Below are 66,432 nucleotides of genomic sequence, written 5' to 3' on the forward strand. Positions count from 1 at the left end.
TGGCTTGCTGGAGGTCATTTTGCAGGGCTCTGGCAGTGCTCCTCCTGCTCCTCCTTGCACAAAGGTGGAGGTAGCGGTCCTGCTGCTGGGTTGTTGCCCTCCTACGGCCTCCTCCACGTCTCCTGATGTACTGGCCTGTCTCCTGGTAGCACCTCCATGCTCTGGACACTACACTGACAGACACAGCAAACCTTCTTGCCACAGCTCGCATTGATGTGCCATCCTGGATGAGCTGCACTACCTGAGCCACTTGTGTGGGTTGTAGACTCCGTCTCATGCTACCACTAGAGTGAAAGCACTGCCAGCATTCAAAAGTGACCAAAACATCAGCCAGAAAGCATAGGAACCGAGAAGTGGTCTGTAGTCACCACCTGCAGAACCATCCTTTATTGGGGGTGTCTTGCTAATTGCCTATAATTTCCACCTGTTGTCTGTTCCATGTGAAATTGATTGTCAATCAGTGTTCTTCCTGAGTGGACAGTGGGAACTCACACAAGTGTCAGTGACTTGGAGTTACATTGTGTTGTTTAAGTGTGACTTGAGCCCTGGGTGTATATATATATATATATATATATATATATATTCTTCCAAGGGTGGTTTGGTGCAGATACACTCTGTACATGGTGAGATTGGGTTAGATACAACCTGTAATGGGTATGTTAGGGATAGCCACACCTACAGTGGGTGTATTTGGGATAGGTATTCCCAGCAGTTGCTGAATGTGGGGTAGATATAACCTGCAGTGGGTGGGTTTGATGTGGATACACCCTGCATTGTGGATATACCCCGTAGTGAGCTTGGGGTAGATACACCTTGTAATATGGGGTAGATAGTTCATGTAGTGAGTGAGACTTGGGTAGATACGTCCTATTGGTGGCCCCTTTGGGGTAGATGAACCCGGCTGTGGGTGAGTTTGTGGATAGATGTGCCCAGTAGAAGTGCGATTGTTCCTTAAGGAACATACAATATGAAGGAAACAGTGGTCCCCAAACTGTGGATCTCCAGATGTTGCAAAACTACAACTCCCAGCATGCCCGGACAGCCAACGGCTGTCCGGGCATGCTGGGAGTTGTAATTCTTCAATATCAGGCTGTCCACAATTTGAAGACCACTCCCTTATATTTTAAATTTTTATTCCTTGAAGTATATGAACCTCAGGGGTGGGGCCACAGGGAAGGCTCTGACCAATCACATTCAGCGCAGCATTTGAGCTCATATAATCCTCCAATTAGATTCTGGGGGAGCAAGTCATGAATATTTATTCCTCAATATTTATTAGGTACAAATTTTGGCTGGAGTGGCGAATATTCAGAAGAATCCGGCGTATTGAAACAAAACAGGAGAAGCAAAAGAAAAAATATATATACATATACAGTCATGGCCGTAAATGTTGGCACCCCTGAAATTTATCTAGAAAATGTATTTCTGTAAAAGTATTTCTCACAGGAAAGGATTGCAGTAACACATGTTTTGCTATACACACGTTTATTCCCTTTGTGTGTATTGGAACTAAACCAAAAAAGGAGGAAAAAAAGCAAATTGGACATAATGTCACCAAACTCCAAAAATGGGCTGGACAAAATTATTGGCACCCATTCAATATTGTTGAAAAATAAGATTGTTTCAAGCATGTGATGTTCCTTTATACTCACCTGGGACAAGTAACAGGTGTGGGCAATATAAAAATCACACCTGAAAGCAGATAAAAAGGAGAGAAGTTCACTTAGTCTTTGCATTGTGTGTCTGTGTGTGCCACACTAAGCATGGACAACAGAAAGAGGAGAAGAGAACTGTCTGAGGACTTGAGAACCAAAATTGTGGAAAAATATCAACAATCTCCAGGTTACAAGTCCATCTCCAGAGATCTAGATTTGCCTTTGTCCACAGTGCGCAACATTATCAAGAAGTTTACAACCCATGGTACTGTAGCTAATCTCCCTGGGCGGGGACGGAAGAGAAAAATTTATGAAAGGTGTCAACGCAGAATAGTCCGGATGGTGGATAAGCAGCCCCAAACAAGTTCCAAATATATTCAAGCTGTTCTGCAGGCTCAGGGAGCATCAGTGTCAGTGCGAACTATCCGTCGACATTTAAATAAAATGAAACGCTATGGAGGAGACCCAGGAGGACCCCACTATGGAGGAGACCCAGGAGGACCCCACTATGGAGGAGACCCAGGAGGACCCCACTATGGAGGAGATCCAGGAGGACCCCACTATGGAGGAGACCCAGGAGGACCTCACTATGGAGGAGACCCAGGAGGACCCCACTATGGAGGAGACCCAGGAGGACCCCACTATGGAGGAGACCCAGGAGGACCCCACTATGCAGGAGACCCAGGAGGACCCCACTGCTGACACAGACATAAAAAAGCAAGACTACATTTTACCAAAATTAACTTGAGTAACCAAAATCCCTCTGGGAAAACGTCTTGTGGACAGATGAGACAAGATAGAGCATTTTGGTAAAGCAAATCATTCTACTGTTTACCGAAAACAGAATGAGGCCTACAAAGAAAAGAGCACAGTACCTACAGTGACATATGGTGGAGGTCAGTGATGTTTTGGGTTGTTTTGCTGCCTCTGGCACTGGGGGCCTTGAATGTGTACAAGACATCATGAAATCTGAGGATTACCAATGGATTTTGGGTCGCACTGTACAGCCCAGTGTCAGAAAGCTGGGTTTGTGTCCGAGATCTTGGGTCTTCCAGCAGGACAATGACCCCAAACATACGTCAAAAAGCCCCAGAAATGGATGACAACAAAGCGCTGGAGAGTTCTGAAGTGTCAGCAATGAGTCCAGATCTAAATCCCATTGATCACCTGTGGAGAGATCTTATAATTACTGTTGGGAAAAGGCGCCGTCCAATAAGAGACCTGGAGCAGTTTGTAAAGGAAGAGTCCAACATTCCGGCTGAGAGGTGTAAGAAGCTTATTGATGGTTATAGGAAGACACTGATTTCAGTTATTTTTTCCAAAGGGTGTGCAACCAAATATTAAGTTAAGGGGCCAATAATTTTGTCCAGCCCATTTTTGGAGTTTGGGGACATTATGTCCAATTTGCTTTTTTTCCTCCTTTTTTGGTTTAGTTCCAATACACACAAAGGGAATAAACATGTGTATAGCAAAACATGTGTTACTGCAATCCTTTTCTGAGAGAAATACTTCATTTTATTGAAAAATTTCAGGGGTGCCAACATTTACGGCCATGACTGTATATATATGTCTATAAAATACATAATAGAAATGTCCGTCCTCCATGTGCAGGGATCGGGGGGACCCGCCCTGCGTTACTGACTTGTGCGTAGCACCTTCCTGCCGCTTTGTATCCTTTCCATGACATCATGTCTACACTGAATCGGTGAAGTTTCCGGATTTCTCCTCTAGTATCGTCCAAGTGACACCCATTATCCGACATTAAATAATTATCTACATTCCCATCATCCCCGGCGTCCCATTACAGACAATGGTTGACAGATGACGGCGTCCAGCGGGAGGCTCCGGGCCGCACATCTCGGAATGAGCTGGGACAAATGTCAGTCATCTTTAAGTTCCCGGTGATGAGATGTGACGGGACGGAGAAGTTGTAGCCATAGAAGCCGTAGGGCTGCTGGAAGCTCAGGGTTTCCCGAGCGAGAGCGGACGAGGGGAAAATGTTCCCAGATGTAGGAATCCCATACAGCACCTGGCCTGAGGCGGCCGCTCCTGGGACACTGCGACCCTTTAGAGCTTCCAGTCTGTTGTGTCTGGAGATTCCAAATGAAGACAAGAACGGGACATCGACCATGAGAGGAGAAAGTATGTGCCCCCCTGGAGTGCCATGTTTATCCAGAAGGGAATGTGGTCTCAGGAGGTCACCGGGGCAGATCTTGTAACAGAACGGGGAGGTCAGGTTGTGCAGATAGGACTCAGAGCAATGAAAACTTCCAGAAGGCAGGTGAAACGTAGGAGGAGAACAAGATGGAGACAACAGGGGGGACGGAGCGCCCCCGCTGGATGTGAGGGGAGAAGAACCAGAGCTTCCTCCTGTATGTGAGAAAATACGCAACAGAATAATCATCATTAATAATCATCATCAATAATCATCTTTATTATCAGTCATCATCATTATTATTAATCGTTATAAATCAACATCATCAATAGTTATTATTATCCATTATACTCATCATCAATAATCAATATTTATCATCATTATTGCCATCATTAATAATGATCTTCATTATCAGTTATCATTAATACTAATCGTTATTAGTCAACATCATCAATAGTCATTATTATCCATTATAATCATCATCATTAATATCATCAATAATCATCATCAATATTCAGTATCATTCATCATTATCAGAATAATAATCATTGTCAATCAACATCATCAATAGTCATTATTATCCATTATAATCATCATCATTAATATCATCATAGTCAATAATAGTAATCAATCAACATCATCAACAGTAATTATTATCCATTATAACCATCTTCATCATCATCATCATCATCAATAATCATCATCAATATTCAGTATCATTCATCATTATCAGAATAATAATCATTGTCAATCAACATCATCAATAGTCATTATTATCCATTATAATCATCATCATCATCACCGTGCTCATCAATAATCATCATCAATATTAATCTTCAGTATCATTCATCATTATCAGTATAATAATCATTGTCAATCAACATCATGAATAGTCATTATTATCCATTAGAATCATAATTGATCATCATTATCATCAATCATCATCAAGTAGCATTATTAATAGTCATCATTAAAATCATCATCAATAGTTAATGTCATCATCAATTAATATATATTATTATCATCATCAAAAATCATAATGATCGTCAATAACAATCTCATCATCAATCATTATCAATATAGGCATCAATGAATAACATCATCATGTGAATAATATTTATCATTCATAATCGTCAACATCAATACGATCGTTACTGTTGTCACCAATAATCATCAATATTATCATCATCACTAATCTTATTTATAACCCATCATACAGCTGAGAGCAGGACTAGCTGTGTACAATGTATCAGTCTGGAGTCCGGGGTGTTTAGCTCACAGAGCATTGTCCAGATTGGATACAATTGTATATACTTCTCAGCTGAGAGCAGGACTAGCTATATACAATGTATCAGTCTGGAGTCCAGGCTATATAGCTCACAGAGCATTGTCTAGACTGGATACAATTGTATATACTTCACAGCTGAGAGCAGGACGAGCTATGTACAATGTATCAGTCTGGAGTCCAGGATGTTTAGCTCACAGAGCATTGTCTAGACTGGATACAATTGTATATACTTCTCAGCTGAGAGCAGGACTAGCTATGTACAATGTATCAGTCTGGGGTCCAGGGTGTTTAGCTCACAGAGCATTGTCTAGACTGAATACAATTGTATCACTTCTCAGCTGAGAGCAGGACGAGCTATGTACAATGTATCAGTCTGGAGTCCAGGGTGTTTAGCTCACAGAGCATTGTCTAGACTGGATACAATTGTATCACTTCTCAGCTGAGAGCAGGACGAGCTATGTACAATGTATCAGTCTGGAGTCCAGGATGTTTAGCCCACAGAGCATTGTCTAGACTGGATACAATTGTATCACTTCTCAGCTGAGAGCAGGACGAGCTATGTACAATGTATCAGTCTGGGGTCCAGGATGTTTAGCTCACAGAGCATTGTCTAGACTGGATACAATTGTATCACTTCTCAGCTGAGAACAGGACTAGCTATGTACAATGTATCAGTCTGGAGTCCAGGATGTTTAGCTCACAGAGCATTGTCTAGACTGGGTACAATTGTATCACTTCTCAGCTGAGAACAGGACGAGCTATGTACAATGTATCAGTCTGGAGTCCAGGATGTTTAGCTCACAGAGCATTGTCTAGCCTGGATACAACTGTATATATTCAGCTGAGAGCAGGACTAGCTATGTACAATGTATCAGTCTGGAGTTCAGGATGTTTCGCTCACAGAGCATTGTCTAGACTGGATACAATAGTATATACTCAGCTGAGAGCAGGACAAGCTATGTACAATGTATCTGTCTGGAGTCCGGGGTGTTTAGCTTACAGAGCATTGTCTAGCCTGGATACAATTCTATCACTTCTCAGCTGAGAACAGGACTAGTTATGTACCATGTATCAGTCTGGAGTCCAGGATGTTTAGCTCACAGAGCATTGTCTATACTGGATACAACTGTATATATTCAGCTGAGAGCAGGACGAGCTATGTACAATGTATCAATCTGGAGTTCAGGATGTTTAGCTCACAGAGCATTGTCTAGACTGGATACAATTGTATCACTTCTCAGCTGAGAGCAGGACTAGCTATGTACAATGTATCAGTCTGGAGTCTAGGATGTTTAGCTCACAGAGCATTGTCTAGCCTGGATACAACTGTATATATTCAGCTGAGAGCAGGACTAGCTATGTACAATGTATCAGTCTGGAGTTCAGGATGTTTAGCTCACAGAGCATTGTCTAGACTGGATACAATAGTATATACTCAGCTGAGAGCAGGACAAGCTATGTACAATGTATCTGTCTGGAGTCCGGGGTGTTTAGCTTACAGAGCATTGTCTAGACTGGATACAATTGTATATACTTCTCAGCTGAGAGCAGGACTAGCTATGTACAATGTATCAGTCTGGGGTCCAGGATGTTTAGCTCACAGAGCATTGTCTAGACTGGATACAATTGTATCACTTCTCAGCTGAGAGCAGGACGAGCTATGTACAATGTATCTGTCTGGAGTCCGGGGTGTTTAGCTTACAGAGCATTGTCTAGCCTGGATACAATTCTATCACTTCTCAGCTGAGAGCAGGACGAGCTATGTACAATGTATCTGTCTGGAGTCCGGGGTGTTTAGCTTACAGAGCATTGTCTAGACTGGATACAATTGTATCACTTCTCAGCTGAGAACAGGACTAGTTATGTACCATGTATCAGTCTGGAGTCCAGGATGTTTAGCTCACAGAGCATTGTCTATACTGGATACAACTGTATATATTCAGCTGAGAGCAGGACGAGCTATGTACAATGTATCAATCTGGAGTTCAGGATGTTTAGCTCACAGAGCATTGTCTAGACTGGATACAATTGTATCACTTCTCAGCTGAGAGCAGGACTAGCTATGTACAATGTATCAGTCTGGAGTCTAGGATGTTTAGCTCACAGAGCATTGTCTAGCCTGGATACAACTGTATATATTCAGCTGAGAGCAGGACTAGCTATGTACAATGTATCAGTCTGGAGTTCAGGATGTTTAGCTCACAGAGCATTGTCTAGACTGGATACAATAGTATATACTCAGCTGAGAGCAGGACAAGCTATGTACAATGTATCTGTCTGGAGTCCGGGGTGTTTAGCTTACAGAGCATTGTCTAGACTGGATACAATTGTATATACTTCTCAGCTGAGAGCAGGACTAGCTATGTACAATGTATCAGTCTGGGGTCCAGGATGTTTAGCTCACAGAGCATTGTCTAGACTGGATACAATTGTATCACTTCTCAGCTGAGAGCAGGACGAGCTATGTACAATGTATCAGTCTGGGGTCTGGGGTGTTTAACTCACAGAGCACCACAAAATCTACACCAGCTACTAGGAGGTGTCACCCAGCTTTTCGAAGACATGCCGAATAACCAGGACTCTACCCATAGACTGCAGAACGTTACCTGCACAGGAGATGTCTGACCAATAGCAGATTCAACATACCTCCAAACCCTGACACCTTATAATCCCCCCAGTGACCACCACAAGTGACCCCGGGGTAACTGCAAAGCCCCTTACCAGGTGTATCTGCCCCAAATGCCTTGTAGTCTAAGGAAAGAGAAGATCTCCAGGGATAGTTCTCAAGAAGACCATCCAGCACACTCCTGAAAGACAAGAGTCACATGATCAAGGCCCTGCAAGACTTCTGACCGATGGAGGCAATAGGAGGCAGTATTATAGTAGATATATTCTTGTATATAGGAGCAGTATTATAGTAGATATATTCTTGTATATAGGGGCACTATTATAGTAGTTATATTCTTGTATATAGGAGCAGTATTATAGTAGATATATTCTTGTATATAGGAGCAGTATTATAGTAGATATATTCTTGTATATAGGAGCAGTATTATAGTAGTTATATTCTTGTATATAGGAGCAGTATTATAGTAGTTATATTCTTGTATATAGGAGCAGTATTATAGTAGTTATATTCTTGTATATAGGAGGCAGTATTATAGTAGTAATATTCTTGTATATAGGAGCAGTATTATAGTAGTTATATTCTTGTATATAGGAGCAGTATTATAGGAGTTATATTCTTGTATATAGGAGGCAGTATTATAGTAGTTATATTCTTGTATATAGGGACAGTATTATAGTAGTTATATTCTTGTATATAGGAGCAGTATTATAGTAGTTATATTCTTGTATATAGGAGGCAGTATTATAGTAGTTATATTCTTGTATATAGGGGCAGTATTATAGTAGTTATATTCTTGTATATAGGGGCAGTATTATAGTAGATATATTCTTGTATATAGGAGCAGTATTATAGTAGTTATATTCTTGTATATAGGAGCAGTATTATAGTAGTAATATTCCTGTATATAGGAGCAGTATTATAGTAGTTATATTATTGTATATAGGAGCAGTATTATAGTAGTTATATTCTTGTATATAGGAGCAGTATTATAGTAGTTATATTCTTGTATATAGGAGCAGTATTATAGTAGTTATATTCTTGTATATAGGAGCAGTATTAAAGTAGTTATATTCTTGTATATAGGAGCAGTATTATAGTAGTTATATTCTTGTATATAGGAGGCAGTATTATAGTAGTTATATTCTTGTATATAGGAGCAGTAATATAGTAGTTATATTGTTGTATATAGGAGCAGTATTATAGTAGTTATATTCTTGTAAATTGGAGCAGTATTATAGTAGTTATATTCTTGTATATAGGAGCAGTATTATAGTAGCTATATTCTTGTATTTAGGAGCAGTATTATAGAAGTTATATTCTTGTGTATATGAGCAGTATTATAGTAGTTATATTCTTGTATATAGGAGCAGTATTATAGTAGCTATATTCTTGTATTTAGGAGCAGTATTATAGTAGTTATATTCTTGTATACAGGAGCAGTATTATAGTAGTTATATTGTTGTATATAGGAGCAGTATTATAGTAGTTATATTCTTGTATATAGGAGCAGTATTATAGTAGTTATATTGTTGTATATAGGAGCAGTATTATAGTAGTTATATTCTTGTATATAGGAGGCAGTATTATAGTAGTTATATTCTTGTATATAGGAGGCAGTATTATAGTAGTTATATTCTTGTATATAGGAACAATATTATAGTAGTTATATTCTTGTATATAGGAGCAGTATTATAGTAGTTATATTCTTGTATATAGGAGGCAGTATTATAGTAGTTATATTCTTGTATATAGGAGCAGTATTGTAGTAGTTATATTCTTGTATATAGGAGCAGTATTATAGTAGTTATATTCTTGTATATAGGAACAGTATTATAGTAGTTATATTCTTGTATATAGGAGGCAGTATTATAGTAGTTATATTCTTGTATATAGGAGCAGTATTATAGTAGATATATTCTTGTATATAGGAGCAGTATTATAGTAGATATATTCTTGTATATAGGGGCAGTATTATAGTAGTTATATTCTTGTATATTGGAGCAGTATTATAGTATTTATATTCTTGTATATAGGAGCAGTATTATAGTAGTTATATTCTTGTATATATGAGCAGTATTATAGTAGATATATTCTTGTATATAGGGGCAGTATTATAGTAGTTATATTCTTGTATATAGGAGCAGTATTATAGTAGTTATATTCTTGTATATAGGAGCAGTATTATAGTAGTTATATTCTTGTATATAGGAGCAGTATTATAGTAGTTATATTCTTGTATTTAGGAGCAGTATTATAGTAGTTATATTCTTGTATATAGGAGCAGTATTATAGTAGTTATATTCTTGTATATAGGAGGCAGTATTATAGTAGTTATATTCTTGTATATAGGAGCAGTATTATAGTAGTTATATTCTTGTATTTAGGAGCAGTATTATAGTAGTTATATTCTTGTATATAGGAGCAGTATTATAGTAGGTATATTCTTGTATATAGGAGCAGTATTATAGTAGTTATATTCTTGTATATAGGAGCAGTATTATAGTAGTTATATTCTTGTATATAGGAGGCAGTATTATAGTAGTTATATTCTTGTATATAGGAGCAGTATTATAGTAGTTATATTCTTGTATATAGGAGGCAGTATTATAGTAAATATATTATTGCACATAGAGAGCAGTATTATATTAAAGTAGTTTTTACCTGTTTCTTCCTGGATCCCTGAAGCCTTTTGCAAAGGGATTTCTGTCAATCTTCAGCTTTGTTATCTATGGAGAAAATATAACACTTTAGATCCTGATATTCTAGTGATGTGTACAGGCTGTATGGTTGCGGTATATGTGTATATGTGTACAGGCCATGTAGAGTGTCAACTGCCTCACTCACTTTTGGCTTACTTATTGTTTTTTTAGGTATTTGGGCTCATTTTCTTGCAAGTCTTGTCTTACTATTGTTTTATATGCCAGGCATTCTGGGAATTATAGCCCTTTACAACTTTGCCCTTTACCCTCCACTTCACATATGACACACAGGCTCATACCTGCTGGTTCTGTTACGCCATCATACCTGCTGGTTCTGTTACGCCATCATACCTGCTGGTTCTGGTACGCCGTCACTGTGGTGAACTCTGTTTCCTTGAATGAAAATGTCTTCACCCCCTCTGCTGGCAGCGACTGAATCTGAGACAGATCAAAGCGGGAGTCCTGGACTATGACGTGGATGCGGGGCTTGTACTTATGCATTGACTGCAGGATGATCTACGAACATAATACAATAACTGCAGCATAACAACACTAAGTCTATTGGCTCTGAATGATCACATGACCTCAGTGCAACAATGTGACAATCATGTGACCATAGTATATATCCTTCCTCCACCCCATAGATCATGTTATCATACTATAAAGTCCTCCTCCACCCCACAAATTACCTGACCACAGTATATAGCCCTCCACCACCCCACAGATCATGTGACCACAGCATATAGCCCTCCACTACCCAACAGATCACCTGACCACAGTATATAGCCCTCCACTACCCAACAGATCATGTGACCACAGTATATAGCACTCCACCACCCCACAGATCATGTGACCATAGTATATAGCCCTCCACCACCCCACAGATCACCTGACCACAGTATATAGCCCTCCACTACCCAACAGATCATGTGACCACAGTATATAGCCCTCCACTACCCAACAGATCATGTGACCATAGTATATAGCCCTCCTCCACCCCACATATCACATGACCATAGTATATAGCCCTCCACTACCCAACTGATCATGTGACCACACTATACAGCCCTCCTCCACCCCACAGATCATGTGACCACAGTATATAGCCCTCCACTACCCAACTGATCATGTGACCACAGTATATAGCCCTCCACCACCCCACAGATCACATGACCATAGTATATAGCCCTCCTCCACCCCACAGATCATGTGACCATAGTATATAGCCCTCCACCACCCCACAGATCACATGACCATAGTATATAGCCCTCCTCCATCCCACAGATCATGTGACCATAGTATACAGCCCTCCACCATCCCACAGATCATGTGACCATAGTATATAGCCCTCCTCCATCCCACAGATCATGTGACCATAGTATATAGCCCTCCACCACCCCACAGATCATGTGACCATAGTATACAGCCCTCCACTACCCCACAGATCATGTGACCACAATATATAGCCCACCACCACGCCACAGATCATGTGACCATAGTATATAGCCCTCCACCACCCCACAGATCATGTGACCATAGTATATAGCCCTCCACCACCCCACAGATCATGTGACCATAGTATATAGCCCTCCACCACCCCACAGATCATGTGACCACAGTATATAGCCCTCCACCACCCCACAGATCATGTGACCATAGTATATAGCCCTCCTCCATCCCACAGATCATGTGACCATAGTAAATAAACCCCCTCTGCCCCACAGATTATGTGAGCATAGTATATAGCCCTCCACCACCCCACAAATCACATGACCATAGTATATAGCTTTCCTCCACCCCACAGATCATGTGACCATAGTATACAGCCCTCTTCCATTCCACAGATCATGTGACCATAGTATACAGCCCTCCTCCATCCCACAGATCATGTGACCATAGTATATAGCTTTCCTCCACCCCACAGATCATGTGACCATAGTATATAGCCCTCCACCACCCCACAGATCATGTGACCATAGTATATAGCCCTCCACCACCCCACAGATCATGTGACCATAGTATATAGCCCTCCACCACCCCACAGATCATGTGACCATAGTATATAGCCCTCCTCCATCCCACAGATCATGTGACCATAGTATACAGCCCTCCACCACCCCACAGATCATGTGACCATAGTATATAGCCCTCCACCACCCCACATATCATGTGACCATAGTATATAGCCCTCCTCCATCCCACAGATCATGTGACCATAGTATATAGCCCTCCTCCACCCCACAGATCATGTGACCATAGTATACAGCCCTCCTCCATCCCACAGATCATGTGACCACAGTATATAGCCCTCCTCCATCCCAAAGATCATGTGACCATAGTATACAGCCCTCCTCCATCCCACAGATCATGTGACCATAGTATATAGCCCTCCACCACCTCACATATCATGTGACCATAGTATATAGCCCTCCACCACCCCACAGATCATGTGACCATAGTATATAGCCCTCCACCACCCCACAGATCATGTGACCATAGTATATAGCCCTCCACCACCCCACAGATCATGTGACCATAGTATACAGCCCTCCTCCATCCCACAGATCATGTGACCATAGTATATAGCCCTCCTCCATCCCAAAGATCATGTGACCATAGTATATAGCCCTCCTCCATCCCACAGATCATGTGACCATAGTATATAGCTTTCCTCCACCCCACAGATCATGTGACCATAGTATACAGCCCTCCTCCATCCCACAGATCATGTGACCATAGTATACAGCCCTCCTCCATCCCACAGATCATGTGACCACAGTATATAGCCCTCCACCACCTCACAGATCATGTGACCATAGTATACAGCCCTCCTCCACCCCACAGATCATGTGACCATAGTATATAGCCCTCCACCACCCCACAGATCATGTGACCATAGTATACAGCCCTCCTCCACCCCACAGATCATGTGACCATAGTATATAGCCCTCCACCACCCCACAGATCATGTGACCATAGTATATAGCCCTCCTCCATCCCACAGATCATGTGACCATAGTATATAGCCCTCCTCCATCCCACAGATCATGTGACCATAGTATATAGCCCTCCTCCACCCCACAGATCATGTGACCACAATATATAGCCCACCACCACGCCACAGATCATGTGACCATAGTATATAGCCCTCCTCCATCCCACAGATCATGTGACCATAGTATACAGCCCTCCACCACCCCACAGATCATGTGACCATAGTATACAGCCCTCCTCCACCCCACAGATCATGTGACCATAGTATATAGCCCTCCACCACCCCACAGATCATGTGACCATAGTATATAGCCCTCCTCCACCCCACAGATCATGTGACCATAGTATATAGCCCTCCTCCACCCCACAGATCATGTGACCATAGTATATAGCCCTCCTCCATCCCACAGATCATGTGACCACAGTATATAGCCCTCCACTACCCCACAGATCATGTGACCACAGTATATAGCCCTCCACCACCCCACAGATCATGTGACCATAGTATATAGCCCTCCACTACCCCACAGATCATGTGACCATAGTATATAGCCCTCCTCCACCCCACAGATCATGTTACCGTACTATACAGACCCCCTCAATCCCACAGATCATGTGACCATAGTATATAGCCCTCCTCCACTACCCCACAGATCATGTGACCATAGTATATAGCCCTCCACCACCCCACAGATCATGTGACCATAGTATACAGCCCTCCTCCACCCCACAGATCATGTGACCATAGTATATAGCCCTCCACCACCCCACAGATCATGTGACCATAGTATATAGCCCTCCACCACCCCACAGATCATGTGACCATAGTATACAGCCCTCCACCACCCCACAGATCATGTGACCATAGTATATAGCCCTCCACCACCCCACAGATCATGTTACCACAGTATATAGCCCTCCTCCATCCCACAGATCATGTGACCATAGTATATAGCCCTCCTCCACCCCACAGATCATGTTACCGTACTATACAGACCCCCTCAATCCCACAGATCATGTGACCATAGTATATAGCCCTCCACTACCCCACAGATCATGTGACCATAGTATATAGCCCTCCACCACCCCACAGATCATGTGACCATAGTATATAGCCCTCCACCACCCCATAGATCATGTGACCATAGTATATAGCCCTCCTCCATCCCACAGATCATGTGACCACAGTATATAGCCCTCCACCACCCCACAGATCATGTGACCATAGTATACAGCCCTCCTCCACTACCCCACAGATCATGTGACCACAGTATATAGCCCTCCTCCACCCCACAGATCATGTTACCGTACTATACAGACCCCCTCAATCCCACAGATCATGTGACCATAGTATATAGCCCTCCTCCACCCCACAGATCATGTGACCATAGTATACAGCCCTCCTCCACCCCACAGATCATGTGACCATAGTATATAGCCCTCCTCCATCCCACAGATCATGTGACCATAGTATACAGCCCTCCACCACCCCACAGATCATGTGACCATAGTATACAGCCCTCCTCCATCCCACAGATCATGTGACCATAGTATATAGCCCTCCTCCACCCCACAGATCATGTGACCATAGTATATAGCCCTCCTCCACCCCACAGATCATGTGACCATAGTATATAGCCCTCCACCACCCCACAGATCATGTGACCATAGTATATAGCCCTCCACCACCCCACAGATCATGTGACCATAGTATATAGCCCTCCACCACCCCACAGATCATGTGACCATAGTATATAGCCCTCCACCACCCCACAGATCATGTGACCATAGTATATAGCCCTCCTCCATCCCACAGATCATGTGACCATAGTATATAGCCCTCCACCACCCCACAGATCATGTTACCACAGTATATAGCCCTCCTCCACCCCACAGATCATGTGACCACAGTATATAGCCCTCCACCACCCCACAGATCATGTGACCATAGTATACAGCCCTCCACCACCCCACATATCATGTGACCACAGTATATAGCCCTCCACCACCTCACATATCATGTGACCACAGTATATAGCCCTCCACCACCCCACAGATCATGTTACCGTACTATACAGACCCCCTCAATCCCACAGATCATGTGACCATAGTATATAGCCCTCCACCACCCCACAGATCATGTGACCACAGTATATAGCCCTCCACCACCTCACATATCATGTGACCATAGTATACAGCCCTCCTCCATCCCATAGATCATGTGACCATAGTATACAGCCCTCCTCCATCCCACAGATCATGTGACCATAGTATATAGCTTTCCTCCACCCCACATATCATGTGACCATAGTATATAGCCCTCCTCCACCCCACAGATCATGTGACCATAGTATACAGCCCTCCTCCACCCCACAGATCATGTGACCATAGTATACAGCCCTCCACCACCTCACATATCATGTGACCATAGTATATAGCCCTCCTCCATCCCACAGATCATGTTACCATAGTATATAGCCCTCCACCACCTCACATATCATGTGACCATAGTATACAGCCCTCCTCCACCCCACATATCATGTGACCATAGTATACAGCCCTCCACCACCTCACATATCATGTGACCATAGTATATAGCCCTCCTCCACCCCACAGATCATGTGACCATAGTATACAGCCCTCCACCACCTCACATATCATGTGACCATAGTATATAGCCCTCCTCCATCCCACAGATCATGTGACCATAGTATATAGCCCTCCACCACCTCACATATCATGTGACCATAGTATACAGCCCTCCACCACCCCACAGATCATGTGACCATAGTATACAGCCCTCCACCACCTCACATATCATGTGACCATAGTATATAGCCCTCCTCCATCCCACAGATCATGTGACCATAGTATATAGCCCTCCACCACCCCACAGATCATGTGACCATAGTATACAGCCCTCCACCACCTCACATATCATGTGACCATAGTATATAGCCCTCCTCCACCCCACAGATCATGTGACCATAGTATATAGCCCTCCACCACCCCACAGATCATGTTACCGTACTATACAGACCCCCTCAATCCCACAGATCATGTGACCATAGTATTTACCCCTTTCTGAACAACAGGATATTTGACTATAGTAATTGCCCCTAATACACAACACATCTTGGGGGAGATTTATCAAAACCTGTGTAAAGGAAAAGTGCTGCAGTTACCCATAGCAACCAATCAGATCGCTGCTTTCATTTTTAAAAAGGCCTCTGAAAAATTAAAGAAACCATCTGATTGGTTGCTATGGGCAACCCAGCAAATCATGTGACTAATTATCCAGCTGCTGGATGTTCTGTTGATGTTCTACAACTCAGTGGTCTCCAAACTGTTGTCCTCCAGCTGCTGAAAACTACAAATGGCTGCCTGGGTATGCTGAGAGCTGTAGTTGTGCAACAGCTGGAGGTCAACAGTATGGAGACCACTGTTCTAGATGTTCCCAGTAGGTGTCACCAGAGAGCAGGCTCTTTTCCCTCAGGAGAACGACTCTGCGTATCCGTACACCAGTTTGGCGCTTTCCTCGAGGAGAAACATTACCCCCTCAGTGTCAATGACATAGATCTAATAGAGATGTGAGGGTGCAGGACAGGGTCAGACTGGGCACCTAGTGACCCGGGTAATGTGCTGTGACCAATGACACATCTGTTCTGCCAAATGGAGGAATTTCAGGACTGTGGAACATACGGGCACAGAGGATGAACGAGCCCCCCACAACATCACCGGAGACCATCAAGAGACAACATATAGGATGTATATAGGGTCATACACTATGGTCCTCATTTACTTAGAAAATCGGGTTGTAAGTCTACGTTGCTTTTTTCCCCGACTGCTTTTTTCCCCGGTATTTATTATTATGTCGCATCCTGTTTGTCGCTCGTGGGTTTTGTTGGTTTTGGTTTCCAACTCCTCTGAGCTGTCGGGAAAAAATCCACAACAATTCAACAAATTCGGGTTGGAAACCTTTATAAATACGCGGGAAAGCTCAGAAATGTCGGGTAACGCCCCTTTTTCGGGTTTGGGAGAATCCACACCGGGTCTGTCGGGAAAAAATGTCGCATTGTGTCGCAGACTGGCGCAGGATGTCTGTAGCAGACAAAGATGCACCAAAAAAACCCGACAAAAGAAGTCGGGTTTAGAATAGTAAATGAGGGCCAATGTGTACAGCTCTGATTGATAGATAAATATGAGACAGATGGATAGATATGAGATAGATAGATAGATAGATATGAGATAGATAGATATGAGATAGATAGATAGATAGATATGAGATAGATAGATAGATATGAGATATAGATAGATAGATAGATATGAGATATAGATAGATATGAGATAGATAGATAGATAGATAGATATGAGATAGATAGATATGAGATAGATAGATATGAGATAGATAGATAGATATGAGATAGATAGATATGAGATAGATAGATATGAGATAGATAGATAGATAGATAGATATGAGATAGATAGATATGAGATAGATAGATATGAGATAGATATGAGATAGATAGATAGATATGAGATAGATATGAGATAGATATGAGATAGATATGAGATAGATATGAGATAGATAGATATGAGATAGATAGATATCAGATAGATAGATATGAGATAGACAGATAGATATGAGATAGATAGATAGATAGATAGATAGATATGAGATAGATAGATAGATAGATATAAGATAGATAGATATGAGATAGATAGATATGAGATAGATAGATAGATAGATATGGGATAGATATAGATAGATATGAGATAGATATGAGACAGATAGATAGATAGATATAAGATAGATAGATATAAGATAGATAGATATGAGATAGATAGATAGATAGATATGAGATAGATAGATATGAGATAGATAGATAGATATAAGATAGATAGATATGAGATAGATATGAGATAGATAGATATGAGATAGATAGATAGATATGAGATAGATATGAGATAGATAGATATGAGATAGATATGAGACAGATAGATAGATATGAGATAGATAGATATGAGATAGATATGAGATAGATAGATAGATCGGGGCTCCACACCTACATGTCCCTTGTCGTCCATCTCGTTGTTGGTGAGTTTGACGCGGTCGAAGCTGATGATCTGTCTCATCCAGGTCTCTCCGGAGCAGGGGGAGTCGGGGTGCACGTAGAGTCGGGGGGAGATACAGGAATGATCCGTGTTTCCGGCCACCATCCACTGGGAGCTGTGATAGACGTACCTGTAGACAGGAGGACAGGGCTGAGCTGACACCTCTGCACCCCTGGTTGTATATAATACAGGGTGCAGGGAATGCTGGGAGGATGAATTATGGGGTGCAGGAAATACACACAGGGGGCAGAGCGGAGCCTCCAGGTCAGCACATATATATATAGTCTAGATGCAGGATGCATATGTAGAGACTGAGGATAGGGCATCCACAAGTTCTTCACCTCACTCCGCATACCCAGAATCAGTGCATTATCTCAGGAATCAGTGCAGTGCATCATAAGAATCAGTGCAGAGCATTATCCCTGTAATCAGTGCAGAGCATTATCCTAGGAATCAGTGCAGAGCATTATCCCTGGAATCAGTGCAGTGCATTATGTCAGGAATCAGTGCAGAGCATTATCCCTGGAATCAGTGCAGTGCATCATAAGAATCAGTGCAGAGCATTATCCCTGGAATCAATGCAGTGCATTATGCCAGGAATCAGTGCAGAGCATTATCCCTGGAATCAGTGCAGTGCATCATAAGAATCAGTGCTGAGCATTATCCCTGGAATCAGTGCAGTGCATTATCTCAGGAATCAGTGCAGTGAATCATAAGAATCAGTGCTGAGCATTATCCCTGGAATCAGTGCAGTGCATTATCTCAGGAATCAGTGCAGTGCATCATAAGAATCAGTGCTGAGCATTATCCCTGGAATCAGTGCAGAGCATTATCCTAGGAATCAATGCAGTGCATTATCCCAGGAATCAGTGCAGTGCATTATCCCAGGAATCAGTGCAGAGCATTATCCCTGGAATCAGTGCAGAGCATTATCCTAGGAATCAGTGCAGAGCATTATCCCTGGAATCAGTGCAGAGCATTATCCTAGGAATCAGTGCAGTGCATTATGTCAGGAATCAGTGCAGTGCATTATCTCTGGAATCAGTGAAGTGCATTATCTCTGGAATCAGTGCAGTGCATTATCCCTGGAATCAGTGCAGTGCATTATCCCTGGAATCAGTGCAGTGCATTATCCCTGGAATCAGTGCAGTGCATTATCCCTGGAATCAGTGCAGTGCATTATCCCTGGAATCAGTGCAGTGCATTATCCCTGGAATCAGTGCAGTGCATTATGTCAGGAATCAGTGCAGTGCATTATCTCAGGAATCAGTGCAGTGCATTATCTCTGAAATCAGTGCAGTGCATTATCTCAGGAATCAGTGCAGTGCATTATGTCAGGTATCAGTGCAGTGCATTATCTTAAGAATAAGTGCATTTCATTATCCTAGGAATCAGTGCAGTGCATTATCTCTGGAATCAGTGCAGTGCATTATCTCTGGAATCAGTGCAGTGCATTATCCTAGGAATCAGTGCAGTGCATTATCTCTGGAATCAGTGCAGTGCATTATCCTAGGAATCAGTGCAGTGCATTATCTCAGGAATCAGTGCAGTGCATTATCTCAGGAATCAGTGCAGTGCATTATGTCAGGAATCAGTGCAGTGCATTATGTCAGGAATCAGTGCAGTGCATTATCTCTGGAATCAGTGCAGTGCATTATCTCTGGAATCAGTGCAGAGCATTATCTCTGGAATCAGTGCAGAGCATTATCTCTGGAATCAGTGCAGTGCATTATCTCTGGAATCAGTGCATTATCTCTGGAATCAGTGCAGTGCATTATCTCTGGAATCAGTGCAGCGCATTATCCCTGGAATCAGTGCAGAGCATTATCCTAGGAATCAGTGCAGTGCATTATCCTAGGAATCAGTGCAGTGCATTATGTCAGGAATCAGTGCAGAGCATTATCCTAGGAATCAGTGCAGAGCATTATCCTAGGAATCAGTGCAGAGCATTATCCTAGGAATCAGTGCAGAGCATTATCCTAGGAATCAGTGCAGAGCATTATCCTAGGAATCAGTGCAGTGCATTATGTCAGGAATCAGTGCAGAGCATTATCCTATGAATCAGTGCAGTGCATTATCTCTGGAATCAGTGACGTGTATTATACTATGAATTAATGCAGAGCATCATCCTAGCAATCAGTGCAGAACATCATCCCTGGAATCAGTGCTGAGCATCATCCCTGGAATCAGTGCAGAGCATCATCCCTGGAATCAGAGTAGCTCACAAAATAATATCACACATACCTGTAGCGCTTGGAGTCCACGGGGACCACGTCTAGGGCAATGTAATACTGCTGAGTGGGCTCCAGGCCCCTCACTTTGATCCGCACAGAGGGAAACATCCGCCTATAGACAATATATTCAGGAGTAATTCTACACAATATATACATATAGGAATTATTCAGAAGGCAAAATATATATATATATATATATATATATATATATATACACATAGTTATGGATTCAATATATACAGAATCATCTATATATACAGTAATGATATATAGGATTATCATACATGGCTGCCCATAGCGCCCCCACCTGCCGGCCTTGGTAATGATCATCTCGGTCCCGATCTGGTGGAATCTCCTCCACAGGTCTCCCCCCTGCAGATCCACCTGGACGCCGCTGTCTTTGTTGGCCGTCGGATCCGGCGATGGGGGCCCCGAGGATTTCGGTCTTTTTTCTGGTGTGGGGGGGGGGGGGGAGGGATAATACAGAACTGTATTACAATCTATATATAACATTATAATATACTAGATATCATCCTGTAGTATTACATCTATATATAACATTATAATATACTAGATATCATCCTGTAGTATTACATCTATATAACATTATAATATATTAGATGTCATCCTGTAGTATTACATCTATATGACATTATAATATACTAGATATCATCCTGTAGTATTACATCTATATAACTGTTACGCCGAGCGCTCCGGGTCCCCGCTCCTCCCCGGAGCGCTCACAGCGTTCTCTTATTCACAGCGCCCCGGTCAGACCTGCCGACCGGGTGCGCTGCGATAATGTTCCCAGCGCTCGCGATGCGCATCCCGATCCACTTACCAGACCCGTTCCCCGTCTGTGTCGCTGACCTCAAAACGGTGGTCGCCCAGCAGTCGCAACAGATAGCGCAACAAGGCCACCAGCTGTCTCAACTGACCGTGATGCTACAGCAGCTACTACCACAGCTTCAACAATCTTCTCCTCCGCCAGCTCCTGCACCTCCTCTGCAGCGAGTGGCCGCATCCAGCCTCCGATTATCTTTGCCGGACAAATTTGATGGGGACTCTAAATTTTGCCGTGGTTTTCTTTCGCAATGTTCCCTGCATTTGGAGATGATGTCGGACCAGTTTCCAACTGAAAGGTCAAAGGTGGCTTTCGTAGTCAGCCTTCTGTCTGGGAAAGCCCTGTCATGGGCCACACCGCTCTGGGACCGCAATGATCCTGTCACTGCCTCTGTACACTCTTTCTTCACGGAGATTCGAAGTGTCTTTGAGGAACCTGCCCGAGCCTCTTCTGCCGAGACTGCCCTGCTGAACCTGGTCCAGGGTAATTCTTCTTTTGGCGAGTACGCCATCCAATTCCGTACTCTCGCCTCCAAATTGTCCTGGAATAACGAGGCCCTCTGCGCGACCTTTAAAAAAGGCCTATCCAGTAACATCAAAGATGTGCTGGCAGCACGAGAAATCCCTGCTAACCTGCATGAACTTATTCATCTTGCCACCCGCAATGACATGCGTTTTTCCGAAAGGCGTCAGGAGCTCCGCCAGGATATGGACTTTGTTCGCACGAGGCGGTTTCTCTCCCCGGCTCCTCTCTCCTCTGTTCCACTGCAATCCGCTCCTGTGCCTTCCGCCGTGGAGGCTATGCAAGTTGACCGGTCTCGCTTGACATCTCAAGAGAGGACACAACGCCGCATGGAGAACCTTTGCCTGTACTGTGCCGGTACTGAACATTTCTTGAAGGATTGTCCTATCCGTCCTCCTCGCCAGGAAAGACGCACGCTGACTCCACACAAAGGTGAGACAGCTCTTGATGTGAACTCTCCACGTCTTAATGTGCCTGTGCGGATTTCTTCTTCTACCTTCTCCTTCCCAGCTATGGCCTTCTTGGATTCCGGATCTGCAGGAAATTTTATTTTGGCCTCTTTCATCAACAGGTTCAACATCCCGGTGACCAGTCTCGCCAGACCCCTCTTCATCGCCTCTGTTAATAATGAAAGATTAGACTGTACTGTGCGTTACCGCACGGAACCCATCACGAAAAAATTGAATTTCTGGTCCTCTCTAACTGCACTTCAGAAATTCTTCTTGGATTACCGTGGCTTCAACGCCATTCCCCAACCCTCGATTGGACTGTCTTAAGCCTGCTCCCTGTACTGTCAGTCAAGACCCTGTGGTTCCTCCGTTATCTGGTCTCCCCAAGGCCTATCTGGATTATGCTGATGTTTTTTGCAAAAAACAAGCAGAGACTTTGCCTCCTCACAGGCCTTATGACTGTCCTATTGACCTCCTCCCTGGTACTACTCCACCCCGGGGCAGAATCTATCCTCTGTCTGCTCCGGAAACTCAAGCCATGTCGGAGTACATCCAAGAGAATTTAAAAAAGGGGTTTATCCGCAAGTCCTTCTCCCCTGCCGGAGCTGGATTTTTTTTCATTTCCAAAAAAGACGGCTCCCTACGCCCTTGCATTGATTACCGCGGACTTAATAAAATCACTGTAAAAACACGCTATCCCCTACCTCTTATCTCGGAACTCTTTGACCGCCTACGAGGCGCCCACATCTTTACCAAGCTGGACTTAAGAGGTGCATATAATCTCATCCGCATCAGGGAGGGGGACGAGTGGAAGACTGCATTTAACACCAGAGATGGACACTTTGAATATCTGGTTATGCCCTTTGGCCTGTGCAACGCCCCTGCCGTCTTCCAAGACTTTGTAAATTAAATTTTCGTGATTTTCTATATACCTGTGTTGTGGTTTACCTAGACGATATTCTGATTTTTTCTGCTAACCTAGAAGAACACCGCCAGCATGTCCGCATGGTTCTTCAGAGACTTCGGGACAATCAATTATATGCCAAAATGGAAAAATGTCTCTTTGAATGTCAATCTCTTCCCTTCCTAGGATACTTAGTCTCTGGCCAGGGACTACAAATGGACCCAGATAAACTATCAGCCGTATTGGATTGGCTACGCTCCTCCGGACTCCGTGCTATCCAACGTTTTTTGGGGTTTGCCAATTATTACAGACAATTTATTCCGCACTTTTCCACTATTGTGGCTCCTATCGTGGCCCTAACCAAGAAAAACGCCAACCCTAAGTCCTGGCCTCCTCAAGCGGAAGACGCATTCAATCATCTCAAGACTGCCTTTTCTTCTGCTCCCGTACTCTCCAGACCTGATCCATCTAGGCCCTTCTCATTGGAGGTAGACGCCTCCTCGGTGGGAGCTGGAGCAGTACTCCTACAAAAAAATTCTTCCGGGCATGCTGTTACTTGTGTTTTCTTTTCTAGGACCTTCTCTCCGGCGGAGAAAAACTACTCCATTGGTGATCGAGAACTACTGGCCATAAAATTGTCGCTTGAGGAATGGAGGCACCTGCTTGAGGGATCCAAATATCCAGTTATTATATACACTGATCACAAGAATCTCTCTTATCTTCAGTCTGCCCAACGGCTGAACCCTCGCCAGGCTAGGTGGTCGTTGTTCTTTGCCCGTTTTAACTTTGAAATTCATTTTCGCCCTGCTGACAAGAACATTAGGGCTGATGCCCTCTCTTGTTCATCGGATGCCTCTGAAGTGGAAGCTTCCCCGCAACACATTATTCCTCCGGACTGTCTGATCTCCACTTCTCCAGCTTCCATCAGACAAACTCCTCCAGGGAAGACCTTCGTCTCTCCACGCCAGCGCCTCAGGATTCTCAAGTGGGGACACTCCTCACACCTCGCAGGCCATGCTGGCATCAAAAAATCCATCCAGCTCATCTCTCGATTTTATTGGTGGCCTACCCTGGAAGCTGATGTTGTTGATTTCGTGCGGGCTTGTACAGTCTGTGCCCGGGACAAGACCCCTCGCCAGAAGCCTGCTGGTCTCCTCCATCCTCTGCCTGTTCCTGAACGACCATGGTCTCAGATTGGTATGGACTTTATTACTGACTTACCTTTATCCCATGGCAACACAGTTATTTGGGTGGTCGTTGACCGTTTCTCCAAGATGGCACATTTTATCCCTCATCCAGGTCTTCCTTCTGCGCCTCAGTTGGCGAAGCAATTTTTTATACACATTTTTCGCCTTCACGGGTTGCCTACGCATATCGTCTCGGATAGAGGCGTTCAATTTGTGTCTAAATTCTGGAGGGCCCTCTGTAATCAGCTCAAAATCAAATTAAACTTCTCATCTTCTTATCATCCCCAATCCAATGGGCAAGTAGAAAGAATTAATCAGGTTCTGGGTGACTATTTGCGCCATTTTGTTTCCTCCCGCCAGGATGACTGGGCAGATCTTCTACCATGGGCCGAATTCTCGTACAATTTCAGAGTCTCCGAATCCTCCGCTAAATCCCCATTCTTCGTGGTGTACGGCCGTCACCCTCTTCCCCCCCTCCCCACTCCCATGCCCTCTGATTTGCCCGCTGTTGATGAAGTGACTCGGGACCTCTCCACCATATGGAAAGAGACTCAAAATTCTCTCTTACAGGCTTCATCCCGGATGAAAAAACATGCCGATAGGAAAAGAAGAATTCCCCCATTTTTTCTCCCGGAGACAAAGTATGGCTCTCCGCCAAGTATGTCCGCTTTCGTGTCCCCAGTTATAAACATGGACCACGTTATCTTGGTCCTTTCAAGATCAAGTGCCAGATCAACTCTGTCTCTTACAAACTCCTTCTTCCTCCTTCTCTCCGTATTCCCAATGCTTTCCATGTCTCTCTCCTTAAACCACTCATCCTTAACCGCTTCTCTCCCAAAGTTGTTTCTCCCACTCCAGTTTCCGGGTCCTCTGACGTTTTTTCGGTGAAGGAAATTCTGGCATCCAAGACGGTCAGAGGTAAAAAATTCTTTTTGGTTGATTGGGAGAATTGCGGCCCGGAGGAGAGATCATGGGAACCTGAGGACAACATCCTGGACAAGAGTCTTGTCCTCAGGTTCTCAGGTTCCAAAAAGAGGGGGAGACCCAAGGGGGGGGGGTACTGTTACGCCGAGCGCTCCGGGTCCCCGCTTCTCCCCGGAGCGCTCACAGCGTTCTCTTATTCACAGCGCCCCGGCCAGACCTGCCGACCGGGTGCGCTGCGATAATGTTCCCAGCTGGGATGCGATTCGCGATGCGGGACGCGCCCGCTCGCGATGCGCATCCCGATCCACTTACCAGACCCGTTCCTCGTCTGTGCTGTCCCGGCGCGCTCCTTAGGGCGCGCGCGCGCTGGGTCTTTGCGATTTAGGTTGCGATGAGGTTTTAATCAGTACCTTCACCTGTGCACTTCCCTACTTATACCTCACTTTCCCTGCACTCCCTCGCCGGATCTTGTTGCCATTGTGCCAGTGAAAGCGTTTCCTTGTGTGTTCCTAGCCTGTGTTCCAGACCTCCTGCCGTTGCCCCTGACTACGATCCTTGCTGCCTGCCCTGACCTTCTTCTACGTCCGACCTTGCTCTTGTCTACTCCGTTGTACCGCGCTTATCTCAGCAGTCAGAGAGGTTGAGCCGTTGACGGTGGATACGACCTGGTTGCTACCGCCGCTGCAAGACCATCCCGCTTTGCGGCGGGCTCTGGTGAATACCAATAGCAACTTAGAACCGGTCCACCGACACGGTCCACGCCAATCCCTCTCTGGCACAGAGGATTGACCTCCAGCCAGCCGAATCCTGACAATAACATTATAATATACTAGATGTCATCCTATAGTATTACATCTATATACCGTAACATTATAATATATTAGATATCATCCTGTAGTATTACATCTATATATAACATTATAATATACTAGATGTCATCCTGTAGTATTACATCTATATAACATTATAATATACTAGATGTCATCCTGTAGTATTACATCTATATAACATTATAATATACTAGATGTCATCCTGTAGTATTACATCTATATAACATTATAATATACTAGATATCATCCTGTAGTATTACATCTATATAACATTATAATATATTAGATATCATCCTGTAGTATTACATCTATATATAACATTATAATATACTAGATATCTTCCTGTAGTATTACATCTATATAACATTATAATATACTAGATGTCATCCTGTAGTATTACATCTATATAACATTATAATATACTAGATATCATCCTGTAGTATTACATCTATATATAACATTATAATATACTAGATATTATCCTGTAGTATTACATCTATATATAACATTATAATATACTAGATATCATCCTGTAGTATTACATCTATATATAACATTATAATATACTAGATATCATCCTGTAGTATTACATCTATATAACATTATAATATACTAGATATCATCCTGTAGTATTACATCTATATATAACATTATAATATACTAGATATTATCCTGTAGTATTACATCTATATATAACATTATAATATACTAGATGTCATCCTGTAGTATTACATCTATATATAACATTATAATATACTAGATATTATCCTGTAGTATTACATCTATATATAACATTATAATATACTAGATGTCATCCTGTAGTATTACATCTATATATAACATTATAATATACTAGATGTCATCCCGTAGTATTACATCTATATAACATTATAATATACTAGATATCATCCTGTAGTATTACATCTATATAACATTATAATATATTAGATATCATCCTGTAGTATTACATCTATATATAACATTATAATATACTAGATGTCATCCCGTAGTATTACATCTATATAACATTATAATATACTAGATGTCATCCCGTAGTATTACATCTATATAACATTATAATATACTAGATGTCATCCCGTAGTATTACATCTATATATAACATTATAATATACTAGATATCATCCTGTAGTATTACATCTATATATAACATTATAATATACTAGATATAATCCTGTAGTATTACATCTATATAACATTATAATATACTAGATATCATCCTATAGTATTACATCTATATAACATTATAATATACTAGATATCATCCTGTAGTATTACATCTATATATAACATTATAATATACTAGATGTCATCCTGTAGTATTACACCTATATATAACATTATAATATATTAGATATCATCCTGTAGTATTACACCTATATAACATTATAATATACTAGATATAATCCTGTAGTATTACATCTATATAACATTATAATATACTAGATATCATCCTGTAGTATTACATCTATATATAACATTATAATATACTAGATATTATCCTGTAGTATTACATCTATATATAACATTATAATATACTAGATGTCATCCTGTAGTATTACATCTATATATAACATTATAATATACTAGATATTATCCTGTAGTATTACATCTATATATAACATTATAATATACTAGATGTCATCCTGTAGTATTACATCTATATATAACATTATAATATACTAGATGTCATCCCGTAGTATTACATCTATATAACATTATAATATACTAGATGTCATCCCGTAGTATTACATCTATATAACATTATAATATACTAGATATCATCCTGTAGTATTACATCTATATAACATTATAATATATTAGATATCATCCTGTAGTATTACATCTATATATAACATTATAATATACTAGATGTCATCCCGTAGTATTACATCTATATAACATTATAATATACTAGATGTCATCCCGTAGTATTACATCTATATATAACATTATAATATACTAGATATCATCCTGTAGTATTACATCTATATATAACATTATAATATACTAGATATCATCCTGTAGTATTACATCTATATATAACATTATAATATACTAGATGTCATCCTGTAGTATTACACCTATATATAACATTATAATATATTAGATATCATCCTGTAGTATTACATCTATATAACATTATAATATACTAGATATCATCCTGTAGTATTACATCTATATATAACATTATAATATACTAGATATCATCCTGTAGTATTACATCTATATATAACATTATAATATACTAGATATCATCCTGTAGTATTACATCTATATAACATTATAATATACTAGATATCATCCTGTAGTATTACATCTATATATAACATTATAATATACTAGATATCAACCTGTAGTATTACATCTATATATAATATTAGAATATACTAGATGTCATCCTGTAGTATTACATCTATATATAATATTAGAATATACTAGATATCATCCTGTAGTATTACATCTATATATAACATTATAATATACTAGATATCATCCTGTAGTATTACATCTATATAACATTATAATATACTAGATATCATCCTGTAGTATTACATCTATATATAACATTATAATATACTAGATGTCATCCTGTAGTATTACATCTATATATAACATTATAATATACTAGATGTCATCCTGTAGTATTACATCTATATAACATTATAATATATTAGATATTATCCTGTAGTATTACATCTATATATAACATTATAATATACTAGATATCATCCTGTAGTATTACATCTATATAACATTATAATATATTAGATATTATCCTGTAGTATTACATCTATATATAACATTATAATATACTAGATATCATCCTGTAGTATTACACCTATATATAACATTATAATATACTAGATGTCATCCTGTAGTATTACACCTATATATAATATTATAATATACTAGATATCATCCTGTAGTATTACATCTATATATAACATTATAATATACTAGATGTCATCCTGTAGTATTACACCTATATATAATATTATAATATACTAGATATCATCCTGTAGTATTACATCTATATATAACATTATAATATACTAGATGTCATCCTGTAGTATTACATCTATATATAACATTATAATATACTAGATATCATCCTGTAGTATTACATCTATATAACATTATAATATACTAGATATCATCCTGTAGTATTACATCTATATAACATTATAATATACTAGATGTCATCCTGTAGTATTACACCTATATATAATATTATAATATACTAGATATCATCCTGTAGTATTACACCTATATATAATATTATAATATACTAGATATCATCCTGTAGTATTACACCTATATATAATATTATAATATACTAGATGTCATCCTGTAGTATTACACCTATATATAACATTATAATATACTAGATATCATCCTGTAGTATTACATCTATATAACATTATAATATATTAGATATCATCCTGTAGTATTACATCTATATATAACATTATAATATACTAGATATCATCCTGTAGTATTACACCTATATATAACATTATAATATATTTAAACAGGATATAGTTTAAGTTGTATTATAGCATTATAATAGACCAAGTGACATCCTGCAGTATTATGCTATATGACATTTACTACACTCAGTTCAGGATATAGTATAAGTAGTATTATACCATTATTATACACCAGATGTCATTACATAGTATTATATGACATTGTTATACATCAAGTGCTAATACAGTGTTGTGGCTTCAGTATTAAGTTATTAAAATAACAACTAGTAGTTTTTTATTAGTAGTATTAGGTATTAGGACTATTGGACACTATAATCCACCAGGTACCATGATCTAAGATTACAGAGTATTAGTAATTATGACACTGTAATCAATCGGGGTTATTATAGTATTACCAGCTATTATATTAGTTTAGGGCTATTTTATATCATTATGATTTATTAGCGTTGTCTTGTGATATAGGATGTTATAATAATTATATATAATAGTTTTAGGACATTATATATAATAGTTATAGGACATTATATATAAAAGTTATATATATAATAATTATATATAATAGTTATAGGACATTATATGGTGTTATAATTGAATGACACCTGCACCTTTATATAAAATGATTTAGTATTTTATAAATAGAACATGCAGAATATGCTGGGTGGTTGTCTATAATATTATAGCACTTTATAGAATAATATACCATGAAAATATAGCATAAAAATCTAATATTATTACAGGCCGGTGTACACAGTAGAGTTATTACATTGTTCCTCCAGCTGCTTCCAAACTACAACTCCCTGCATGCCCGGACAGCTGTTGGCTGTCCGGGCATGCTGGGAATTGTAGTTTTTCTTAACAGATGGAGGTGCCCTGGTGGGGTAACACTGGTATAAAGGATTGTCTAATGTAAATATAACATTTTATTACACACCTGGTATTAGAATATAGTATTATAACCCAACAGTTATATCCAATACACATTGGATATGATACAGATCTGGAAAAAATATATTTTTTTTTTCTCTGGTTCAAATGTAGTGTTTTTGTTATATTCTATAAACTACTGACAACATTTCTGCCCAAAAAAAAATTATTATCTTCATTTATGGAGATTTTACCTTAGGAAAGTTCGGAAATTAATATTTGGTGGAATAACCCTGATTTTTAATCCCAGCTCTCAAGTGCTGCTCCTATATCTTGGCTTTGTTTGGTGGCTTGTGACCGTGGCTCTTGACCACCAGATCAAGACCCAGTCATGGCCATGTGGATGGAGGACCACCAGATCAAGACCCTGTCATGGCCATGTGGATGGAGGACCACCAGTTCAAGATCCTGTCATGGCCGTGTGGATGGAGGACCACCAGATCAAGACCCAGTCATGGCCATGTGGATGGAGGACCACCAGATCAAGACCCTGTCATGGCCATGTGGATGGAGGACACCAGATCAAGACCCAGTCATGGCCATGTGGATGGAGGACCACCAGATCAAGACCCAGTCATGGCCATGTGGATGGAGGACCACCAGATCAAGACCCAGTCATGGCCATGTGGATGGAGGACCACCAGATCAAGACCCTGTCATGGCCGTGTGGATGGAGGACACCAGATCAAGACCCTGTTATGGCCATGTGGATGGAGGAGACCAGATCAAGACCCTGTCATGGCCATGTGGATGGAGGACACCAGATCAAGACCCAGTCATGGCCATGTGGATGGATGACCACCAGATCAAGACCCTGTCATGGCCATGTGGATGGAGGACCACCAGATCAAGACCCTGTCATGGCCGTGTGGATGGAGGACCCCCAGATCAAACCCCTGTCATGGCCATGTGGATGGAGGACCACCAGATCAAGACCCTGTCATGGCCATGTGGATGGAGGACACCAGATCAAGATCCTGTCATGGCAATGGGGATGGAGGACCACCAGATCAAGACCAAGTCATGGATATGTGGATGGAGGACCATCAGATCAAGACCTTGTCATGGCCATGTGGATGGAGGACACCAGATCAAGATCCTGTCATGGCAATGGGGATGGAGGACCACCAGATCAAAACCAAGTCATGGCCATGTGAATGGAGGACACCAGATTAAGACCCTGTCATGGCCATGTGAATGGAGGAAACCAGATTAAGACCCTGTCATGGATATGTGGATGGAGGACACCAGATCAAGACCAATATTTACTGTTGATGGCTTCAGTACTAACAACAGGTATAATAAAATATAAACAGTGACAAAGGCTTAATAAAAACTCAAATAGCCCCCCTGACATGTTTCACTCCTCAGAGCTTCATCAGAGATCTGGGTAAATAATCAGGGTTTTATTCACCAAATATTCATTTTTTCTCTTCCTACATAATTGTTGATAAATGAAGATGAATTTGTATTCTTTCCATTATTTGAGGTCTGCAGCTTTTTTGTTATTTTGACCAGTTGTTATTTTCTACAAATAAACCCTCTTAATAACAATATTTCTATTTGCAATTTGGGAGAAATGTTCTCAGTAGTTTATAGAATAAAACAAAACCGTTCGTTTTACTCAAACACAAAACTTATTAATAATAAAACCAGAAAAACAGAGAGTTTTACACTGGTGTCTTAATTTGTTCTAAAGCTGTATATTATCTATAGAATGTTATAATATATCAATATTATTGTATTATATTATTATAGAATAGTATATTACACCAGGAATATATTGTATATTATGGGATGTTAGATTACAACAGGAATATACTTTATTATCTGATATTATTATAGAATATCATAATATACCAAGAATATATTATATTGTCTGATATTATTATAAGATGTTATATTACACAAGGAATATATTGCATTATCTGATATTAGATTACACCAGGAAAGTTTTGCATCATCTGATATTATTGTAAAATTTTATACGAAGTAATATACCAAGAGTGTATTGTATTATCTTATATTGTTATAGAATGTTACATTACACCAAGAATATACTGAATTATCTGATATTATTATAGAATGTTATAATGTACTTAGAATATATTATATTATCAGATATTATTATAGGATGTTATATTATACCAGGAATATATTATATTGTCTGATATTATTATAAGATGTTATATTACACAAGGAATATATTATATTATCTTATATTATTATAGGATGTTATATTACACTAGGAATATATTATATTATCTCATATCATTATAGGATGTTATATTACTCTATGAATATTTAGTGTTATCTGATATTATAGGATGTTATATTACACCAGGAATATATTATATTGTATTATCTTATATCATTCTAGGATGTTATATTACCCTAAGAATATTTAGTGTTATCTGATATTATAGGATGTTATATTACACCAGGAATATATTGTATTATCTGATATTACTATAGGATGTTATATTATACCAGGAATATGTTATATTATCTTTTATCATAGGATGTTGTATTATACTAGGAACATATTGTATTATCTTATATCATTATAGGATGTTATATTACACCAGGAATATACTGTATTATCTTATATCATTATAGGATGTTATATTATACCAGGAACATATTGTATTATCTTATATCATTATAGGATGTTATATTATACCAGGAATATGTTATATTATCTTATATCATTATAGGATGTTATATTATACCAGGAACATATTGTATTATCTTATATCATTATAGGATGTTATATTATACCAGGAACATATTGTATTATCTTATATCATTATAGGATGTTATATTACACCAGGAACATATTGTATTATCTTATATCATTATAGGATGTTATATTATACCAGGAACATATTGTATTATCTTATATCATTCTAGGATGTTATATTACCCTAACAATATTTAGTGTTATCTGATATTATAGGATGTTATATTACCCTAAGAATATTTAGTGTTATCTGATATTATAGGATGTTATATTACACCAGGAATATAGTGTATTATCTGATATTATTATAGGATGTTATATTATACCAGGAATATGTTATATTATCTTATATAATTATAGGATGTTATATTATACCAGGAATATACTGTATTATCTTATATCATTATAGGATGTTATATTACACCAGGAATATACTGTATTATCTTATATCATTATAGGATGTTATATTATACCAGGAACATATTGTATTATCTTATATCATTATAGGATGTTATATTATACCAGGAATATGTTATATTATCTTATATCATTATAGGATGTTATATTACACCAGGAATATATTGTGTTATCTTATATTAGTACAAGATTGTGATGATGATAGATCAGGTGCCGGTGAGATTATAGGATGTTATTAAACACTATGCATTATAAAGCTTTATATTACACCAGCTACCAGTATACAATATTTTCTTATATCATTATAGGATGTTATAATACACAAGCAGTATATAAAGTTGTATAACCTGTTGCATGAATAAAATACCTTATAATTCATATGCATATATATCATATGACCTAATATATATCACCAGATATAGGAGAATGAGCCCTAACATGTTATAACACATGAAGGGGTATATAGCGCTATCCAGTTGTATTATATACAGGCACAGTGTTCACCAACCAGGTTGCCTCAAGCTGTTGCAAAACTACAACTCTTCGGCTGTCCGGGCATGCTGGAAGTTGTAGTTTTGCCACAGCTATGGGCACAACGGTGGCGAAACACTGTACTAGGAGTATATAGCATCATATTATGTTATTATACACCCAGATTATACAATAAAATGTTGTAACACACAAAGGTTTTATATATATAGTATTATTTTTATCATAATAAAATGCCAGAAATCCTGTGCAATAACACTAATATTTTCTATTTTTATTATAGGATGTTATAATACACCAGTTGTCTGGTTTTTACTACGTTAATATGACGCATATTCACACTGGGTGGTTTTGATGCAGTTTTTTTTTAAGCCAAAGCAAGAAATAGATAGTAACGGGAGATGTACATAACCAGGATTCTACTCTACTTATTTATTTATTTATTAATTTTTAGACTTATTTTAGGCATTAAAAAAAACTGCATCACAACAGCAGGTGTGAACGCTGCCTCAGTTTTTTTGTTGTTGTTTTTTTCAACCATTATCACCGGAAACTGATCAGTCTCGTTTGGTTGTGAGATTGGACATAAGGGAATTTAGGATTTCATCCCCGAAAGAATGTTATATGATCGGTAATAATGTTATTATAACCTATAACGATCAATTTTTACTAGTGTAATAGTTATAATAAGCCTTAATGATGACTAATTGTATAATAATTAATAATGATGACTAATTTAATAATAATCTATAATGATCAATAATGATATAATAATCTATCATGATCAATCATTTTATAATAATCTATAATGATTAATAATTTTATAATAATCTATAATCACATAGTAATTGTCTCGTTAACTATAATGATTATATGTTAAGATTATAACCTATAATAATCAATTAATAATAGCTTAATATTAATAATAATCTTTAACTATCAATAATTGTATAATTATCTATCATTATATAGTAATTAAATAATCTATAATTATCTTATGTTTAGAATATATTAACAAGCTATAATAATCATGTAAAATTTGTGCAATAATAAAAATAATCAGATGATAATTATATTAATAATGCATTATCAATATAATATATATCAATAATATATTAATAATGCATATGAAAATAATATATATATCAATATAATATATTAATAATGCGTATCAATATAATATATATATATATAAATATAATATATGAATAATGCATATCAATATAAGATATATATATCAATATAATATATTAATAATGCATAACAATATAATATATATCTATATAATATATTAATAATGCATATCAAAATATATATATATATATATATATATCAATATAATATATTAATAATGCATATCAAAATAATATATATATATATATCTCAATATAATATATTAATAATGCATATCAATATAAGATATATATATCAATATAATATATTAATAATGCATATCAATATAAGATATATATATCAATATAATATATTAATAATGCATAACAATATAATATATATCAATATAATATATTAATAACGCATATCAAAATAATATATATATATATAATATATTAATAATGCATATCAAAATAATATATATATATATATCTCAATATAATATATTAATAATGCATATCAATATAAGATATATATATATATATATATATATCTATCAATATAATATATTAATAATGCATATCAATATAAGATATATATATATCAATATAATATATTAATAATGCATATCAATATAATATATATATATCAATATAATATATTAATAATGCACATCAATATAATATATATATATCAATATAATATATTAATAATGCACATCAATATAATATATATATATCAATATAATATATTAATAATGCATATCATATCATATGCCATAATAGTAAAATAATAATTGTATAATGTTCAATTATAATAAGCATAATATAAGAATATCTGGTCATCATATGAAAATATTCATTACATTATAGTCCACAATGACGATCACGTAATAACAGTATAAATAATCTGATAATACGGGATTAAAGGAACTTTATAACATTAATCGCTAATGGTGATATAATAATCGTAATAATGATCAACGATGATCGTGTCATGATCGAAGAAATACTTGCGTAATATTAATAATAATAATCCTCATCGTCTAATAATCGTATAATTATCGGATAGTACTGGTGTAATAATAATAATAATAATCGGACAATAATCGGAATTCTCTGGTCCGTCCGATAATCGCAGAATAAGGTCGGGTCTGAACAGATATCTCGGGGTCGCATTCTTTCTCCAGAGACTTCGGATGTAAGAAGAACCGCAGAGAGAACCGCATGATAACCGCACTGTTCCTCCTCGGTAGTAGATCCCATCACATTATAAGGTTATAATCTCCAGCGGTCGGCGATGTCCGGACACCCCATCCCTCCCGCACAGTGTCGGCCATTACCCGGCTCCTCCGCTCCGTCCTCCGCCTCCTGCACTTTCCTCTTTGCGCCCATTAGCGCCTCCACGGAGAAGGCGTGCGCCCGGGAGCTGAGAGCCATGGTGACTGAGCGGCCCCCGCTCCTCCTCAGCGCTGACCCCCAGGGGGAGGACCCCGGCCCGGCCACCGGCCAATCAGCGCCGCATCCGCACCGGACCCGATAATAGGAAACTTCTTATCCGGTGTTTCCCAACCAGAGTGCCGCCAGGTGCTGCAAAACTACAACTCCCAGCATGCCCGGACAGCCGAAGGCTGTCCGGGCATGCTGGGAGTTGTAGTTTTGCAACACCTGGTGGCCCCCTGCTTGGGAAACTTCATCAAAACCTGTGCAGAGGAAAAGTTACTGAGTTGCCCATAGCAACCAATCAGATCGTTTCTTTCACTTTCGAAAAAGGCCTTTGCAAAATGAAAGTAGCGATCTGATTGGTTGCTATGGGCAACTCAGTAACTTTTCCTCTGGACAGGTTTTGATAAATCTCCCAAAACTTTATTAAACTCAGCGCAGACATTGGGGGGAGGATCTTATAGTATTATTGGTGAAATGCTGATATAATCAATACTTCAGTCTATAGATATCACCACAAAAAAAAAAAGATGCCTTTTTTGTTGGTGTTTTTTTTTTTTATTATTATTATTATTAATTTTTTATTCAAAAAGGCAGGTTTTAGTTTTGACCATTTTTTCTTTTTTTTTTTGGGGGGGGGGGGCGTTTTTTCCCCCTGCGTTTTTATCGTGACAAGTCATGTGATTCTTTCATCACGTGACTCAAGGGGAAAAAAATGAAGAGATAAAAGAAAAACACAACTTTTTTTTTTATGGCATTTTTTTTTTTTCCTTTTCTTTTTTGTTACCATAGACTTCCATGGGAGAGAAACGCCAAGATTTTATCTGAAAGAAAAAAAATAACGCCAGAGACTCAGTATTAGAGATGAGCGAACTTACAGTAAATTCGATTCGTCACGAACTTCTCGGCTCGGCAGTTGATGACTTATCCTGCATAAATGAGTTCAGCTTTCCGGTGCTCCGGTGGGCTGGAAAAGGTGGATACAGTCCTAGGAGACTCTTTCCTAGGACTGTATCCACCTTTTCCAGCCCACCGGAGCACCTGAAGGCTGAACTAATTTACGCAGGAAAAGTCATCAACTGCCGAGCCGAGAAGTTCGTGACAAATCGAATTTACTGTAAGTTCGCTCATCTCTACTCAGTATGTTGCGATTTCCAAAAACTGACACTGAGCCTAAAAAACACAGAAAACTCCAAAGATGAGAGGGGGTAAAAAACGGCAAATGGGTTTGCCGTTTTATAAATCCCTATTTACTTATTGAGCTAACATCTGGACGCACCGTTTTTTGTTGTTTTTTTTTTTTTTGCTTTTTTTTTTGTTTGGCTTTTTCTGGGACGATTTTTTTGGAAAAAAACAAACAAACAAGTGGAAACGTTGAGTCTCTCATGCTGGGAGTTGTAGTTTTGAAACACCTGGCGGCAGCCTGGTTGGGGAACGGGGGGAGATTTATCAAAACCCGTCCAGAGGAAAAGTTGGTGAGTTGCCCATAGCAACCAATCAGATCACTACTTTCATTACTGAAAAGGCCTGTGAAAAATGAAAGTAGGGCTCTGATTGGTTGCTATGGGCAACTCAGCAACTTTTCCTCTAGACAGGTTCTGATAAATCTCCCCCAACTTTATTACACTCAGTGCAGACACTGGGGGGGGGGGGGGATCTTGTCGTATTATTGGTGAAATGATGATATAATCGATACTCCAGTCTATAGATATCACTATAACAGGAGTATTATAACCGTGGGGTGTCCTGAGCTATCAGGGTATTGTCTTTTATCATTATTTTGTATTATAGAGAAGACATGACGAGTATTATTATCGGGGTGTGACGTCATCACAGACACATTATACGCACTTTATTATATGCTGCCAAATATATTTATATAAGGCTGGGGTGCAATATATATAATATGTTATTATTCTCAGCAGTCTGTAATTGGGAGATCAGTGTGTGATATGTATGTGATTATTGATGTGTGATATGTATGTGATTATCGGTGTGTGATATGTATGTGATTATCGGTGTGATATGTATGTGATTATCGGTGTGTGATATGTATGTGATATGTATGTGATTATCGGTGTGTGATATGTATGTGATTATCGGTGTGTGATATGTATGTGATATGTATGTGATTATCGGTGTGTGATATGTATGTGATTATCGGTGTGATATGTATGTGATTATCGGTGTGATATGTATGTGATTATCGGTGTGTGATATGTATGTGATTATCGGTGTGATATGTATGTGATTATCGGTGTGTGATATGTATGTGATATGTATGTGATTATCGGTGTGTGATATGTATGTGATTATCGGTGTGTGATATGTATGTGATTATCGGTGTGATATGTATGTGATTATCGGTGTGATATGTATGTGATTATCGGTGTGATATGTATGTGATTATCGGTGTGATATGTATGTGATTATAGGTGTGTGATATGTATGTGATTATCGGTGTGATATGTATGTGATTATAGGTGTGTGATATGTATGTGATTATTGGTGTGTGATATGTATGTGATTATAGGTGTGTGATATGTATGTGATTATCGGTGTGTGATATGTATGTGATTATCGGTGTGTGATATGTATGTGATTATCGGTGTGTGATATGTATGTGATTATCGGTGTGATATGTATGTGATTATCGGTGTGATATGTATGTGATTATAGGTGTGTGATATGTATGTGATTATCGGTGTGTGATATGTATGTGATATGTATGTGATTATAGATGTGTGATATGTATGTGATTATCGGTGTGTGATATGTATGTGATTATCGGTGTGTGATATGTATGTGATTATCGGTGTGTGATATGTATGTGATTATTGGTGTGTGATATGTATGTGATTATCGGTGTGTGATATGTATGTGATTATCGGTGTGTGATATGTATGTGATTATCGGTGTGTGATATGTATCTGATTATTGGTGTGTGAAATGTATGTGATTATCGGTGTGTGATATGTATGTCATTATGGTTGTGTGATATGTATGTGATTATAGGTGTGTGATATGTATGTGATTATCGGTGTGTGATATGTATGTGATTGTTGGTGTGTGATATGTATGTGATTATTGGTGTGTGATATGTATGTGATTGTTGGTGTGTGATATGTATGTGATTATAGGTGTGTGATATGTATGTGATTATCGGTGTGTGATATGTATGTGATTGTTGGTGTGTGATATGTATGTGATTATTGGTGTGTGATATGTATGTGATTATCGGTGTGTGATATGTATGTGATTATCGTTGTGTGATATGTATGTAATTATTGGTGTGTGATATGTATCTGATTATTGATGTGTGATATGTATGTGATTATAGGTGTGTGATATGTATGTGATTATCGGTGTGTGATATGTATGTAATTGTTGGTGTGTGATATGTATGTGATTATTGGTGTGTGATATGTATGTGATTGTCTATGTGTGATATGTATGTGATTATCGGTGTGTGATATGTATGTGATTATCGGTGTGTGATATGTATGTGATTATCGGTGTGTGATATGTATGTGATTATCGGTGTGTGATATGTATGTGATATGTATGTGATTATAGATGTGTGATATGTATGTGATTATAGGTGTGTGATATGTATGTGATTATAGATGTGTGATATGTATGTGATTATCGGTGTGTGATATGTATGTGATTATTGGTGTGTGATATGTATGTGATTATCGGTGTGTGATATGTATGTGATTATCTGTGTGTGATATGTATGTGATTATAGGTGTGTGATATGTATTTACCGGTGTGTGATATGTATGTGATTATCGGTGTGTGATATGTATGTGATTATAGGTGTGTGATATGTATGTGATTATCGGTGTGTGATATGTATGTGATTATCGGTGTGTGATATGTATGTGATTATCGGTGTGTGATATGTATGTGATTATCGGTGTGTGATATGTATGTCATTATTGTTGTGTGATATGTATGTGATTATAGGTGTGTGATATGTATGTGATTATCGGTGTGTGATATGTATGTGATTATCGGTGTGTGATATGTATCTGATTATTGGTGTGTGAAATGTATGTGATTATCGGTGTGTGATATGTATGTCATTATGGTTGTGTGATATGTATGTGATTATAGGTGTGTGATATGTATGTGATTATCGGTGTGTGATATGTATGTGATTATCGGTGTGTGATATGTATGTGATTATCGGTGTGTGATATGTATGTCATTATGGTTGTGTGATATGTATGTGATTATAGGTGTGTGATATGTATGTGATTATCGGTGTGTGATATGTATGTGATTATCGGTGTGTGATATGTATGTGATTATCGGTGTGTGATATGTATGTGATTATCGGTGTGTGTGATATGTATGTGATTATTGGTGTGTGATATGTATGTGATTATTGGTGTGTGATATGTATGTGATTATTGGTGTGTGATATGTATGTGATTATTGGTGTGTGATATGTATGTGATTATTGGTGTGTGATATGTATGTGATTATTGGTGTGTGATATGTATGTGATTATTGGTGTGTGATATGTATGTGATTATTGGTGTGTGATATGTATGTGATTATTGGTGTGTGATATGTATGTGATTATCGGTGTGTGATATGTATGTGATTATCGGTGTGTGATATGTATGTGATATGTATGTGATTATAGATGTGTGATATGTATGTGATTATCGTTGTGTGATATGTATGTGATTATAGGTGTGTGATATGTATGTGATTATCGGTGTGTGATATGTATGTGATTATCGGTGTGTGATATGTATGTGATTATCGGTGTGTGATATGTATGTGATTATTGGTGTGTGATATGTATGTGATTATCGGTGTGTGATATGTATGTGATTATCGGTGTGTGATATGTATGTGATTATCGGTGTGTGATATGTATCTGATTATTGGTGTGTGAAATGTATGTGATTATCGGTGTGTGATATGTATGTCATTATGGTTGTGTGATATGTATGTGATTATAGGTGTGTGATATGTATGTGATTATCGGTGTGTGATATGTATGTGATTGTTGGTGTGTGATATGTATGTGATTATTGGTGTGTGATATGTATGTGATTGTCTATGTGTGATATGTATGTGATTATCGGTGTGTGATATGTATGTGATTATCGGTGTGTGATATGTATGTGATTATCGGTGTGTGATATGTATGTGATTATCGGTGTGTGATATGTATGTGATTATTGGTGTGTGATATGTATGTGATTATCGGTGTGTGATATGTATGTGATTATCTGTGTGTGATATGTATGTGATTATAGGTGTGTGATATGTATTTACCGGTGTGTGATATGTATGTGATTATAGGTGTGTGATATGTATGTGATTATCTGTGTGTGATATGTATGTGATTATCGGTGTGTGATATGTATGTGATTATTGGTGTGTGATATGTATGTGATTATAGGTGTGTGATATGTATGTGATTATAGGTGTGTGATATGTATGTGATTATCGGTGTGTGATATGTATGTCATTATTGTTGTGTGATATGTATGTGATTATAGGTGTGTGATATGTATGTGATTATCGGTGTGTGATATGTATGTGATTATCGGTGTGTGATATGTATGTGATTATTGGTGTGTGATATGTATGTGATTATTGGTGTGTGATATGTATGTGATTATTGGTGTGTGATATGTATGTGATTATTGGTGTGTGATATGTATGTGATTATCGGTGTGTGATATGTATGTGATTATTGGTGTGTGATATACATGTGATTATCGGTGTGTGATATATATGTGATTATCGGTGTGTGATATGTATGTGATTGTCTATGTGTGATATGTATGTGATTATTGTTGTGTGATATGTATGTGATTATCGGTGTGATATGTATGTGATTATCGGTGTGTGATATGTATGTGATTATCGGTGTGTGATATGTATGTGATATGTATGTGATTATAGGTGTGTGATATGTATGTGATTATCGGTGTGTGATATGTATGTGATTATCGGTGTGTGATATGTATGTGATTATAGGTGTGTGATATGTATGTGATTATCGGTGTGTGATATGTATGTGATTATCGGTGTGTGATATGTATGTGATTGTCTATGTGTGATATGTATGTGATTATTGATGTGTGATATGTATGTGATTATCGGTGTGATATGTATGTCATTATCGGTGTGTGATATGTATGTGATTATCGGTGTGTGATATGTATGTGATATGTATGTGATTATAGATGTGTGATATGTATGTGATTATAGGTGTGTGATATGTATGTGATTATCGGTGTGTGATATGTATGTGATTATCGGTGTGTGATATGTATGTGATTATCGGTGTGTGATATGTATGTGATTATAGGTGTGTGATATGTATGTGATTATCGGTGTGTGATATGTATGTGATTATCGGTGTGTGATATGTATGTGATTATCGGTGTGTGATATGTATGTGATTGTTGGTGTGTGATATGTATGTCATTATTGGTGTGTGATATGTATGTGATTATCGGTGTGATATGTATATCATTATTGTTGTGTGATATGTATGTGATTGTCTATGTGTGATATGTATGTGATTATAGGTGTGTGATATGTATGTGATTATCAGTGTGTGATATGTATGTAATTATCCGTGTGTAATGATCGACTGATAAGACCATATTAGTACATTATATTCTACCATATTATAGTGTATTTAGTATTAGAGCACCTGTGTGTAGTATGGTATCACTGATGTATGATATGATCATGTGATAAGGCTGTATATCATCAGCATATTACATATGGTAGTAGTGATCGATTGATAATACTATTTATTACAATCAGTTGTGTATATCAGGGTCGATGTATATACCAGTAAATGTATTCTATATCACAGTATTACAGGTCACTAGGATGTAATAGGATCCTTATCATCCCCGAAAATACATGATATAGTATAAGTGAGGTATAGTAGTATATATCATGTCTCTGACTGCATTATATATATTACCATTATCATGGTATAATATATAACAAGTCTCCCTCTAGAATAATACTGAGGATTATATCATAGTGGTGCAGTATTATAATAATATCATGGCTCTGACTGCAGATATTATCATTATCAGGGTATATAATATATGACAGTGATGTATAAGATATATTACAACTCTCCCTCTACAGTAATACTGAGAGTTATATCATAGAGATGTATAATAATAATAATATTATGTCTCTGACTACTGAGAAGACATTATAAATGATCATGGAATATCATATATTATATACTATTGTGACCTTTTATAGTAGTATACAGTCGTCTCCTAATAGATTAATATTATGGCTCTACCCATAGAGTATTACTAACATTATAACATTATAAATTACAGTTATGATATATTTTTACTTCCACTGTATCCAGTATATATATGTATATTCTAGTGGTGTATAATATGTTAGGGTCCTATTTATAGTGATGTACAATATATTATGCAGAGTATGTAGGAAAAAAGGACCATCAATTCCAGGCGCTGCCCAAACATCTGAGTCACAGAGTTTCTTGTCAACGATCCACGTATGGATCAGTTTTATTGCAACAAAACAAAAATAGATGACGCGTTTCGAGGGTAACCCCCCCCCCCCCCCCTTAAAAGAAAAAAGGTCACAAATCTCTGACCAATCTTCATGGGACAGGAAAACTTCCATCAAAAAGTTAAGGCTGCTCCACATATGTACCGTGTCCGCCATCTTTTCTGATGCTAAAACTGAACCCATCGGAACAGTTCACATTCATCTGGCAGCTCAGGTTGGACACCAAATGGTCAGGCTGGGTTCACGTATATCAGTTTCCCTCTGCACAACGGCCTTAGGCTGAGTTCATATATGTCGGGCATAACTCAACCTAAATCTCCACACAACTGATGACAACGTGCATCAGTTCTTATCAGTTGTATGGCATCCAGCGTCCATTGTTTCTGGCACCGGACAGACATCAATACCGGGATGCTGGATGATTGTGAACCGTCAGATTCAAATGAATGGATTCAGTTCTAGCTGCAGAAAATGGGAAACTGATGCCAGAACTGATCCCATTCATTTTAATGGGACACTTCACAATCATCCAGCGTCTCAGTTTTGACGCCGGATGGTTGGACACGCCGGAGGGCAGCTTGATGCGTTCCCCTGTCCGTTGTGCAAAAACAATTGATGCCGGATGCCATACAACTGATAACAACTTGTCATCAGTTGTGGCATCAGTTGTGTCTAGATTTAGTCTGAGTTCCCCTATACTGGATGCCGGACATATGGAATCCAGCCTGACCAGGAAAATATGTAAGATAAGCCTTAGGCTGGGAATACTGAGCAGAACCCTGGACATATGTGTGTAAGAAATCAGCACATTTATCCCAGAGGTCTGAATGTTTGATACGTTTAGGGCATAGTGATGATAATGGTGATGATGATGGTGATAATGGTGATGATGGTGATGGTGATAGTGATGATAATGGTGATGATGATGGTGATAATGGTGATGATGGTGATAGTGATGATGATGGTGATGATGATGGTGATGATAATTGGTGATGATGATGATGATGGTGATGGTGATGATGATGATGATGTTGATGATGATGGTGATAATGGTGATGATGGTGATGGTGATAGTGATGATGATGGTGATGATGATGATGATAATGGTGATGATGGTGATGGTGATGATGATGATAATGATGATGGTGATGATGATAATGATGATAATGATGATGATGATGATGATGGTGATGATGATGGTGATGATGATGATGATAATGGTGATGATGGTGATGGTGATAGTGATGATAATGGTGATGATGATGGTGATAATGGTGATGATGGTGATAGTGATGATGATGGTGATGATGGTGATGATGATGGTGATGATAATTGGTGATGATGATGATGATGGTGATGGTGATGATGATGATGATGTTGATGATGATGGTGATAATGGTGATGATGGTGATGGTGATAGTGATGATGATGGTGATGATGATGATGATAATGGTGATGATGGTGATGGTGATGATGATGATAATGATGATGGTGATGATGATAATGATGATAATGATGATGATGATGATGATGGTGATGATGATGGTGATGATGATGATGATGGTGATGGTGATGATAATGATGGTGATGATGATGATGACAGAGATGATGACGGTGAAGCTGATGATGATGATGATGGTGATGATGACGATGAGGATGATGAAGGTGATGGTGATCATGATGGTGATGATGATAATGGTGATGATGATGATGATGATGGTGATGATGGTGATGATGGTGATGATGATGATGATGGTGATGATGACGATGAGGATGATGAAGGTGATGGTGATCATGATGGTGATGATGATAATGGTGATGATGATGGTGATGATGATGGTGATGATGGTGATGATGATGACAGTGATGATGATGGTGATGCTGATGATGGTGATCCTGACGATGAGGATGATGATGATGGTGATGATAGTGATGATGATGATGATGGTGATGATGATCATGATGGTGGTGATGAGGATGATGATGGTGATGATTATAATGATGATGATGGTGATGCAGTCACCTGACCGATTGATGATGATAATGGTTCTTCTGATGATGATGCTAATATTGATGATTCTGATGATGATAATATTAATGATGATGATGATTCTGATATTTATGATGATATGATGATTCAGATGATGATGATGATGGTGATGGTGGTGATGATAGTGACGATGATGATGATGGTGGTGATGATAGTGACGATGATGATGATGATGATGATGGTGATGATAGTGACGATGATGATGATGGTGATGATGATGGTGATGATACTGATGATGATGGTGATGATGATGATCATGATGATGATGGTGACGATGATGATGATGATGATACTGATGATGATGATGATGGTGATACTGATGAAGATGATGATGGTGATGATGATGATCATGATGATGATGGTGACGATGATGATGATGATGATACTGATGATGATGATGATGGTGATACTGATGAAGATGATGATGATGATGGTGATGATACTGATGACCTTCATGTACATTATAAGTAGTCAGACAATGTGTAATAACAGTTGTTGTCCCCATATTAGGAGGGCCCGGAGATCAGCTGTACATGGCGGAGATCAGTCCTCAGCAGATGTGAACCCGTCATCAGACTGTGCTGGGGTTTTATTCCTTTATTTTCCATTGTTAGTAATGTATAAATGATCATCAGAGGACAAGGAGACGAGAAGATGCTGAGTTATGGCAGTGTATTGTCTGTATGTAAATGGCGGTATATTATCTCTATATCATCTGTATATATGGCGGTATATTATCTCTATATCATCTGTATATATGGGGGTATATTATCTCTATATCATCTGTATATATGGTGGTGTATTATTGCTATATCATCTGTATATATGGCGGTATATTATCTCTATATCATCTGTATATATAGGGGTATATTATCTCTATATAATCTGTATATATGGCGGTATATTATCTCTATATCATCTGTATATATAGCGGTATATTATCTCTATATCATCTGTATATATGGGGGTATATTATCTCTATATCATCTGTATATATGGGGGTATATTATCTCTATATCATCTGCATATATGGCGGTATATTATCTCTATATCATCTGTATATATGGCAGTATATTATCTCTATATCATCTGTATATATAGCGGTATATTATCTCTATATCATCTGTATATATGGTGGTATATTATCTCTATATCATCTCTATATATGGTGGTATATTATCTCTATATCATCTGTATATATGGCGGTATATTATCTCTATATCATCTGTACATATTGCGGTATATTATCTCTATATCATCTGTATATATGGCGGTATATTATCTCTATATCATCTGTATATATGGCGGTATATTATCTCCATATCATCTGTACATATTGCAGTATATTATCTCTATATCATCTGTATATATGGCGGTATATTATCTCTATATCATCCGTATATATGGGGGTATATTATCTCTATATCATCTGTATATATGGTGGTATATTATCTCTATATCATCTGTATATATGGGGGTATATTATCTCTATATCATCTGTATATATGGTGGTATATTATCTCTATATCATCTGTATATATGGTGGTATATTATCTCTATATCATCTGTATATATGGGGGTATATTATCTCTATATCATCTGTATATATGGGGGTATATTATCTCTATATCATCTGTATATATGGCGATATATTAGCTCTATATCATCTGTACATATTGTGGTATATTATCTCTATATCATCTGTATATATGGTGGTATATTATCTCTATATCATCTGTATATATGGTGGTATATTATCTCTATATCATCTGTATATATGGGGGTATATTATATTATCTCCATATCATCTGTACATATTGCGGTATATTATCTCTATATCATCTGTATATATGGTAGTATATTATCTCTATATCATCTGTATATATGGTGGTATATTATATTATCTCTATATCATCTGTATATATGGGGGTATATTATCTCTGTATCATCTGTATATATAGCGGTATATTATCTCTATATCATCTGTATATATAGCGGTATATTATCTCTATATCATCTGTATATATAGTGGTATATTATATTATCTCTATATCATCTGTATATATGGTGGTATATTATATTATCTCTATATCATCTGTATATATGGGGGTATATTATCTCTATATCATCTGTATATATGGTGGTATATTATATTATCTCTATGTCAACTGTATATATGGGGGTATAATATATCTTTATCTGTATGTATATATATATATCATCTGTAAAATATGACAGGATATTATCTGTATATTTGGCGTTATATTAGATTTATATTATCTGTATATATGGTGGTATATTATCTCTATATCATCTGTATATATGGGGGTATATTATCTCTATATCATCTGTATATATGGTGGTATATTATCTCTATATCATCTGTATATATGGGGGTATATTATCTCTATATCATCTGTATATGTGAGGGTATATTATCTCTATATCATCTGTACATATGGTGGTATATTATCTCTTTATCTGTATTATGTATATATATATATATATATATATATATATAATCTGTAAATATGACAGGATATTATCTCTGTTATCTGTATATATGTGGCAGTATATTTATCTATATAGTGTCTGTCTATATGGCAGTATATTAGATTAATATTATCTGTATATTTGGTGGTATATTAGGTTTATATTATCTGTATATTTGGCGGTATATTAGATTTATATTATCTGTATATTTGGCGGTATATTAGATTAATATTATCTGTATATTTGGTGGTATATTAGGTTTATATTATCTGTATATTTGGCGGTATATTAGGTTTATATTATCTGTATATTTGGCGGTATATTAGGTTTATATTATCTGTATATTTGGTGGTATATTAGATTTATATTATCTGTATATTTGGCAGTATATTAGATTTATATTATCTGTATATTTGGCGGTATATTAGATTTATATTATCTGTATATTTGGCAGTATATTAGATTTATATTATCTGTATATTTGGCGGTATATTAGATTTATATTATCTGTATATATGGTGGTATATTAGATTTATATTATCTGTATATATGGTGGTATATTAGATTTATATTATCTGTATATATGGCGGTATATTAGATTTATATTATCTGTATATTTGGCGGTATATTAGATTTATATTATCTGTATATTTGGCGGTATATTAGATTTATATTATCTGTATATTTGGTGGTATATTAGATTTATATTATCTGTATATTTGGCGGTATATTAGATTTATATTATCTGTATATTTGGCGGTATATTAGATTTATATTATCTGTATATTTGGCGGTATATTAGATTTATATTATCTGTATATTTGGTGGTATATTAGATTTATATTATCTGTATATTTGGCGGTATATTAGATTTATATTATCTGTATGTTTGGTGGTATATTAGATTTATATTATCTGTATGTTTGGTGGTATATTAGGTTTATATTATCTGTATATTTGGCGGTATATTAGATTTATATTATCTGTATATTTGGCGGTATATTAGATTTATATTATCTGTATATTTGGTGGTATATTAGATTTATATTATCTGTATATATGGCGGTATATTAGATTTATATTATCTGTATATTTGGCGGTATATTAGGTTTATATTATCTGTATATTTGGCGGTATATTAGATTTATATTATCTGTATATTTGGTGGTATATTAGATTTATATTATCTGTATATTTGGTGGTATATTAGATTTATATTATCTGTATATTTGGCGGTATATTAGATTTATATTATCTGTATATATGGCGGTATATTATCTCTATATCATCTGTATATATGGCGGTATATTAGATTTATATTATCTGTATATTTGGTGGTATATTAGATTTATATTATCTGTATATTTGGTGGTATATTAGATTTATATTATCTGTATATTTGGCGGTATATTAGATTTATATTATCTGTATGTTTGGTGGTATATTAGATTTATATTATCTGTATATTTGGCGGTATATTAGATTTATATTATCTGTATGTTTGGTGGTATATAAGGTTTATATTATCTGTATATTTGGCGGTATATTAGATTTATATTATCTGTATTTTTGGCGGTATATTAGATTTATATTATCTGTATATTTGGTGGTATATTAGATTTATATTATCTGTATATATGGCGGTATATTAAATTTATATTATCTGTATATTTGGTGGTATATTAGATTTATATTATCTGTATATATGGTGGTATATTTGATTTATATTATCTGTATATTTGGCGGTATATTAGGTTTATATTATCTGTATATTTGGCGGTATATTAGATTTATATTATCTGTATATTTGGCGGTATATTAGATTTATATTATCTGTATATTTGGTGGTATATTAGAATTATATTATCTGTATATATGGCGGTATATTAGATTTATATTATCTGTATATTTGGTGGTATATTAGATTTATATTATCTGTATATATGGCGGTATATTAGATTTATATTATCTGTATATTTGGCGGTATATTAGGTTTATATTATCTGTATATTTGGCGGTATATTAGATTTATATTATCTGTATATTTGGCGGTATATTAGATTTATATTATCTGTATATTTGGTGGTATATTAGATTTATATTATCTGTATATTTGGCGGTATATTAGATTTATATTATCTGTATATTTGGCGGTATATTAGATTTATATTATCTGTATGTTTGGTGGTATATTAGATTTATATTATCTGTATATTTGGCTGTATATTAGATTTATATTATCTGTATATTTGGCGGTATATTAGATTTATATTATCTGTATATTTGGCGGTATATTAGGTTTATATTATCTGTATATTTGGCGGCATATTAGGTTTATATTATCTGTATATTTGGCGGTATATTAGGTTTATATTATCTGTATATTTGGCGGTATATTAGGTTTATATTATCTGTATATTTGGCGGTATATTAGATTTATATTATCTGTATATTTTGGTGGTATATTAGATTTATATTATCTGTATATTTGGCTGTATATTAGATTTATATTATCTGTATATTTGGCGGTATATTAGATTTATATTATCTGTATATTTGGCGGTATATTAGGTTTATATTATCTGTATATTTGGCGGTATATTAGGTTTATATTATCTGTATATTTGGCGGTATATTAGATTTATATTATCTGTATATTTGGCGGTATATTAGGTTTATATTATCTGTATATTTGGCGGTATATTAGATTTATATTATCTGTATATTTGGCGGTATATTAGGTTTATATTATCTGTATATATGGCAGTATATTAGATTAATATTATCTGTATATTTGGCGGTATATTAGGTTTATATTATCTGTATATTTGGCGGTATATTAGGTATACAAGTGGATTCAATCTGTTGTTCTCTGTTATCAGCCTCTGTTCCCTGTGAGATTTCCAGCTCAGTAATGCTGCCCTCTGCTGGCTGCAGGAGGTACTTGACATCAGGATCAGGTGTGGAGTCCTCCACCTGTAGGGGCAGCGCCTCATATTCCTGACAGTCCTCTAGATCCAGGACACAGGGGTATATGGGGCCGTGAGATCAGGGACAATAGGACCAGGATGTGAGGAATTAACGATGCCCCTTTATAGGGTCACCTGACCGACTGTATGTATCCTACTATACAGGGAGCGCAGTCACCTGACTGATTGTATGTATCCTACTATACAGGGAGCGCAGTCACCTGACCACTTGTATGTATCCTACTATACAGGGAGCGCAGTCACCTGATTGTATGTATCCTACTATACAGGGAGCGCAGTCACCTGACTGATTGTATATATCCTACTATACAGGGAGCGCAGTCACCTGACTGATTGTATGTATCCTACTATACAGGGAGCGCAGTCACCTGACTGATTGTATGTATCCTACTATACAGGGAGCGCAGTCACCTGACTGATTGTATGTATCCTACTATACAGGGAGCGCAGTCACCTGACTGATTGTATGTATCCTACTATACAGGGAGCGCAGTCACCTGACTGATTGTATGTATCCTACTATACAGGGAGCGCAGTCACCTGACCACTTGTATGTATCCTACTATACAGGGAGCGCAGTCACCTGACCGATTGTATGTATCCTACTATACAGGGAGCGCAGTCACCTGACCGATTGTATGTATCCTACTATACAGGGAGCGCAGTCACCTGACCACTTGTATGTATCCTACTATACAGGGAGCGCAGTCACCTGACCACTTGTATGTATCCTACTATACAGGGAGCGCAGTCACCTGACCACTTGTATGTATCCTACTATACAGGGAGCGCAGTCACCTGACCACTTGTATGTATCCTACTATACAGGGAGCGCAGTCACCTGACTGATTGTATGTATCCTACTATACAGGGAGCGCAGTCACCTGACTGATTGTATGTATCCTACTATACAGGGAGCGCAGTCACCTGACTGATTGTATGTATCCTACTATACAGGGAGCGCAGTCACCTGATTGTATGTATCCTACTATACAGGGAGCGCAGTCACCTGACTGATTGTATGTATCCTACTATACAGGGAGCGCAGTCACCTGATTGTATGTATCCTACTATACAGGGAGCGCAGTCACCTGACTGATTGTATGTATCCTACTATACAGGGAGCGCAGTCACCTGACTGATTGTATGTATCCTACTATACAGGGAGCGCAGTCACCTGACTGATTGTATGTATCCTACTATACAGGGAGCGCAGTCACCTGACCACTTGTATGTATCCTACTATACAGGGAGCGCAGTCACCTGACCACTTGTATGTATCCTACTATACAGGGAGCGCAGTCACCTGATTGTATATATCCTACTATACAGAGAGCGCAGTCACCTGACCACTTGTATGTATCCTACTATACAGGGAGCGCAGTCACCTGACCACTTGTATGTATCCTACTATACAGGGAGCGCAGTCACCTGATTGTATGTATCCTACTATACAGGGAGCGCAGTCACCTGACCACTTGTATGTATCCTACTATACAGGGAGCACAGTCACCTGACTGATTGTATGTATCCTACTATACAGGGAGCGCAGTCACCTGACTGATTGTATGTATCCTACTATACAGGGAGCGCAGTCACCTGATTGTATGTATCCTACTATACAGGGAGCGCAGTCACCTGATTGTATGTATCCTACTATACAGGGAGCGCAGTCACCTGACTGATTGTATGTATCCTACTATACAGGGAGCGCAGTCACCTGACCACTTGTATGTATCCTACTATACAGGGAGCGCAGTCACCTGACTGATTGTATGTATCCTACTATACAGGGAGCACAGTCACCTGACTGATTGTATGTATCCTACTATACAGGGAGCACAGTCACATGACTGATTGTATGTATCCTACTATACAGGGAGCGCAGTCACCTGACTGATTGTATGTATCCTACTATACAGGGAGCGCAGTCACCTGACTGATTGTATGTATCCTACTATACAGGGAGCGCAGTCACCTGATTGTATGTATCCTACTATACAGGGAGCGCAGTCACATGACTGATTGTATGTATCCTACTATACAGGGAGCGCAGTCACCTGACTGATTGTATGTATCCTACTATACAGGGAGCGCAGTCACCTGACTGATTGTATGTATCCTACTATACAGGGAGCGCAGTCACCTGACTGATTGTATGTATCCTACTATACAGGGAGCGCAGTCACCTGACTGATTATATGTATCCTACTATACAGGGAGCGCAGTCACCTGACTGATTGTATGTATCCTACTATACAGGAAGCGCAGTCACCTGACCACTTGTATGTATCCTACTATACAGGGAGCGCAGTCACCTGACCACTTGTATGTATCCTACTATACAGGGAGCGCAGTCACCTGACCACTTGTATGTATCCTACTATACAGGGAGCGCAGTCACCTGACTGATTGTATGTATCCTACTATACAGGGAGCGCAGTCACCTGACTGATTGTATGTATCCTACTATACAGGGAGCGCAGTCACCTGACTGATTGTATGTATCCTACTATACAGGGAGCGCAGTCACCTGACTGATTGTATGTATCCTACTATACAGGGAGCGCAGTCACCTGACCACTTGTATGTATCCTACTATACAGGGAGCGCAGTCACCTGACCACTTGTATGTATCCTACTATACAGGGAGCGCAGTCACATGACTGATTGTATGTATCCTCGTCTACGCTAAAGAAATATGTGGAGCGTGACATGGTCCCGAGAGGACTTAGATTGAGAAAGTTCCCAACCACGATCTTCTCCGAACAGTTTAAGGCAGAATGGGAAGAACTGTTAAATGACTCATCCCTCAGGTTTGTCAAGCTTATTATCAAACATGAGGAGACTGCCTTAACCGAGATTACATCTAAAATATCGGAACTACAGAATTCTATCTCCAAGTACGAACATCATCCCACTTATGTGGATCTCAATCAAAAAATCAGTGGGAACATTGTTAAAATGGAGACTCTGATATCTCAAACCAAGGAGAACAAGTTCCTTCGAGATCTGCAAGACTATAAGTCCAACCATGTCTATGAGTGGCCACAGAACAGATCAACGAAATCAACTCCGAAGTCAATCCTGAAAAATCACAGGAATTATAAAAAATATAACAGAAACAACAAACCAGCAAGGGTCAGCTTCAGTGAAACGGATGCGGATTCCATGTCCGGAACGGAGCCAAATGAGATGTCTGTTCCGCATACTCCAGAAGCAGCGTCTTCCCCTCTTCCTCAGTCCCGTAAAGCAAAGTCTGCAAAAAACGACGCCGGGGCCGCAAGCATCACGGCCGTAAAGAGAACCCGAAGACATCAAGTCAAACCGACCTAACATGTATTCCGGTCTTCAACCTCTCTGCGTGGATCCTGTCTGAGCCGCAATTAAAGGTACTTTCTAAAGGATTATCCTTTTCTCCATCATGCTCTTTCGATTTCTACAGAACCATGTTGGATGTTAATCGTTTTGTCCGCTCCGTCACGGTGCGAAAACATTTTGCCAAGATTCAGGATCAGAGATCCACTCAGGAACTTGTGCTGGACTTGGGGAGGGAGGGGGAGGCGGGAGGTGGTGGGAGTCTGGGCACGGGTGATTATGATTTTTCTGATTACTGTCTTGATTCGAATACAGCATTCATATCTGTACCAATTGTCGACCATGATGTTTCCCTCATGGTACCCCAGTATCCCACTCATGGGGGTGTATCCGACAGAGTGGAGGGATTCTCTTTCCGGGACCTCTCCACTCTCTCGGAATTACAACAATTGACCACATCCAGAAAACATATAGAACCTTCCTTTCCTACCCCCAACCCCGAATTTTATCCCATCATGTCCCGCACACCTGTATTGGAACAGTTTCAGAACTTAGTGGAAAGGGATTTATACAAATTATCTCGAAATGTCAAAATAATGAAACATAATTTAACAAAATGTGAAAAAGTGGCCCTGAAAGAGTTGTCTGAAACCAGAGATATAGTGATTCGCGGAGCGGACAAAGGTGGAGGGGTTGTTGTATTGGATTCTAAATTATATAGAAAGCTTAATATGGATATTTTGTCGGATATAAATACATACAGAGTATTAAAAATGAATCCAACACCACAATTCAAATTGGTATTATACAATCTGGTAGATTTGGGAGTAAAAGATGGCCATTTCACGTCCAAGGAGGCAGATTATATCAAAATAACTAATCCCGTCATGGCAATTTTTCATTCGCTCCCTAAAATCCATAAGAACACATTTCCTCCCCAGATGCGTCCTATTGTAGCGGGGATTGGATCTCTCAATGAGAGACTCTGTGAGTGGGTCGATTCCAGACTTCAGCCGTTGGTCCCTCTCATCCCGGGTTTCCTCCAAGACACCAGGGACGTCCTGGTTGCCATGGACAACATCCGGTGGGAACCCGGGATGAGATGGATAACAGCTGACGTCACCGCTCTGTATTCCGTGATTCCCCACAAGGAGGCATTGATTGCCCTGAGATGGTTTTTGTCCATTTATGCCCCATACTCCGGTGACCTGCAGAATTTCATTATTTTGGTGGTGGAATATTTACTTACCCACAATTTTTTTATGTTTGATGGAGATTATTTTCTGCAGATCACCGGAGCATCTATGGGTGCTAAATTCTCGCCTTCATTGGCAAATATATACATGTGTTGGTGGGAAAGAAATTTTCTTTTCTCACATGACAATCCATTTGGGGAGCACATCCTGTGGTATGGTCGGTACATAGACGACCTCCTGTTTATCGGGGGGTCGTCTATGCCGACCATGCAGCAGTTTGGCCTGTACCTCAATCAGAATCCTTGTAACCTCAGATTCACACTTTACAGTGAGGAACATGAGGTTAGTTTTTTGGATCTGACGTTGAGGGGTGATCCTTTGAACTATAGGGTCACCACTTTAACATACCGTAAAGAATTGGCCACCAATTCGATTCTGCAGGCAGCATCGTGCCACCCACCGCATGTGGTCAAGAATCTCCCGGTAGGAGAAATGATTAGAGCCAGGAGGAATAATTCCACATTGGAGCTGTTTGAAAAGGAGGCGGAGGATATATCAGTGAGGCTGAGTCAAAGAGGTTATCAGACTTGGTCATTGAACCGAGCCAAGGACATTGCTAGGAGAAAAAATAGGTCTGACTTGGTATATGGCATCAAAAAGCCATTATCCCAAGTTCCTAAAAATAATAGTGAAGCAAAACCCCTTGTTTTTTCCACAAATTATAGCCAAGATTTCAAACCAATATGTAAAATAATTGAGAAATATTTACCAATGGTAGCTAATGACAGCCAATATATAAAAATTTTTGAACATGGGTATAAATTTGTGTCACGGAGGGCCAAAACCATTGGCCAATGTGTTTCCCCGAGCTTGTTTATTTCTGGTGAGATTAAGAAACCCACCTGGCTCAATACCAAGGGCAATTTCAAATGTGGACATCTAAAGTGTATTTGCTGTAAGATCATGAAGAATTCCAAAACCTTTATGTCCACAGTAACTGGAGAAACATTTGATATGTCAGAATACATTAATTGCAACACGAGTCATGTGGTTTATTTAATGACATGTAACATCTGCCAATTACAGTATGTGGGGTGCACCTCCAATCCCCTGAAGGCTAGGACCAGAAAACACCTGTCGGACATCCCCCATTTCCAGACCCGACATCTTTCCATGGTTAGTAAGCATTTTGCCGAAAAACATGAGGGTGATTTTTCTGGTCTCAGCCTCCAGGGGATTGAGAGGGTCACCAATAATATTAGAGGAGGCAATATCAAGCAAAAATTATTGGATAGAGAAGTCTTCTGGATCATTAAACTTCAAACTAGGTGTCCCCTTGGCTTAAATTTAAGACAAGATGTCATTCTCCATTACTGATTTGCTGTTGTTCGTGTATAAAACTAGATATTTTTGGTTTTCCTTGGAGTTTGGGGGGAAATTTTATATATTAATAAATTCTTTTTCCCACATTCATTTCCCGCACATATGACAATTGATAATTAATAGCACATATATAACTGAGCATTAAACAATATTCATACCACATGTGGGGATATGTTTGAGATAATTCAACTGTTCCATATTAGTCCGTATATCCATTTGCGATCCTATTATACAATTGGAATATAATAAACATAAAAAAGAAACAAAAAATTTTATTCTTTCATGCCCTATGGTAGTAAATACAGCCATATAGGTTACTTGAATTCATTTAGATTCATATGATATTATATAGGGCTATCTTTATATAGATTTTTCTATTTTGGAAATTCTCCCCTTTTTCCTTTTCCATTTTGGGATCGCACATGTGTATATGTTATCTGACATTTTGTAATTTGTTCTTGTATTTTTAGTACTAACGTATGTCTTTTTCTACATCATTGCTTGTAATTCAGGCGTTTTAATATGTTGACTATTGTTCACATTATATGTGCGTTTTTTACTATATGTACTATACTTGCTGGATGGAGGTGAACAATGGGTTAAGCCCAGTGAAAACTCCCATCAGGGCGGACCCAATCTTTTCACCCCCATATAAGCAAGCCATTTGCACTATTGTTTTGTATGACTAAGGCTGCTGAGTGCAGCTGAAACGCGTCACCTTGTCATCACCCACAGTTACCGCTGAATAAATATTGCATTGCTTGACATCCTGCTCTGGACAACTCCATTTCTTTCCACTATTATATGGACTGAGGTCCGGTCCGGTCCGTGAGCGGGAGGGGCGATCGAGTGAGCTGTGCCGCACCTGTTGTACCTATGTATCCTACTATACAGGGAGCGCAGTCACCTGACTGATTGTATGTATCCTACTATACAGGGAGCGCAGTCACCTGACTGATTGTATGTATCCTACTATACAGGGAGCGCAGTCACCTGACCACTTGTATGTATCCTACTATACAGGGAGCGCAGTCACCTGACTGATTGTATGTATCCTACTATACAGGGAGCGCAGTCACCTGACTGATTGTATGTATCCTACTATACAGGGAGCGCAGTCACCTGATTGTATGTATCCTACTATACAGGGAGCGCAGTCACCTGACTGATTGTATGTATCCTACTATACAGGGAGCGCAGTCACCTGACTGATTGTATGTATCCTACTATACAGGGAGCGCAGTCACCTGACTGATTGTATGTATCCTACTATACAGGGAGCGCAGTCACCTGATTGTATGTATCCTACTATACAGGGAGCGCAGTCACCTGACTGATTGTATGTATCCTACTATACAGGGAGCGCAGTCACCTGACCACTTGTATGTATCCTACTATACAGGGAGCGCAGTCACATGACTGATTGTATGTATCCTACTATACAGGGAGCGCAGTCACCTGACTGATTGTATGTATCCTACTATACAGGGAGCGCAGTCACCTGACTGATTGTATGCATCCTACTATACAGGGAGCGCAGTCACCTGACTGATTGTATGTATCCTACTATACAGGGAGCGCAGTCACCTGACTGATTGTATGTATCCTACTATACAGGGAGCGCAGTCACCTGACTGATTGTATGTATCCTACTATACAGGGAGCGCAGTCACCTGACTGATTGTATGTATCCTACTATACAGGGAGCACAGTCACCTGACCGATTGTATGTATCCTACTATACAGGGAGCGCAGTCACCTGACTGATTGTATGTATCCTACTATACAGGGAGCGCAGTCACCTGACCACTTGTATGTATCCTACTATACAGGGAGCGCAGTCACCTGACTGATTGTATGTATCCTACTATACAGGGAGCACAGTCACCTGACCACTTGTATGTATCCTACTATACAGGGAGCGCAGTCACCTGACTGATTGTATGTATCCTACTATACAGGGAGCACAGTCACCTGACCACTTGTATGTATCCTACTATACAGGGAGCACAGTCACCTGACTGATTGTATGTATCCTACTATACAGGGAGCGCAGTCACCTGACTGATTGTATGTATCCTACTATACAGGGAGCGCAGTCACCTGACTGATTGTATGTATCCTACTATACAGGGAGCGCAGTCACCTGACTGATTATATGTATCCTACTATACAGGGAGCGCAGTCACCTGACTGATTGTATGTATCCTACTATACAGGGAGCGCAGTCACCTGACTGTATGTATCCTACTATACAGGGAGCGCAGTCACCTGACTGTATGTATCCTACTATACAGGGAGCGCAGTCACCTGACTGATTGTATGTATCCTACTATACAGAGAGCGCAGTCACCTGACTGATTGTATGTATCCTACTATACAGGGAGCGCAGTCACCTGACTGATTGTATGTATCCTACTATACAGGGAGCACAGTCACCTGACCGATTGTATGTATCCTACTATACAGGGAGCGCAGTCACCTGACTGATTGTATGTATCCTACTATACAGGGAGCGCAGTCACCTGACCACTTGTAATGTATCCTACTATACAGGGAGCGCAGTCACCTGACTGATTGTATGTATCCTACTATACAGGGAGCACAGTCACCTGACCACTTGTATGTATCCTACTATACAGGGAGCGCAGTCACCTGACTGATTGTATGTATCCTACTATACAGGGAGCACAGTCACCTGACCACTTGTATGTATCCTACTATACAGGGAGCACAGTCACCTGACTGATTGTATGTATCCTACTATACAGGGAGCGCAGTCACCTGACTGATTGTATGTATCCTACTATACAGGGAGCGCAGTCACCTGACTGATTGTATGTATCCTACTATACAGGGAGCGCAGTCACCTGACTGATTATATGTATCCTACTATACAGGGAGCGCAGTCACCTGACTGATTGTATGTATCCTACTATACAGGGAGCGCAGTCACCTGACTGTATGTATCCTACTATACAGGGAGCGCAGTCACCTGACTGATTGTATGTATCCTACTATACAGAGAGCGCAGTCACCTGACTGATTGTATGTATCCTACTATACAGGGAGCGCAGTCACCTGACTGATTGTATGTATCCTACTATACAGGGAGCGCAGTCACCTGACCGATTGTATGTATCCTACTATACAGGGAGCACAGTCACCTGACCACTTGTATGTATCCTACTATACAGGGAGCACAGTCACCTGACTGATTGTATGTATCCTACTATACAGGGAGCGCAGTCACCTGACTGATTGTATGTATCCTACTATACAGGGAGCGCAGTCACCTGACTGATTGTATGTATCCTACTATACAGGGAGCGCAGTCACCTGACCGATTGTATGTATCCTACTATACAGGGAGCGCAGTCACCTGATTGTATGTATCCTACTATACAGGGAGCGCAGTCACCTGATTGTATGTATCCTACTATACAGGGAGCGCAGTCACCTGACTGATTGTATGTATCCTACTATACAGGGAGCGCAGTCACCTGACTGATTGTATGTATCCTACTATACAGGGAGCGCAGTCACCTGACTGATTGTATGTATCCTACTATACAGGGAGCGCAGTCACCTGACCACTTGTATGTATCCTACTATACAGGGAGCGCAGTCACCTGACCACTTGTATGTATCCTACTATACAGGGAGCACAGTCACCTGACTGATTGTATGTATCCTACTATACAGGGAGCGCAGTCACCTGATTGTATGTATCCTACTATACAGGGAGCGCAGTCACCTGACCGATTGTATGTATCCTACTATACAGGGAGCGCAGTCACCTGACCACTTGTATGTATCCTACTATACAGGGAGCGCAGTCACCTGACTGATTGTATGTATCCTACTATACAGGGAGCGCAGTCACCTGACTGATTGTATGTATCCTACTATACAGGGAGCGCAGTCACCTGACTGATTGTATGTATCCTACTATACAGGGAGCGCAGTCACATGACTGATTGTATGTATCCTACTATACAGGGAGCGCAGTCACCTGACTGATTGTATGTATCCTACTATACAGGGAGCGCAGTCACCTGACTGATTGTATGCATCCTACTATACAGGGAGCGCAGTCACCTGACTGATTGTATGTATCCTACTATACAGGGAGCGCAGTCACCTGACTGATTGTATGTATCCTACTATACAGGGAGCGCAGTCACCTGACTGATTGTATGTATCCTACTATACAGGGAGCGCAGTCACCTGACTGATTGTATGTATCCTACTATACAGGGAGCACAGTCACCTGACCGATTGTATGTATCCTACTATACAGGGAGCGCAGTCACCTGACTGATTGTATGTATCCTACTATACAGGGAGCGCAGTCACCTGACCACTTGTATGTATCCTACTATACAGGGAGCGCAGTCACCTGACTGATTGTATGTATCCTACTATACAGGGAGCACAGTCACCTGACCACTTGTATGTATCCTACTATACAGGGAGCGCAGTCACCTGACTGATTGTATGTATCCTACTATACAGGGAGCGCAGTCACCTGACTGATTGTATGTATCCTACTATACAGGGAGCGCAGTCACCTGACTGATTATATGTATCCTACTATACAGGGAGCGCAGTCACCTGACTGATTGTATGTATCCTACTATACAGGGAGCGCAGTCACCTGACTGTATGTATCCTACTATACAGGGAGCGCAGTCACCTGACTGATTGTATGTATCCTACTATACAGAGAGCGCAGTCACCTGACTGATTGTATGTATCCTACTATACAGGGAGCGCAGTCACCTGACTGATTGTATGTATCCTACTATACAGGGAGCGCAGTCACCTGACCGATTGTATGTATCCTACTATACAGGGAGCGCAGTCACCTGACTGATTGTATGTATCCTACTATACAGGGAGCGCAGTCACCTGACCACTTGTATGTATCCTACTATACAGGGAGCACAGTCACCTGACTGATTGTATGTATCCTACTATACAGGGAGCGCAGTCACCTGACTGATTGTATGTATCCTACTATACAGGGAGCGCAGTCACCTGACCACTTGTATGTATCCTACTATACAGGGAGCGCAGTCACCTGATTGTATGTATCCTACTATACAGGGAGCGCAGTCACCTGACCACTTGTATGTATCCTACTATACAGGGAGCGCAGTCACCTGACTGATTGTATGTATCCTACTATACAGGGAGCGCAGTCACCTGACTGATTGTATGTATCCTACTATACAGGGAGCGCAGTCACCTGACTGATTGTATGTATCCTACTATACAGGGAGCGCAGTCACCTGACTGATTGTATGTATCCTACTATACAGGGAGCGCAGTCACCTGACTGATTGTATGTATCCTACTATACAGGGAGCGCAGTCACCTGACTGATTGTATGTATCCTACTATACAGGGAGCGCAGTCACCTGACTGATTGTATGTATCCTACTATACAGGGAGCGCAGTCACCTGACTGATTGTATGCATCCTACTATACAGGGAGCGCAGTCACCTGATTGTATGTATCCTACTATACAGAGAGCGCAGTCACCTGATTGTATGTATCCTACTATACAGGGAGCGCAGTCACCTGACTGATTGTATGTATCCTACTATACAGGGAGCGCAGTCACCTGATTGTATGTATCCTACTATACAGGGAGCGCAGTCACCTGACCACTTGTATGTATCCTACTATACAGGGAGTGCAGTCACCTGACTGATTGTATGTATCCTACTATACAGGGAGCGCAGTCACCTGATTGTATGTATCCTACTATACAGAGAGCGCAGTCACCTGATTGTATGTATCCTACTATACAGGGAGCGCAGTCACCTGATTGTATGTATCCTACTATACAGGGAGCGCAGTCACCTGACCACTTGTATGTATCCTACTATACAGGGAGCGCAGTCACCTGACCACTTGTATGTATCCTACTATACAGGGAGCACAGTCACCTGACTGATTATATGTATCCTACTATACAGGGAGCGCAGTCACCTGACTGATTGTATGTATCCTACTATACAGGGAGCGCAGTCACCTGACTGATTGTATGTATCCTACTATACAGGGAGCGCAGTCACCTGACTGATTATATGTATCCTACTATACAGGGAGCGCAGTCACCTGACTGATTGTATGTATCCTACTATACAGGGAGCGCAGTCACCTGACTGATTGTATGTATCCTACTATACAGGGAGCACAGTCACCTGACCACTTGTATGTATCCTACTATACAGGGAGCGCAGTCACCTGACCACTTGTATGTATCCTACTATACAGGGAGCGCAGTCACCTGACCACTTGTATGTATCCTACTATACAGGGAGCGCAGTCACCTGACCACTTGTATGTATCCTACTATACAGGGAGCGCAGTCACCTGATTGTATGTATCCTACTATACAGGGAGCGCAGTCACCTGACCACTTGTATGTATCCTACTATACAGGGAGCGCAGTCACCTGACTGATTGTATGTATCCTACTATACAGGGAGCGCAGTCACCTGACTGATTGTATGTATCCTACTATACAGGGAGCGCAGTCACCTGACCGATTGTATGTATCCTACTATACAGGGAGCGCAGTCACCTGACTGATTGTATGTATCCTACTATACAGGGAGCGCAGTCACCTGACCACTTGTATGTATCCTACTATACAGGGAGCGCAGTCACCTGACCACTTGTATGTATCCTACTATACAGGGAGCGCAGTCACCTGACCACTTGTATGTATCCTACTATACAGGGAGCACAGTCACCTGACTGATTATATGTATCCTACTATACAGGGAGCGCAGTCACCTGACTGATTGTATGTATCCTACTATACAGGGAGCGCAGTCACCTGACTGATTATATGTATCCTACTATACAGGGAGCGCAGTCACCTGACTGATTGTATGTATCCTACTATACAGGGAGCGCAGTCACCTGACTGATTATATGTATCCTACTATACAGGGAGCGCAGTCACCTGACTGATTGTATGTATCCTACTATACAGGGAGCGCAGTCACCTGACCGATTGTATGTATCCTACTATACAGGGAGCACAGTCACCTGACCACTTGTATGTATCCTACTATACAGGGAGCGCAGTCACCTGACCACTTGTATGTATCCTACTATACAGGGAGCGCAGTCACCTGACCAGCTTGTATGTATCCTACTATACAGGGAGCGCAGTCACCTGACTGATTGTATGTATCCTACTATACAGGGAGCGCAGTCACCTGACCACTTGTATGTATCCTACTATACAGGGAGCGCAGTCACCTGATTGTATGTATCCTACTATACAGGGAGCGCAGTCACCTGACCACTTGTATGTATCCTACTATACAGGGAGCGCAGTCACCTGACTGATTGTATGTATCCTACTATACAGGGAGCGCAGTCACCTGACTGATTGTATGTATCCTACTATACAGGGAGCGCAGTCACCTGACTGATTGTATGTATCCTACTATACAGGGAGCGCAGTCACCTGACCGATTGCATGTATCCTACTATACAGGGAGCGCAGTCACCTGACTGATTGTATGTATCCTACTATACAGGGAGCGCAGTCACCTGACTGATTGTATGTATCCTACTATACAGGGAGCGCAGTCACCTGACTGATTGTATGTATCCTACTATACAGGGAGCGCAGTCACCTGACTGACTGTATGTATCCTACTATACAGGGAGCGCAGTCACCTGACCGACTGTATGTATCCTACTATACAGGGAGCGCAGTCACCTGACTGATTGTATGTATCCTACTATACAGGGAGCGCAGTCACCTGACTGATTGTATGTATCCTACTATACAGGGAGCGCAGTCACCTGACCGATTGTATGTATCCTACTATACAGGGAGCGCAGTCACCTGACTGATTGTATGTATCCTACTATACAGGGAGCGCAGTCACCTGACTGATTGTATGTATCCTACTATACAGGGAGCGCAGTCACCTGACTGATTGTATGTATCCTACTATACAGGGAGCGCAGTCACCTGACTGATTGTATGTATCCTACTATACAGGGAGCGCAGTCACCTGACCACTTGTATGTATCCTACTATACAGGGAGCGCAGTCACCTGACCACTTGTATGTATCCTACTATACAGGGAGCGCAGTCACCTGACTGATTGTATGTATCCTACTATACAGGGAGCGCAGTCACCTGATTGTATGTATCCTACTATACAGGGAGCGCAGTCACCTGATTGTATGTATCCTACTATACAGGGAGGTGCAGTCACCTGACTGATTGTATGTATCCTACTATACAGGGAGCGCAGTCACCTGACTGATTGTATGTATCCTACTATACAGGGAGCGCAGTCACCTGACTGATTGTATG

General features: G+C 39.1%; 2 protein-coding genes across 3 annotated transcripts; one reads left to right on the forward strand and one right to left on the reverse strand.

Annotated features, from left to right (window-relative positions):
* Positions 1–3,136: 3,136 nt before the first annotated feature.
* On the reverse strand, positions 3,137–37,271 carry TBX22 (T-box transcription factor 22). Its single transcript, XM_056551758.1, has 8 exons — positions 36,970–37,271; positions 21,077–21,221; positions 20,780–20,881; positions 18,491–18,665; positions 10,778–10,942; positions 10,389–10,453; positions 7,820–7,905; positions 3,137–4,025 (listed from the first exon to the last, which is right to left on the reverse strand). The coding sequence occupies exons 1-8, from the start codon at positions 37,064–37,066 to the stop codon at positions 3,457–3,459; spliced, it is 1,404 nt and encodes a 467-aa protein (XP_056407733.1). The 5' UTR covers positions 37,067–37,271; the 3' UTR covers positions 3,137–3,456.
* An 863-nt stretch (positions 37,272–38,134) lies between these two features.
* On the forward strand, positions 38,135–55,569 carry LOC130303239 (uncharacterized). 2 transcript variants are annotated; one of them, XM_056551759.1, is made up of 2 exons: positions 38,135–38,186; positions 54,772–55,569. In XM_056551759.1, exon 2 carries the CDS (start codon positions 54,881–54,883, stop codon positions 55,499–55,501), a length of 621 nt encoding a protein of 206 aa, XP_056407734.1. In that variant the 5' UTR covers positions 38,135–38,186; positions 54,772–54,880; the 3' UTR covers positions 55,502–55,569. The 2 variants fall into 2 exon arrangements, with proteins under 2 accessions (XP_056407734.1, XP_056407735.1); XM_056551760.1 differs by lacking the exon at positions 38,135–38,186 and adding an exon at positions 38,810–38,828 and having other exon boundaries at positions 54,815–55,569.
* Positions 55,570–66,432: the final 10,863 nt, after the last annotated feature.

The sequence above is a fragment of the Hyla sarda genome, unplaced genomic scaffold (assembly GCF_029499605.1).
Source record: "Hyla sarda isolate aHylSar1 unplaced genomic scaffold, aHylSar1.hap1 scaffold_1194, whole genome shotgun sequence".
NCBI lineage: Eukaryota > Metazoa > Chordata > Amphibia > Anura > Hylidae > Hyla > Hyla sarda.

What these genes read in the sequence shown, in the direction of transcription:
- LOC130303239 (XM_056551759.1), top strand. Translation starts at nt 54,881, where the DNA reads ATGGTCCCGAGAGGACTTAGATTGAGAAAGTTCCCAACCACGATCTTC.
- TBX22 (XM_056551758.1), bottom strand. Translation starts at nt 37,066, where the DNA reads ATGGCTCTCAGCTCCCGGGCGCACGCCTTCTCCGTGGAGGCGCTAATG. An exon ending in GTGGACTCCAAGCGCTACAG is followed by an intron (nt 18,666 to 20,779) that starts GTATGTGTGATA and finishes TCCTGTCTACAG; the next exon opens with GTACGTCTATCACAGCTCCC. An exon ending in AGGGATCCAGGAAGAAACAG is followed by an intron (nt 7,906 to 10,388) that starts GTAAAAACTACT and finishes CTTGTCTTTCAG; the next exon opens with GAGTGTGCTGGATGGTCTTC.